This window comes from Nerophis lumbriciformis, linkage group LG29 (assembly GCF_033978685.3).
Source record: "Nerophis lumbriciformis linkage group LG29, RoL_Nlum_v2.1, whole genome shotgun sequence".
Classification (NCBI taxonomy): domain Eukaryota; kingdom Metazoa; phylum Chordata; class Actinopteri; order Syngnathiformes; family Syngnathidae; genus Nerophis; species Nerophis lumbriciformis.
Genome location: NC_084576.2, coordinates 33,249,751 through 33,321,839, shown reverse-complemented (window position 1 = coordinate 33,321,839; position 72,089 = coordinate 33,249,751). Strand labels below are relative to the sequence as shown.

General features: G+C 31.3%; 2 protein-coding genes across 3 annotated transcripts in view; one reads left to right on the top strand and one right to left on the bottom strand.

Annotated features, from left to right (window-relative positions):
- hltf (helicase-like transcription factor) overlaps positions 1 to 31,771 on the top strand; it is an 86,410-nt gene extending 54,639 nt beyond the window's left edge. For both annotated transcript variants that reach the window (XM_061924460.2, XM_061924459.2), the window contains 8 exons: positions 2,358 to 2,537; positions 2,610 to 2,725; positions 5,173 to 5,354; positions 5,424 to 5,546; positions 5,614 to 5,726; positions 23,526 to 23,706; positions 29,700 to 29,780; positions 31,346 to 31,771. In XM_061924460.2, the coding sequence (XP_061780444.1) occupies positions 2,358 to 2,537; positions 2,610 to 2,725; positions 5,173 to 5,354; positions 5,424 to 5,546; positions 5,614 to 5,726; positions 23,526 to 23,706; positions 29,700 to 29,780; positions 31,346 to 31,489 (1,120 nt within the window). In that variant the 3' untranslated portion in view covers positions 31,490 to 31,771. The remainder of the gene's footprint in view (positions 1 to 2,357; positions 2,538 to 2,609; positions 2,726 to 5,172; positions 5,355 to 5,423; positions 5,547 to 5,613; positions 5,727 to 23,525; positions 23,707 to 29,699; positions 29,781 to 31,345) is intronic.
- A 6,142-nt stretch (positions 31,772 to 37,913) lies between these two features.
- Positions 37,914 to 69,906, bottom strand: LOC133572364 (glycogenin-1-like). Its single transcript, XM_061925300.1, has 7 exons — positions 69,738 to 69,906; positions 63,655 to 63,790; positions 63,390 to 63,564; positions 47,151 to 47,313; positions 43,773 to 43,899; positions 43,441 to 43,678; positions 37,914 to 38,616 (listed from the first exon to the last, which is right to left on the bottom strand). Exons 1-7 carry the CDS (start codon positions 69,877 to 69,879, stop codon positions 38,413 to 38,415), a joined length of 1,185 nt encoding a protein of 394 aa, XP_061781284.1. The 5' UTR covers positions 69,880 to 69,906; the 3' UTR covers positions 37,914 to 38,412.
- Between the last annotated feature and the right edge of the window lie 2,183 nt (positions 69,907 to 72,089).

The window sequence follows — 72,089 nt, the reverse complement described above, 5'->3', positions numbered from 1 at the left end:
TGTCTATCGAGGAGCTGGTCTGAGAAGTAAAAGATGTTCATTTGTTGTTAATATTCAGTGTTTTATTGTTCATAGTTAATATTGTAAATCCCACGTAAAAGAGGAGCGATGTTCATATGTTGTTAATATTCAGTGTTTTATTGTTCATAGTTAATATTGTAAATCCTGGTTTCCTTATTTTAATGTACATTTTGGGTGTCCCATTCAGTAAAAAAACTGTAAAGTTCCATTCCGTTTTTTTGAGGTGGTCTGTTTTTAGAACTCTATGGGACATTGTGACTTTTGGCATTAGTGTTCCTGAAAAAAAGGAGCCATACAGAAGATTTTTACAGTTAAATGTGTTCATATCATTTATATACACACACATTGACCCCCCCCAGGCACATTTTTGCTCTCAATGTGGCCCCTAAGTCAAAAATATTTGCCCAGCTCTGCACTGTGCCATACCAGCTTTATTTATAAAGCTTTTTCACACCAGCCACAGATGAAAATAAAGGCCTCTACACCAAAATATGTCAAATTTAAAGGAAAGCATAAAACATAAGCAAAATTAAAAACACATGTTCAAAGTGAGAATGGTTGGATGAAATAGTAAGTGAGAATAAAAACCAAGTTTCCTAAAGCTGGGTTGGAAGCCAATGGAAAAGTGGCATTAAATAAGGGACCATAAAGATGGAGATCTTCCATATTTTAGGGACTGCAACAGCAAAGTCATTGTCCCCTCTGAGCTGGCACTTTGATTTTGGTACCTCCATGACCAGCTGACCTGAGACCTGAGAGACCGGACGTTATATTTGAAGTGTCTTTTCTAAAAATGTAGACATGAGGCGGTGAGAACAGTTTTAATAAGTAAAAGCAGTCCAAGGGGCTGAAAATAGGAGCAACGTCCTTGAATGTTATCTGGAAAAGATAACGAAACAACCTTTGCTTCTTCCTATTATATTGTAGTATTGTTCCCGTGACCGAAACTCTCTAATAACTAAAGTTCCTTGGGTGAATAATGTAAACTCACTACACCGGTATGTTTTAGTGCTTTCATGGTGAGTTCACTGACAGATATAAGTAAGAACTTTACACTACTTTATATTAGAAATGGCAACAGTGGAGGATGAATGTCACATAACAAGAAGATAGAGAAAAAGAGGAAGATTATCCACTACGGACTACAAAGGCGGACACGCGCACATTTTCAGAACTTATGCAGATCTCAAATACAGATCAGCAGGTACCAGAAGGTATGAAGGTTTTTTTGCATAATATTGCGAAACAAAACGGCAGATAATATGTCTTACCTTATACACACACCATAATAATACTCCTATGTTGAAGCACAGTACAATCCATCAAGCGGTGTGGCTTCATAGCTTACCAAAGTCCTACTAAAACATTTTCATAGATTTTTGAGCCGTGTAATGTTCTATAGAATGTTGGTGTATTTTACTTGAGTCATATTGCAGTTTACACGTATCTCATGTGTGACTGCCGTCATATTGCAGTCTACACGTATCTCTTATTTGTGACTGCCATCATATTGCAGTCTACACGTATCTCTTATGTGTGACTGCCATCATATTGCAGTCTACACGTATCTCTTATGTGTGACTGCCATCATATTGCAGTCTACACGTATCTCTTATGTGTGACTGCCGTCGTAGTGCAGTCTACACGTATCTCTTATGTGTGACTGCCATCATATTGCAGTCTACACGTCTCTCTTATGTGTGACTGCCATCATATTGCAGTCTACACGTATCTCTTGTGTGTGACTGCCATCATATTGCAGTCTACACGTATCTCTTATGTGTGACTGCCATTATATTGCAGTCTACACGTATCTCTTATGTGTGACTGCCATCATATTGCCGTCTACATGTATCTCTTATGTGTGACTGCCATCACATTGCAGTCTACATGTATCTCTTATGTGTGACTGCCATCATATTGCAGTCTACACATGTCTCTTATGTGTGACTGCCATCGTAGTGCAGTCTACACGTATCTCTTATGTGTGACTGCCAGCATATTGCAGTCTACACGTATCTCTTATGTGTGACTGCCATCATATTGCAGTCTACACGTATCTCTTATGTGTGACTGCCATCTACTGGTTGCACTTATTATACCATGTACCAAATAAAATAGCTTCGAGGTCGGTAAGCACAACCAAAATTATTCTGTACATCAGGACCTGTGTGAGGTGCACTGTCGAGTTTTGAGAATGAAAGGATTTTAAGTGCGCCTTATAGTCGGAAAAATACGGTAGATTGAAGTAACAAATGACAGCCTTGTGGCGGAAGTAGAAATACAGCAAATCCTACAAAATGTGGTGCTAAGAAGAGGACTACTTTGTGTGCTAGGAACCTTCAGACCCTGGTGAAGTGCATCACGCTGCGACGCACCAAGTGCAGCGAGGTGAACGGGCGCCCCCTGGTGACGCTGCCTGAGAAGTGCGTGTGCGTGGAGCAGGTGGAGCTGAGCGCTGCCGAGCGGGAGGAGTACGAGCTGGCGCGCAACGAGGGACGACACACCATTAGCAGGTTTGCGTCAAGTTGAATACTGGCCCACGCTGTTGTTCCTCATTCGGGTTTTTGTTTTTTCCCCCCCACCAGATACGTGGCCGAAGGGACGGTGTTGAGGAATTACGCCGACGTCCTGGCCATCCTGATGAGGCTCCGACAGCACTGCTGCCACCCTGACCTGCTGGCACACACCTCCACCGACTCAGGTAGCACCGTCCTCATCCCCTACCACTTTCATGTTATCCAAAAACACCTACAAAATATGTCAAATGTGTGATATCAGACCTTTTCGCCATTGTTGACATCAGCGGATTATCCATATATTGTAGTCTGACGTTGTAGTCAGTAAGAGCCTTTTTCTCTATCCTTGTCTGCGATGTGCACATATATATATATATATATATATATATATATATATATATATTATACCCGCAGACAGCGATGTACAAAATGTGCAAATATTAAGAGGACAGTGGTGACTTTTGGGGGGAGAAATTCCAACTGGAGCAGCAGCGCGAGGCAAATGTGAAATCAAAGGAAAGAACTAGAGTCCGTCCCTAAACATAAGAACAGTCTATAATAACACCAGAAAAAAGATGCTAGATTTGTTGCTTGTCGTTTTTGATAAAGAAGGTCACTAAAAGTCTCTACACCAGGGGTCCCCAAACTTATTGACTCGGGGGCCACATTGGGTTAAAACAATTTGGCCGGGGGCCGGTGTGTGTGTATATATATATGTCTGTGTGTGTGTGTGTGTGTGTGTGTGTGTGTGTATATATATATATGTATGTATGTATGTATGTATGTATGTATGTATGTATGTATATATATACAGGTAAAAGCCAGTAAATTAGAATATTTTGAAAAACTTGATTTATTTCAGTAATTGCATTCAAAAGGTGTAACTTGTACATTATATTTATTCATTGCACACAGACTGATGCATTCAAATGTTTATTTCATTTAATTTTGATGATTTGAAGTGGCAACAAATGAAAATCCAAAATTCTGTGTGTCACAAAATTAGAATATTACTTAAGGCTAATACAAAAAAGGGATTTTTAGAAATGTTGGCCAACTGAAAAGTATGAAAATGAAAAATATGAGCATGTACAATACTCAATACTTGGTTGGAGCTCCTTTTGCCTCAATTACTGCGTTAATGCGGCGTGGCATGGAGTCGATGAGTTTCTGGCACTGCTCAGGTGTTATGAGAGCCCAGGTTGCTCTGATAGTGGCCTTCAACTCTTCTGCGTTTTTGGGTCTGGCATTCTGCATCTTCCTTTTCACAATACCCCACAGATTTTCTATGGGGCTAAGGTCAGGGGAGTTGGCCGGCCAATTTAGAACAGAAATACCATGGTCCGTAAACCAGGCACGGGTAGATTTTGCGCTGTGTGCAGGCGCCAAGTCCTGTTGGAACTTGAAATCTCCATCTCCATAGAGCAGGTCAGCAGCAGGAAGCATGAAGTGCTCTAAAACTTGCTGGTAGACGGCTGCGTTGACCCTGGATCTCAAGAAACAGAGTGGACCGACACCAGCAGATGACATGGCACCCCAAACCATCACCCAACCATGCAAATTTTGCATTTCCTTTGGAAATCGAGGTCCCAGAGTCTGGAGGAAGACAGGAGAGGCACAGGATCCACGTTGCCTGAAGTCTAGTGTAAAGTTTCCACCATCAGTGATGGTTTGGGGTGCCATGTCATCTGCTGCTATATATAAGATATATATATTGGATATATATATATATATATATATATATATATATATATATTATATATATATATATATATATATATATATATATATATATATATATATATATATATATTAGATATATATAGCGCACTTTCTGCGCGCGCGATGTCACGTTATCAATGAGAAAATGCATTTATAGACAATATGATTTGCCTGAGCGGCTAGGAGACACAGTGAGTAGCAACGCTTACAAAGTGCATAAGAAAAGACAGGAAAAAAAAACCAAAAAACATTTTTTTATTTTTTTTTTATTTTTTTTTATTTTTAATTTTTTTAATTCTTGGAACTTCCCGTGGGCCTGATTTTGGACACTGGGCCCCAGTTTGGGGACCCCTGCTCTACACACTTGAAAAATTCTCAACAAAGTACCTTGTGTAGTAATAAGCAGCAACACTTAAAAATATAGCAAAACGATATAATACAAAATTGAAGTGCTCCCCCTCTGGTCAACATATGAAATAACAAGTGTGTGTAAAAATTTGAAGTGCTCCCTTTCTGGCCAACATGTGTAATAACAAGTGTGTGTAAGAAATTGAAGTGCTCCCCCTTTGCTCAACATATGAAATAACAAGTGTGTGTAAAAACCCCTCTGGTCAACATATGAAATAACAAGTGTGTGTAAGAAATTGAAATACACCCCCTCTGGTCAAAATTGATTAAAAAAAAAAGTATGTATATAGAGACATACTGTAATAACTTGAAGTAAATAATGAATGAACCAATTAAATACACACAAAAAAAAAATTAACTAAAGTTGTCTATGCCATGATTGTAATAGTCCGGCCCGGGTGTGCACAGATTGTCCTCCACGCGGCCCCTGAGCTAAAATGACTGACACCCGTGCACGAGTTCATTAGTTGGAGCCTTTTTGATAACCGCCATCTCTTGTTAGACGTTGCAACCACGCCTGCCGAGCTGCGAGAGCGCCTGATTGCCAAGCTCCGTGTGGTTCTGGCCAGCGGCTCGGACGAGGAGTGCTCCGTGTGTCTGGACTCTGTGCGCCTGCCCGTCATCACGCACTGCGCCCACGTCTACTGCCGGCCCTGCATCGCCCAGGTCATCGGGACGGAGCAGGTGAGCGGCGCGGCGTTGCACCCTTTACCTCTTTTGTCTCCCGCTGACTTGTAAACGTGCGACTGGCAGGAGAGCGCTCGCTGTCCTCTGTGTCGGAGCGACATCAAGATCAGCGAGCTGGTGGAGTTCCCGCAGGAGGAGGCGGGGGAGGAGAGCAGTGGGAGTCCCGGGAAGTGGAGGAGCAGTTCAAAGGTCATCTTCAACAGTCCGGCACATTCCGTAGAAATGACGTGCCTTGACACCTTTTTGTGCACGGCAGGTACACGCGCTGATGGCAAACATGCTCAGGCTGCAGAGAGAAGACAGCAGCATCAAATGTCTGGTCGTCTCGCAGTTCACTCGCTTCCTCAGCATCCTGGAGACGCCGCTCAGGTAAGGCATCAACAAAAGTATCCATACTTCCATACCAACACAAACATTACATCATAGTAAAGCAACAACATAGTAACACACTATGGGTGTCAAAAGTATCCATACTTCCATGCCAACACACAAACATTACATCATAGTAAGGCAACAACATAGTAACGCACTAGGGGTGTCAAAAGTATCCATACTTCCATATCAACACACAAACATTACATCATAGTAAGGCAACAATATAGTAACACACTATGGGTGTCAAAAGTATCCATACTTCCATACCAACACACACACATTAAATCATAGTAAAGCAAAGTAGTAACAAAGTAGGGGTGTCAGAAGTATCCATAATTCCATACCAACACACAAACATTACATCATAGTAAGGCAAGGTAGTAACAAACTAGGGTTGTCAAAAGTATCTGTACTTCTATACCAACACACATTACATCATATTAAGACAACAACGTAACACTAGGGGTGTCAAAAGTTGCCATATACAACACACAAACATTACATCATAGTAAGGCAAGGTAGTAAAACTAGGAGTGTCAAAAGTATCCATACTTCCATAATAACACACAAACATTACATCATAGTAAGGCAACAACATAGTAACACACTATGGGTGTCAAAAGTATCCATACTTCCATGCCAACACACAAACATTACATCATAGTAAGGCAACAACATAGTAACACACTATGGGTGTCAAAAGTATCCATACTTCCATGCCAACACACAAACATTACATCATAGTAAGGTAACAACATAGTAACACACTATGGGTGTCAAAAGTATCCATACTTCTATACCAACACACAACATAGTAAGGCAACAATATAGTAACACACTAGGGGTGTCAAAAGTATCCATACTTCCATACCAACACACAAACATTACATCATAGTAAGGCAAGGTAGTAACACACTCAGGGTGTCAAAAGTATCCATACTTCCATATCAACACACAAACATTACATCATAGTAAGGCAACAACATAGTAACACCTTAGGGGTGTCAAAAGTATCCATACTTCCATACCAACACACACACATTCCATCATAGTAAGGCAAGGTAGTAACACACACACTAGGGATGTCAAAAGTATCCATACTTCCATATCAACACACAAACATTACATCATAGTAAGGCAACAACATAGTAACACCTTAGGGGTGTCAAAAGTATCCATACTTCCATGCCAACACACAAACATTACATCATAGTAAGGCAACAACATAGTAACACACTATGGGTGTCAAAAGTATCCATACTTCTATACCAACACACAACATAGTAAGGCAACAATATAGTAACACACTAGGGGTGTCAAAAGTATCCATACTTCCATACCAACACACAAACATTACATCATAGTAAGGCAACAACATAGTAACACACTATGGGTGTCAAAAGTATCCATACTTCCATACCAACACACAAACATTACATCATAGTAAGGCAACAACATAGTAACACACAATGGGTGTCAAAAGTATCCATACTTCCATGCCAACACACAAACATTACATCATAGTAAGGCAAGGTAGGAACACACTCAGGGTGTCAAAAGTATCCATACGTCCATATCAACACACAAACATTACATCATAGTAAGGCAACAATATAGTAACACACTAGGGGTGTCAAAAGTATCCATACTTCCATACCAATACACAAACATTACATCATAGTAAGGCAAGGTAGTAACACACTCAGGGGGTCACAAGTATCCATACTTCCATATCAACACACAAACATTACATCATAGTAAGGCAACAATATAGTAACACACTAGGAGTGTCAAAAGTATCCATACTTCCATATCAACACACAAACATTACATCATAGTAAGGCAACAATATAGTAACACACTAGGGGTGTCAAAAGTATCCATACTTCCATACCAACACACAAACATTACATCATAGTAAGGCAACAACATAGTAACACACAGTATCCATACTTCCATACCAACACACAAACATTACATCATAGTAAGGCAAGGTAGTAACACACACACGAGGGATGTCAAAAGTATCCATACTTCCATATCAACACACAAACATTACATCATAGTAAGGCAACAATATAGTAACACACTAGGGGTGTCAAAAGTATCCATACTTCCATACCAACACACAAACATTACATCATAGTAAGGCAAGGTAGTAACACACTCAGGGTGTCAAAAGTATCCATACTTCCATATCAACACACAAACATTACATCATAGTAAGGCAACAACATGGTAACACCTTAGGGGTGTCAAAAGTATCCATACTTCCATACCAACACACACACATTAAATTTTAGTAAAGCAAAGTAGTAACAAACTAGGGGTGTCAGAAGTATCCATAATTCTATACCAACACACAAACATACATCATAGTAAGGCAAGGTAGTAACAAACTAGGGGTGTCAGAAGTATCCATAATTCTATACCAACACACAAACATACATCATAGTAAGGCAAGGTAGTAACAAACTAGGGGTGTCAAAAGTATCTGTACTTCTATACCAACACACATTACATCATATTTAGACAACAACGTAACACACTAGGGGTGTCAAAAGTTGCCATATATAACACACACATTACATTCATACAGGTAAGGCGACACCGTAGTAATACACTACACTAGAGGTGTCAAAAGTATCCATACTTCCATACCAACACACAAACATTACATCATATTAAGGCAAGGTAGTAACACACTAGGGGTGTCAAAAGTATCCATACTTCCATTCCAACACACAAACATTACATCATAGTAAGGCAAGGTAGTAACACACTATGGGTGTCAAAAGTTTCCATAATACAACACACACACACACACTACATTCATACAGGTAAGGCAACAACGTAACACACTAGGGGTGTCAAAAGTTTCCATAATACCACACACATTACATTCATACAGGTAAGGCAAGGTAGTAACACATTAGGGGTGTCAAAAGTTTCCATACTTCCATACCAACACACAGACATTACATTTATACAGGTAAGGCAACAACATAGTAACATACTGAGTCGTCAAAAGTATCCATACTTCCGACATCATAGTAAGGCAAGGTAGTAACACACTAGGGGTGTCAAAAGTTTCCATAATACAACACACACACATGTTGATAGAGGTAAGCCAACAATTGCATCAGTACACGATGATGCCTTGAAGGCAGGGAGTGTCTTCAATAGTTTCTATGTGTGGTTTGTTGAGTCAGCACTCCACTCATATGTGGACATGTTGAGGTAGACTTTTTACTCATGGTATAATAAAATATATGAAATATGATAACTAATTATAAATAATGATATTAAATATTACAAATATTAATACAAATATTGTTTTTATTGTATATACTTTACAAACTCCACAACACTGCTGTTCTTTTAAGAATATTGAATTGTTGTTTTATGAGCATAGTAATGTTTGTTTTGGTTCTAGAACATCTTGTATCCAGATGTTTGAATGGTGTTATTAAATACTTTCAAACACTTGTCAATGAAGTAGGGAATTTAAAAGTACATAGTTCAGTTTTTACATTTTGATGGTGGCATGGAATAAATGTAGAGAATAATGTGTATGACTACTAAAATAGTGTTAACATTCATAGGTATGACTACTAAAATAGTGTTAACATTCATAGGTATGACTACTAAAATAGTGTTAACATTCATAGGTATGACTACTAAAATAGTGTTAACATTCATAGGTATGACTACTAAAATAGTGTTAACATTCATAGGTATGACTACTAAAATAGTGTTAACATTCATAGGTATGACTACTAAAATAGTGTTAACATTCATAGGTATGACTATTAAAATAGTGTTAATAGGTATGACTACTAAAATAGTGTTAACAGTCATAGGTATGACTACTAAAATAGTGTTAACATTCATAGGTATGACTACTAAAATAGTGTAAACATTCATAGGTATGACTACTAAAATAGTGTAAACATTCATAGGTATGACTACTAAAATAGTGTTAATAGGTATGACTACTAAAATAGTGTTAACAGTCATAGGTATGACTACTAAAATAGTGTTAACATTCATAGGTATAGTGTTAACATTCATAGGTATGACTACTAAAATAGTGTTAACATTCATAGGTATGACTACTAATATAGTGTTAACATTCATAGGTATGACTACTAAAATAGTGTTAATAGGTATGACTACTAAGTGTTAACAGTCATAGGTATGACTACTAAAATAGTGTTAACATTCATAGGTATAGTGTTAACATTCATAGGTATGACTACTAAAATAGTGTTAACATTCATAGGTATGACTACTAAAATAGTGTTAATAGGTATGACTACTAAGTGTTAACAGTCATAGGTATGACTACTAAAATAGTGTTAACATTCATAGGTATGACTACTAAAATAGTGTAAACATTCATAGGTATGACTACTAAAATAGTGTAAACATTCATAGGTATGACTACTAAAATAGTGTTAATAGGTATGACTACTAAAATAGTGTAAACATTCATAGGTATGACTACTAAAATAGTGTTAACATTCATAGGTATGACTACTAAAATAGTGTTAATAGGTATGACTACTAAAATAGTGTAAACATTCATAGGTATGACTACTAAAATAGTGTTAACATTCATAGGTATGACTACTAAAATAGTGTTAACATTCATAGGTATGACTACTAAAATAATGTTAACATTCATAGGTATGACTACTAAAATAGTGGTCCACACTAACATTCATAGGTATGACTACTAAAATAGTGTTAACATTCATAGGTATGACTACTAAAATAGTGTTAACATTCATAGGTATGACTACTAAAATAGTGTTAACATTCATAGGTATGACTACTAAAATAGTGTTAACATTCATAGGTATGACTACTAAAATAGTGTTAACATTCATAGGTATGACTACTAAAATAGTGTTAATAGGTATGACTACTAAGTGTTAACAGTCATAGGTATGACTACTAAAATAGTGTTAACATTCATAGGTATGACTACTAAAATAGTGTTAATAGGTATGACTACTAAAATAGTGTTAACATTCATAAAATAGTGTAAACATTCATAGGTATGACTACTAAAATAGTGTTAATAGGTATAACTACTAAAATAGTGTTAACATTCATAGGTATGACTACTAAAATAGTGTTAACATTCATAGGTATGACTACTAAAATAGTGTAAACATTCATAGGTATGACTACTAAAATAGTTAACATTCATAGGTATGACTACTAAAATAGTGTTAACATTCATAGGTATGACTACTAAAATAGTGTAAACATTCATAGGTATGACTACTAAAATAGTGTTAATAGGTATGACTACTAAAATAGTGTAAACATTCATAGGTATGACTACTAAAATAGTGTTAACATTCATAGGTATGACTACTAAAATAGTGTTAACATTCATAGGTATGACTACTAAAATAGTGTAAACATTCATAGGTATGACTACTAAAATAGTGTAAACATTCATAGGTATGACTACTAAAATAGTGTAAACATTCATAGGTATGACTACTAAAATAGTGTCAATAGGTATGACTACTAAAATAGTGTAAACATTCATAGGTATGACTACTAAAATAGTGTTAACATTCATAGGTATGACTACTAAAATAGTGTTAACAGTCATAGGTATGACTACTAAAATAGTGTTAACATTCATAGGTATGACTACTAAAATAGTGTTAACATTCATAGGTATGACTACTAAAATAGTGTTAACATTCATAGGTATGACTACTAAAATAGTGTTAACATTCATAGGTATGACTACTAAAATAGTGTTAACATTCATAGGTATGACTACTAAAATAGTGTTAACATTCATAGGTATGACTACTAAAATAGTGTTAACATTCATAGGTATGACTACTAAAATAGTGTTAATAGGTATGACTACTAAGTGTTAACAGTCATAGGTATGACTACTAAAATAGTGTTAACATTCATAGGTATGACTACTAAAATAGTGTTAATAGGTATGACTACTAAAATAGTGTTAACATTCATAAAATAGTGTAAACATTCATAGGTATGACTACTAAAATAGTGTTAATAGGTATAACTACTAAAATAGTGTTAACATTCATAGGTATGACTACTAAAATAGTGTTAACATTCATAGGTATGACTACTAAAATAGTGTAAACATTCATAGGTATGACTACTAAAATAGTGTTAATGGGTATGACTACTAAAATAGTGTTAACATTCATAAAATAGTGTAAACATTCATAGGTATGACTACTAAAATAGTGTTAATAGGTATGACTACTAAAATAGTGTTAACATTCATAGGTATGACTACTATAATAGTGTTAACATTCATAGGTATGACTACTAAAATAGTGTTAACAGTCATAGGTATGACTACTAAAATAGTGTTAACATTCATAGGTATGACTACTAAAATAGTGTTAACATTCATAGGTATGACTACTATAATAGTGTTAACATTCATAGGTATGACTACTAAAATAGTGTTAACATTCATAGGTATGACTACTAAAATAGTGTTAATAGGTATGACTACTAAGTGTTAACAGTCATAGGTATGACTACTAAAATAGTGTTAACATTCATAGGTATGACTACTAAAATAGTGTTAATAGGTATGACTACTAAAATAGTGTTAACATTCATAAAATAGTGTAAACATTCATAGGTATGACTACTAAAATAGTGTTAATAGGTATGACTACTAAAATAGTGTTAACATTCATAGGTATGACTACTAAAATAGTGTTAACATTCATAGGTATGACTACTAAAATAGTGTAAACATTCATAGGTATGACTACTAAAATAGTGTTAACATTCATAAAATAGTGTAAACATTCATAGGTATGACTACTAAAATAGTGTTAATAGGTATGACTACTAAAATAGTGTTAACATTCATAGGTATGACTACTAAAATAGTGTTAACATTCATAGGTATGACTACTAAAATAGTGTTAACATTCATAGGTATGACTACTAAAATAGTGTTAACATTCATAGGTATGACTACTAAAAAGTGTTAACATTCATAGGTATGACTACTAAAATAGTGTTAATAGGTATGACTACTAAGTGTTAACATTCATAGGTATGACTACTAAAATAGTGTTAATAGGTATGACTACTAAAATAGTGTTAACATTCATAGGTATGACTACTAAAATAGTGTTAACATTCATAGGTATGACTACTAAAATAGTGTTAACATTCATAGGTATGACTACTAAAATAGTGTTAACATTCATAGGTATGACTACTAAAATAGTGTTAATAGGTATGACTACTAAGTGTTAACATTCATAGGTATGACTACTAAAATAGTGTTAACATTCATAGGTATGACTACTAAAATAGTAATAATAGGTATGACTACTAAAATAGTGTAAACATTCATAGGTATGACTACTAAAATAGTGTAAACATTCATAGGTATGACTACTAAAATAGTGTTAATAGGTATGACTACTAAAATAGTGTTAACATTCATAGGTATGACTACTAAAATAGTGTTAACATTCATAGGTATGACTATTAAAATAGTGTTAATAGGTATGACTACTAAAATAGTGTTAACAGTCATAGGTATGACTACTAAAATAGTGTTAACATTCATAGGTATGACTACTAAAATAGTGTAAACATTCATAGGTATGACTACTAAAATAGTGTAAACATTCATAGGTATGACTACTAAAATAGTGTTAATAGGTATGACTACTAAAATAGTGTTAACAGTCATAGGTATGACTACTAAAATAGTGTTAACATTCATAGGTATAGTGTTAACATTCATAGGTATGACTACTAAAATAGTGTTAACATTCATAGGTATGACTACTAATATAGTGTTAACATTCATAGGTATGACTACTAAAATAGTGTTAATAGGTATGACTACTAAGTGTTAACAGTCATAGGTATGACTACTAAAATAGTGTTAACATTCATAGGTATAGTGTTAACATTCATAGGTATGACTACTAAAATAGTGTTAACATTCATAGGTATGACTACTAAAATAGTGTTAATAGGTATGACTACTAAGTGTTAACAGTCATAGGTATGACTACTAAAATAGTGTTAACATTCATAGGTATGACTACTAAAATAGTGTAAACATTCATAGGTATGACTACTAAAATAGTGTAAACATTCATAGGTATGACTACTAAAATAGTGTTAATAGGTATGACTACTAAAATAGTGTAAACATTCATAGGTATGACTACTAAAATAGTGTTAACATTCATAGGTATGACTACTAAAATAGTGTTAATAGGTATGACTACTAAAATAGTGTAAACATTCATAGGTATGACTACTAAAATAGTGTTAACATTCATAGGTATGACTACTAAAATAGTGTTAACATTCATAGGTATGACTACTAAAATAATGTTAACATTCATAGGTATGACTACTAAAATAGTGGTCCACACTAACATTCATAGGTATGACTACTAAAATAGTGTTAACATTCATAGGTATGACTACTAAAATAGTGTTAACATTCATAGGTATGACTACTAAAATAGTGTTAACATTCATAGGTATGACTACTAAAATAGTGTTAACATTCATAGGTATGACTACTAAAATAGTGTTAACATTCATAGGTATGACTACTAAAATAGTGTTAATAGGTATGACTACTAAGTGTTAACAGTCATAGGTATGACTACTAAAATAGTGTTAACATTCATAGGTATGACTACTAAAATAGTGTTAATAGGTATGACTACTAAAATAGTGTTAACATTCATAAAATAGTGTAAACATTCATAGGTATGACTACTAAAATAGTGTTAATAGGTATAACTACTAAAATAGTGTTAACATTCATAGGTATGACTACTAAAATAGTGTTAACATTCATAGGTATGACTACTAAAATAGTGTAAACATTCATAGGTATGACTACTAAAATAGTTAACATTCATAGGTATGACTACTAAAATAGTGTTAACATTCATAGGTATGACTACTAAAATAGTGTAAACATTCATAGGTATGACTACTAAAATAGTGTTAATAGGTATGACTACTAAAATAGTGTAAACATTCATAGGTATGACTACTAAAATAGTGTTAACATTCATAGGTATGACTACTAAAATAGTGTTAACATTCATAGGTATGACTACTAAAATAGTGTAAACATTCATAGGTATGACTACTAAAATAGTGTAAACATTCATAGGTATGACTACTAAAATAGTGTAAACATTCATAGGTATGACTACTAAAATAGTGTCAATAGGTATGACTACTAAAATAGTGTAAACATTCATAGGTATGACTACTAAAATAGTGTTAACATTCATAGGTATGACTACTAAAATAGTGTTAACAGTCATAGGTATGACTACTAAAATAGTGTTAACATTCATAGGTATGACTACTAAAATAGTGTTAACATTCATAGGTATGACTACTAAAATAGTGTTAACATTCATAGGTATGACTACTAAAATAGTGTTAACATTCATAGGTATGACTACTAAAATAGTGTTAACATTCATAGGTATGACTACTAAAATAGTGTTAACATTCATAGGTATGACTACTAAAATAGTGTTAACATTCATAGGTATGACTACTAAAATAGTGTTAATAGGTATGACTACTAAGTGTTAACAGTCATAGGTATGACTACTAAAATAGTGTTAACATTCATAGGTATGACTACTAAAATAGTGTTAATAGGTATGACTACTAAAATAGTGTTAACATTCATAAAATAGTGTAAACATTCATAGGTATGACTACTAAAATAGTGTTAATAGGTATAACTACTAAAATAGTGTTAACATTCATAGGTATGACTACTAAAATAGTGTTAACATTCATAGGTATGACTACTAAAATAGTGTAAACATTCATAGGTATGACTACTAAAATAGTGTTAATGGGTATGACTACTAAAATAGTGTTAACATTCATAAAATAGTGTAAACATTCATAGGTATGACTACTAAAATAGTGTTAATAGGTATGACTACTAAAATAGTGTTAACATTCATAGGTATGACTACTATAATAGTGTTAACATTCATAGGTATGACTACTAAAATAGTGTTAACAGTCATAGGTATGACTACTAAAATAGTGTTAACATTCATAGGTATGACTACTAAAATAGTGTTAACATTCATAGGTATGACTACTATAATAGTGTTAACATTCATAGGTATGACTACTAAAATAGTGTTAACATTCATAGGTATGACTACTAAAATAGTGTTAATAGGTATGACTACTAAGTGTTAACAGTCATAGGTATGACTACTAAAATAGTGTTAACATTCATAGGTATGACTACTAAAATAGTGTTAATAGGTATGACTACTAAAATAGTGTTAACATTCATAAAATAGTGTAAACATTCATAGGTATGACTACTAAAATAGTGTTAATAGGTATGACTACTAAAATAGTGTTAACATTCATAGGTATGACTACTAAAATAGTGTTAACATTCATAGGTATGACTACTAAAATAGTGTAAACATTCATAGGTATGACTACTAAAATAGTGTTAACATTCATAAAATAGTGTAAACATTCATAGGTATGACTACTAAAATAGTGTTAATAGGTATGACTACTAAAATAGTGTTAACATTCATAGGTATGACTACTAAAATAGTGTTAACATTCATAGGTATGACTACTAAAATAGTGTTAACATTCATAGGTATGACTACTAAAATAGTGTTAACATTCATAGGTATGACTACTAAAAAGTGTTAACATTCATAGGTATGACTACTAAAATAGTGTTAATAGGTATGACTACTAAGTGTTAACATTCATAGGTATGACTACTAAAATAGTGTTAATAGGTATGACTACTAAAATAGTGTTAACATTCATAGGTATGACTACTAAAATAGTGTTAACATTCATAGGTATGACTACTAAAATAGTGTTAACATTCATAGGTATGACTACTAAAATAGTGTTAACATTCATAGGTATGACTACTAAAATAGTGTTAATAGGTATGACTACTAAGTGTTAACATTCATAGGTATGACTACTAAAATAGTGTTAACATTCATAGGTATGACTACTAAAATAGTAATAATAGGTATGACTACTAAAATAGTGTAAACATTCATAGGTATGACTACTAAAATAGTGTAAACATTCATAGGTATGACTACTAAAATAGTGTTAATAGGTATGACTACTAAAATAGTGTTAACATTCATAGGTATGACTACTAAAATAGTGTTAACATTCATAGGTATGACTATTAAAATAGTGTTAATAGGTATGACTACTAAAATAGTGTTAACAGTCATAGGTATGACTACTAAAATAGTGTTAACATTCATAGGTATGACTACTAAAATAGTGTAAACATTCATAGGTATGACTACTAAAATAGTGTAAACATTCATAGGTATGACTACTAAAATAGTGTTAATAGGTATGACTACTAAAATAGTGTTAACAGTCATAGGTATGACTACTAAAATAGTGTTAACATTCATAGGTATAGTGTTAACATTCATAGGTATGACTACTAAAATAGTGTTAACATTCATAGGTATGACTACTAATATAGTGTTAACATTCATAGGTATGACTACTAAAATAGTGTTAATAGGTATGACTACTAAGTGTTAACAGTCATAGGTATGACTACTAAAATAGTGTTAACATTCATAGGTATAGTGTTAACATTCATAGGTATGACTACTAAAATAGTGTTAACATTCATAGGTATGACTACTAAAATAGTGTTAATAGGTATGACTACTAAGTGTTAACAGTCATAGGTATGACTACTAAAATAGTGTTAACATTCATAGGTATGACTACTAAAATAGTGTAAACATTCATAGGTATGACTACTAAAATAGTGTAAACATTCATAGGTATGACTACTAAAATAGTGTTAATAGGTATGACTACTAAAATAGTGTAAACATTCATAGGTATGACTACTAAAATAGTGTTAACATTCATAGGTATGACTACTAAAATAGTGTTAATAGGTATGACTACTAAAATAGTGTAAACATTCATAGGTATGACTACTAAAATAGTGTTAACATTCATAGGTATGACTACTAAAATAGTGTTAACATTCATAGGTATGACTACTAAAATAATGTTAACATTCATAGGTATGACTACTAAAATAGTGGTCCACACTAACATTCATAGGTATGACTACTAAAATAGTGTTAACATTCATAGGTATGACTACTAAAATAGTGTTAACATTCATAGGTATGACTACTAAAATAGTGTTAACATTCATAGGTATGACTACTAAAATAGTGTTAACATTCATAGGTATGACTACTAAAATAGTGTTAACATTCATAGGTATGACTACTAAAATAGTGTTAATAGGTATGACTACTAAGTGTTAACAGTCATAGGTATGACTACTAAAATAGTGTTAACATTCATAGGTATGACTACTAAAATAGTGTTAATAGGTATGACTACTAAAATAGTGTTAACATTCATAAAATAGTGTAAACATTCATAGGTATGACTACTAAAATAGTGTTAATAGGTATAACTACTAAAATAGTGTTAACATTCATAGGTATGACTACTAAAATAGTGTTAACATTCATAGGTATGACTACTAAAATAGTGTAAACATTCATAGGTATGACTACTAAAATAGTTAACATTCATAGGTATGACTACTAAAATAGTGTTAACATTCATAGGTATGACTACTAAAATAGTGTAAACATTCATAGGTATGACTACTAAAATAGTGTTAATAGGTATGACTACTAAAATAGTGTAAACATTCATAGGTATGACTACTAAAATAGTGTTAACATTCATAGGTATGACTACTAAAATAGTGTTAACATTCATAGGTATGACTACTAAAATAGTGTAAACATTCATAGGTATGACTACTAAAATAGTGTAAACATTCATAGGTATGACTACTAAAATAGTGTAAACATTCATAGGTATGACTACTAAAATAGTGTCAATAGGTATGACTACTAAAATAGTGTAAACATTCATAGGTATGACTACTAAAATAGTGTTAACATTCATAGGTATGACTACTAAAATAGTGTTAACAGTCATAGGTATGACTACTAAAATAGTGTTAACATTCATAGGTATGACTACTAAAATAGTGTTAACATTCATAGGTATGACTACTAAAATAGTGTTAACATTCATAGGTATGACTACTAAAATAGTGTTAACATTCATAGGTATGACTACTAAAATAGTGTTAACATTCATAGGTATGACTACTAAAATAGTGTTAACATTCATAGGTATGACTACTAAAATAGTGTTAACATTCATAGGTATGACTACTAAAATAGTGTTAATAGGTATGACTACTAAGTGTTAACAGTCATAGGTATGACTACTAAAATAGTGTTAACATTCATAGGTATGACTACTAAAATAGTGTTAATAGGTATGACTACTAAAATAGTGTTAACATTCATAAAATAGTGTAAACATTCATAGGTATGACTACTAAAATAGTGTTAATAGGTATAACTACTAAAATAGTGTTAACATTCATAGGTATGACTACTAAAATAGTGTTAACATTCATAGGTATGACTACTAAAATAGTGTAAACATTCATAGGTATGACTACTAAAATAGTGTTAATGGGTATGACTACTAAAATAGTGTTAACATTCATAAAATAGTGTAAACATTCATAGGTATGACTACTAAAATAGTGTTAATAGGTATGACTACTAAAATAGTGTTAACATTCATAGGTATGACTACTATAATAGTGTTAACATTCATAGGTATGACTACTAAAATAGTGTTAACAGTCATAGGTATGACTACTAAAATAGTGTTAACATTCATAGGTATGACTACTAAAATAGTGTTAACATTCATAGGTATGACTACTATAATAGTGTTAACATTCATAGGTATGACTACTAAAATAGTGTTAACATTCATAGGTATGACTACTAAAATAGTGTTAATAGGTATGACTACTAAGTGTTAACAGTCATAGGTATGACTACTAAAATAGTGTTAACATTCATAGGTATGACTACTAAAATAGTGTTAATAGGTATGACTACTAAAATAGTGTTAACATTCATAAAATAGTGTAAACATTCATAGGTATGACTACTAAAATAGTGTTAATAGGTATGACTACTAAAATAGTGTTAACATTCATAGGTATGACTACTAAAATAGTGTTAACATTCATAGGTATGACTACTAAAATAGTGTAAACATTCATAGGTATGACTACTAAAATAGTGTTAACATTCATAAAATAGTGTAAACATTCATAGGTATGACTACTAAAATAGTGTTAATAGGTATGACTACTAAAATAGTGTTAACATTCATAGGTATGACTACTAAAATAGTGTTAACATTCATAGGTATGACTACTAAAATAGTGTTAACATTCATAGGTATGACTACTAAAATAGTGTTAACATTCATAGGTATGACTACTAAAAAGTGTTAACATTCATAGGTATGACTACTAAAATAGTGTTAATAGGTATGACTACTAAGTGTTAACATTCATAGGTATGACTACTAAAATAGTGTTAATAGGTATGACTACTAAAATAGTGTTAACATTCATAGGTATGACTACTAAAATAGTGTTAACATTCATAGGTATGACTACTAAAATAGTGTTAACATTCATAGGTATGACTACTAAAATAGTGTTAACATTCATAGGTATGACTACTAAAATAGTGTTAATAGGTATGACTACTAAGTGTTAACATTCATAGGTATGACTACTAAAATAGTGTTAACATTCATAGGTATGACTACTAAAATAGTAATAATAGGTATGACTACTAAAATAGTGTAAACATTCATAGGTATGACTACTAAAATAGTGTAAACATTCATAGGTATGACTACTAAAATAGTGTTAATAGGTATGACTACTAAAATAGTGTTAACATTCATAGGTATGACTACTAAAATAGTGTTAACATTCATAGGTATGACTACTAAAATAGTGTTAACATTCATAGGTATGACTACTAAAATAGTGTTAACATTCATAGGTATGACTACTAAAATAGTGTTAACATTCATAGGTATGACTACTAAAAAGTGTTAACATTCATAGGTATGACTACTAAAATAGTGTTAATAGGTATGACTACTAAGTGTTAACATTCATAGGTATGACTACTAAAATAGTGTTAACATTCATAGGTATGACTACTAAAATAGTAATAATAGGTATGACTACTAAAATAGTGTAAACATTCATAGGTATGACTACTAAAATAGTGTAAACATTCATAGGTATGACTACTAAAATAGTGTTAACATTCATAGGTATGACTACTAAAATAGTGTAAACATTCATAGGTATGACTACTAAAATAGTGTTAATAGGTATGAGTACTAAAATAGTGTAAACATTCATAGGTATGACTACTAAAATAGTGTAAACATTCATAGGTATGACTACTAAAATAGTGTTAATAGGTATGACTACTAAAATAGTGTTAACATTCATAAAATAGTGTAAACATTCATAGGTATGACTACTAAAATAGTGTTAATAGGTATGACTACTAAAATAGTGTTAACATTCATAGGTATGACTACTAAAATAGTGTTAATAGGTATGACTACTAAAATAGTGTAAACATTCATAGGTCTGACTACTAAAATAGTGTTAACATTCATAGGTATGACTACTAAAATAGTGTAAACATTCATAGGTATGACTACTAAAATAGTGTTAATAGGTATGAGTACTAAAATAGTGTAAACATTCATAGGTATGACTACTAAAATAGTGTAAACATTCATAGGTATGACTACTAAAATAGTGTTAATAGGTATGACTACTAAAATAGTGTTAACATTCATAGGTATGACTACTAAAATAGTGTAAACATTCATAGGTATGACTACTAAAATAGTGTTAACATTCATAGGTATGACTACTAAAATAGTGTTAATAGGTATGACTACTAAAATAGTGTTAACATTCATAAAATAGTGTAAACATTCATAGGTATGACTACTAAAATAGTGTTAATAGGTATGACTACTAAAATAGTGTTAACATTCATAGGTATGACTACTAAAATAGTGTTAACATTCATAGGTATGACTACTAAAATAGTGTTAACATTCATAGGTATGACTACTAAAATAGTGTTAACATTCATAGGTATGACTACTAAAATAGTGTTAACATTCATAGGTATGACTACTAAAATAGTGTTAACATTCATAGGTATGACTACTAAAAAGTGTTAACATTCATAGGTATGACTACTAAAATAGTGTTAATAGGTATGACTACTAAAATAGTGTAAACATTCATAGGTATGACTACTAAAATAGTGTTAATAGGTATGACTACTAAAATAGTGTTAACATTCATAGGTATGACTACTAAAATAGTGTTAATAGGTATGACTACTAAAATAGTGTTAACATTCATAGGTATGACTACTAAAATAGTGTTAACATTCATAGGTATGACTACTAAAATAGTGTAAACATTCATAGGTATGACTACTAAAATAGTGTTAATAGGTATGAGTACTAAAATAGTGTAAACATTCATAGGTATGACTACTAAAATAGTGTAAACATTCATAGGTATGACTACTAAAATAGTGTTAATAGGTATGACTACTAAAATAGTGTTAACATTCATAGGTATGACTACTAAAATAGTGTAAACATTCATAGGTATGACTACTAAAATAGTGTTAACATTCATAGGTATGACTACTAAAATAGTGTTAATAGGTATGACTACTAAAATAGTGTTAACATTCATAAAATAGTGTAAACATTCATAGGTATGACTACTAAAATAGTGTTAATAGGTATGACTACTAAAATAGTGTTAACATTCATAGGTATGACTACTAAAATAGTGTTAACATTCATAGGTATGACTACTAAAATAGTGTTAACATTCATAGGTATGACTACTAAAATAGTGTTAACATTCATAGGTATGACTACTAAAATAGTGTTAACATTCATAGGTATGACTACTAAAATAGTGTTAACATTCATAGGTATGACTACTAAAAAGTGTTAACATTCATAGGTATGACTACTAAAATAGTGTTAATAGGTATGACTACTAAAATAGTGTAAACATTCATAGGTATGACTACTAAAATAGTGTTAATAGGTATGACTACTAAAATAGTGTTAACATTCATAGGTATGACTACTAAAATAGTGTTAATAGGTTTGACTACTAAGTGTTAACAGTCATAGGTATGACTACTACAATAGTGTTAACATTCATAGGTATGACTACTAAAATAATGTTAACATTCATAGGTATGACTACTAAAATAGTGTTCATAGGTATGACTACTAAAATAGTGTTAACATTCATAGGTATGACTACTAAAATAGTGTTAATAGGTATGACTACTAAAATAGTGTTAACATTCATAGGTATGACTACTAAAATAGTGTTAACATTCATAGGTACTAAAATAGTGTTCCACACTAACATTCATATGTACTAAAATAGTGTTAACATTGATAGGTAGTAAAATAGTGTTAACATTGATAGGTAGTAAAATAACATTGATAGGTAGTAAAATAGTGTTAACATTGATAGGTAGTAAAATAGTGTTAACATTGATAGGTAGTAAAATAGTGTTAACATTGATAGGTAGTAAAATAGTGTTAACATTGATAGGTAGTAAAATAGTGTTAACATTGCTAGGTAGTAAAATAGTGTTAACATTGCTAGGTAGTAAAATAGGTAACCCAGGTGTGTTCCCCCAACAGGGAGCACGGCTTCCGCTTTGTGCGCCTGGACGGGACCATGAGCCAGAAGAAACGCACTCAGGTGATTCAGGACTTCCAGAGTGTCTCCGCCAGCAGCCCCACCGTCATGCTGCTGTCACTCAAAGCTGGAGGGGTGGGGCTTAACCTGACAGCCGCCTCACACGTCTTCCTCATGGACCCAGTGAGTAACATTAACTATTATTGACATTGTACACTATTATTATTGACATGACCTGACATTGTACACTATTATTATTAACATGACCTGACATTGTACACTATTATTGACATGACCTGACATTGTACACTATTATTGACATGACCTGACATTGTACACTATTATTATTAACATGACCTGACATTGTACACTATTATTATTAACATGACCTGACATTGTACACTATTATTGACATGACCTGACATTGTACACTATTATTATTAACATGACCTGACATTGTACACTATTATTATTGACATGACCTGACATTGTACACTATTATTATTAACATGACCTGACATTGTACACTATTATTGACATGACCTGACATTGTACACTATTATTGACATGACCTGACATTGTACATTATTATTGACATGACCTGACATTGTACATTATTATTGACATGACCTGACATTGTACACTATTATTGACATGACCTGACATTGTACACTATTATTATTGACATGACCTGACATTGTACACTATTATTATTAACATGACCTGACATTGTACATTATTATTAACATGACCTGACATTGTACACTATTATTATTGACATGACCTGACATTGTACACTATTATTATTAACATGACCTGACATTGTACACTATTATTGACATGACCTGACATTGTACACTATTATTGACATGACCTGACATTGTACATTATTATTGACATGACCTGACATTGTACATTATTATTGACATGACCTGACATTGTACACTATTATTGACATGACCTGACATTGTACACTATTATTGACATGACCTGACATTGTACACTATTATTATTAACATGACCTGACATTGTACACTATTATTATTGACATGACCTGACATTGTACACTATTATTGACATGACCTGACATTGTACATTATTATTGACATGACCTGACATTGTACATTATTATTGACATGACCTGACATTGTACACTATTATTGACATATGACCTGACATTGTACACTATTATTAACATGACCTGACATTGTACACTATTATTATTGACATATGACCTGACATTGTACATTATTATTGACATGACCTGACATTGTACATTATTATTGACATGACCTGACATTGTACACTATTATTGACATATGACCTGACATTGTACACTATTATTAACATGACCTGACATTGTACACTATTATTAACATGACCTGACATTGTACACTATTATTGACATGACCTGACATTGTACATTATTATTGACATGACCTGACATTGTACATTATTATTGACATATGACCTGACATTGTACACTATTATTGACATGACCTGACATTGTACATTATTATTGACATGACCTGACATTGTACACTATTATTAACATGACCTGACATTGTACACTATTATTAACATGACCTGACATTGTACACTATTATTGACATGACCTGACATTGTACATTATTATTGACATGACCTGACATTGTACATTATTATTGACATATGACCTGACATTGTACACTATTATTGACATGACCTGACATTGTACATTATTATTGACATGACCTGACATTGTACATTATTATTGACATATGACCTGACATTGTACACTATTATTGACATATGACCTGACATTGTACACTATTATTGACATGACCTGACATTGTACACTATTATTAACATGACCTGACATTGTACACTATTATTATTAACATGACTTGACATTGTACACTATTATTATTGACATGACCTGACATTGTACACTATTATTGACATGACCTGACATTGTACATTATTATTAACATGACCTGACATTGTACACTATTATTGACATATGACCTGACATTGTACACTATTATTATTAACATGACCTGACATTGTACACTATTATTATTGACATGACCTGACATTGTACACTATTATTATTGACATGACCTGACATTGTACACTATTATTGACATGACCTGACATTGTACATTATTATTGACATGACCTGACATTGTACATTATTATTGACATGACCTGACATTGTACACTATTATTGACATATGACCTGACATTGTACACTATTATTATTAACATGACCTGACATTGTACACTATTATTATTAACATGACCTGACATTGTACACTATTATTGACATATGACCTGACATTGTACACTATTATTGACATGACCTGACATTGTACACTATTATTGACATGACCTGACATTGTACACTATTATTGACATGACCTGACATTGTACATTATTATTGACATGACCTGACATTGTACATTATTATTGACATGACCTGACATTGTACACTATTATTGACATATGACCTGACATTGTACACTATTATTGACATATGACCTGACATTGTACACTATTATTGACATGACCTGACATTGTACACTATTATTAACATGACCTGACATTGTACACTATTATTAACATGACCTGACATTGTACACTATTATTATTAACATGACCTGACATTGTACACTATTATTGACATGACCTGACATTGTACACTATTATTGACATATGACCTGACATTGTACACTATTATTAACATGACCTGACATTGTACACTATTATTAACATGACCTGACATTGTACACTATTATTGACATGACCTGACATTGTACATTATTATTGACATGACCTGACATTGTACATTATTATTGACATATGACCTGACATTGTACACTATTATTGACATGACCTGACATTGTACACTATTATTGACATGACCTGACATTGTACATTATTATTGACATGACCTGACATTGTACATTATTATTGACATATGACCTGACATTGTACACTATTATTGACATATGACCTGACATTGTACACTATTATTGACATGACCTGACATTGTACACTATTATTAACATGACCTGACATTGTACACTATTATTATTAACATGACTTGACATTGTACACTATTATTATTGACATGACCTGACATTGTACACTATTATTGACATGACCTGACATTGTACATTATTATTAACATGACCTGACATTGTACACTATTATTGACATATGACCTGACATTGTACACTATTATTATTAACATGACCTGACATTGTACACTATTATTATTGACATGACCTGACATTGTACACTATTATTATTGACATGACCTGACATTGTACACTATTATTGACATGACCTGACATTGTACACTATTATTGACATGACCTGACATTGTACATTATTATTGACATGACCTGACATTGTACATTATTATTGACATGACCTGACATTGTACACTATTATTGACATATGACCTGACATTGTACACTATTATTGACATATGACCTGACATTGTACACTATTATTATTAACATGACCTGACATTGTACACTATTATTATTAACATGACCTGACATTGTACACTATTATTGACATATGACCTGACATTGTACACTATTATTGACATGACCTGACATTGTACACTATTATTGACATGACCTGACATTGTACACTATTATTGACATGACCTGACATTGTACACTATTATTGACATGACCTGACATTGTACATTATTATTGACATGACCTGACATTGTACATTATTATTGACATGACCTGACATTGTACACTATTATTGACATATGACCTGACATTGTACACTATTATTGACATATGACCTGACATTGTACACTATTATTGACATGACCTGACATTGTACACTATTATTAACATGACCTGACATTGTACACTATTATTGACATATGACCTGACATTGTACACTATTATTGACATGACCTGACATTGTACACTATTATTAACATGACCTGACATTGTACACTATTATTAACATGACCTGACATTGTACACTATTATTATTAACATGACCTGACATTGTACACTATTATTGACATGACCTGACATTGTACATTATTATTGACATGACCTGACATTGTACATTATTATTGACATATGACCTGACATTGTACACTATTATTGACATATGACCTGACATTGTACACTATTATTGACATGACCTGACATTGTACACTATTATTAACATGACCTGACATTGTACACTATTATTAACATGACCTGACATTGTACACTATTATTATTAACATGACCTGACATTGTACACTATTATAAGACATGACCTGACATTGTACACTATTATTGACATATGACCTGACATTGTACACTATTATTGACATGACCTGACATTGTACACTATTATTGACATGACCTGACATTGTACACTATTATTATTAACATGACCTGACATTGTACACTATTATAAGACATGACCTGACATTGTACACTATTATTGACATATGACCTGACATTGTACACTATTATTGATATGACCTGACATTGTACACTATTATTAACATGACCTGACATTGTACACTATTATTATTAACATGACCTGACATTGTACATTATTATTAACATGACCTGACATTGTACACTATTATTATTAACATGACCTGACATTGTACACTATTATTGACATGACCTGACATTGTACACTATTATTGACATGACCTGACATTGTACACTATTATTGACATGACCTGACATTGTACATTATTATTGACATGACCTGACATTGTACACTATTATTGACATGACCTGACATTGTACATTATTATTGACATGACCTGACATTGTATATTATTATTGACACATGACCTGACATTGTACACTATTATTGACATATGACCTGACATTGTACACTATTATTGACATGACCTGACATTGTACACTATTATTATTATTGACATGACCTGACATTGTACAGTATTATTAACATTACCTGACATTGTACACTATTATTGACATATGACCTGACATTGTACACTATTATTGACATGACCTGATATTGTACACTATTATTATTGACATGACCTGACATTATTATTAGCATGACCTGACATTGTACATTATTATTGACATGACCTGACATTGTACATTATTATTGACATATGGCCTGACATTGTACACTATTATTGACATATGACCTGACATTGTACATTATTATTGACATGACCTGACATTGTACACTATTATTGACATGACCTGACATTGTACACTATTATTGACATGACCTGACATTGTACATTATTATTGACATATGACCTGACATTGTACACTATTATTGACATATGACCTGACATTGTACACTATTATTGACATATGACCTGACATTGTACACTATTATTATTGACATGACCTGACATTGTACATTATTATTGACATGACCTGACATTGTACACTATTATTGACATGACCTGACATTGTACATTATTATTGACATGACCTGACATTGTACACTATTATTATTATTGACATGACCTGACATTGTACACTATTATTGACATATGACCTGACATTGTACACTATTATTATTGACATAACCTGATATTGTACATTATTATTAACATGACCTGACATTGTACACTATTATTGACATGACCTGACATTGTACATTATTATTGACATGACCTGACATTGTACACTATTATTGACATATGACCTGACATTGTACACTGTTATTGACATGACCTGACATTGTACACTATTATTATTAACATGACCTGACATTGTACACTATTATTAACATATGACCTGACATTGTACACTATTATTGACATGACCTGACATTGTACATTATTATTGACATGACCTGACATTGTACACTATTATTGACATATGACCTGACATTGTACATTATTATTATTGACATAACCTGACATTGTACACTATTATTGACATATGACCTGACATTGTACACTATTATTGACATTTTGTACACTATTATTGATTTCTTTGAGTGAAATGGATTTTGACAGCGCTAGTAAAAATGTGATAAATTTGATGAAATTGAAAGTGGTCCATGGAATAAATAAATACTTTGTCAGGTCAACAAAGAATTTGTCAAATCAATAGTTAAAGCAAAATTCACCTTTTGAGTTTTGGTAATATATTTGTATTATTTCATCTTGGCACACACACCAATGTTTGGTATTTGTTATTTAGGCGTGGAACCCAGCCACTGAGGAGCAATGTGTCGACCGCTGCCATCGTCTGGGCCAGAAGAGGAAGGTCTTTGTCACCAAAGTAGGAAAATATTTGTGTGTTCTTGTATTTCTAGCCTTCTTTAGACATGAAGAAGGAAAAGTATCTTCCATATGAGGAGGTGTGAACAAGTGATACAATGTCTCATTTGCACCCCCTGCTGGGGACATCTATCAAAATGAGGGTGGTCCCAAAAAGGCGGGACTTTTCAAATTGACTGTGTCTCTTTTAAAAGTGCTCCCCCTCTGGTCAACATATGAAATAACAAGTGTGTGTAAGAAATTGAAATGCGCCCCCTTTGGCCAAAATTTATTAAAAAAAATGTATATAGAGACATATTGTAATAACTTGAAGTAAAAAACGAGGATTAAAAATCAATTACAAACAAAAAATTAACTACTATATATATATATACATACTATTTACATAGTATGTATATATTATTAATGTTGTAAATACACTTCTTTATATACCGTATTTTCCGCACCATAAGCCGCCCTGGGTTATAAGCCGCGCCTTCAATGAACGGCATATTTCAAAACTTTGTCCACCTATAAGCCGCCCCGTGTTATAAGCCGCATCTAACTGCGCTAAAGGAATGTCAAAAAAACAGTCAGATAGGTCAGTCAAACTTTAATAATATATTAAAAACCAGCGTGATGTGGGCGCGCATGGAGTCGTATATCAACATGGACGGAGCTGCGTGAAAAAAGCCACCCGGCCTCTTCGCGTAAACTTACCTTAACCACTCGCTCATCTTTTCTTCATCCATCCATCCCTTCGAGTTAGCTTTTATGATGACGCCGGCTGGAAAGGTCTCTTTTGGCAAGGTCTTCCTTTTGAATATCACCATGGGTGGAAGTTTCTGGCCATTAGCATGGCAAGCTAGAACCACAGTGAAGGATGACTTCTCATTCCCTGTGGTGCGAATATTCACCGTACGTGCTCCCGTTGTATCCACAGTGCGGTTCACAGGAATATCAAAAGTCAGTGGAACCTCGTCCATGTTGATAATGTTCTCTGGCCGGATCATTTTTTCAGCTATCTTGTTTTTACAATATGCACGGAAAGTAGCCAGCTTTTCTTGAAAGTCTTTAGGCAGTTGCTGTGAAATAGTAGTCCGTGTGCGGATGGAGAGATTGCGTCTTTTCATGAACCGGAAACCTGTCGCTTAGTAGGAGCCATTTTGTGGTCTTTACAGATGTAAACAAACAAAGGAAATGAAACGTAATATCCGCGCGCTTCTTCTTCTTCTACGGGGGCGGGTGGTTGCTTACAGTAGAAGAAGAAGCGCTTCCTGTTCTATGGGGGCGGGTGCTTACCTTGGCGGTTGCTTGCGTAGAAGAAGAAGCACTTCCTGTTCTACGGGGAAAAAAGATGGCGGCTGTTTACCGTAGTTGCGAGACCGAAACTTTATGAAAATGAATCTTAATATTAATCCATATATAAAGCGCACCGGGTTATAAGGCGCACTGTCAGCTTTTGAGTAAATTTGTGGTTTTTAGGTGCGGCTAATACGGTATCTAGAAAGGTTGGTCCTAAAGAGGTAGGCATTGTTCTCAGGTCTCAAGAAGGTAACCAAGACAAGAATGTGTGTGTGCTTGCAGTTTATCGTGAAGGACTCCGTGGAAGAAAACATGGTGAAGATTCAGAAGCAGAAGCAGGATTTAGTGGAGTCGGCCTTGGGCTCCACCGGCCCCGGCAGGAAGACGTCGCGCATCAACGACATCAAGGCGCTGATGGAGTTGTAGTCTTCGGGTTTTTGTTTTTAATTTTTACAACTTGTTGGTAGTTTGGATGTTCTTGCGTTTGTGTTTAGGATAGATTCTCCACACTGATGCTAAAAAAATATCATTTGGTTGTTCCACATTCGATAGTCCGCTTCAGACGTGTGTGGGGTATACATTCCTGCTTTATAAAACAACCATTTGGAAGAAACAAAAACACCATTTCATTTCTTTTGGACTATGTGGAATGTTCAAACAAATTCAATGTCAGCATTTTCATCTGCTTTTAGAATACAAACATTGCAAAAAAAACAGTTTTTCTTCCTATCATTAGTGTCTTTATTACATGAACATTTCAACTGGCAGACAGGTTGATGGCTAGAAACTGTTGGCTGTTGACAACAAACACACATGGCATGAGAATTTATGTACACCAAACAGTCTTAAGAAGAAGACAAAGGGAAGGATTTTAATGTGCTTCACATTTTTATTTTTATCCTGAACGTTTCCCAGCAGTGTTCTCTTGAAGCTCATCTTGCAAGATGGAAAATTGGCAAGTTCCCAAGGAGAAAGGCCAAGCATCTTTCCATCCGTCTTGCTCCGCTTACCCGAGGTCGGGTTGCTGGGGCATCAGTCTAAGCAGACTTTCCTTTCCCAGCTACCACGACTTGATCCTGCCAACGGATCCCAAGGAGTTCCTAGATCAGTCAGTCTGTGTCTTGGATCTTCCGAGGTGGCCTCTTACTGGTCGGACATGCCCGAAAACCTCCCCAGGGAGGCATCCTGGATTAGATTCCTGAACCACCTCATCAGCTTTACTCTGAGCTCCTCCTGAATGACAGAGCCTCTCACCCTATCTCTGAGGAAGAACTTGTTTTGACCACTAGTACCCGTGATCTTGTCCGTAAGGATAGGGAACGTAGATCGACCAGTAAATTGAGAGCCTTGCCTCTTTCACTGCGACTGATCGATACAGGGTCCGCATCACTGCAGATGCCACCGCCTGTCAATCCACTCTTCCCTCACTGATGAACAAAACCCTACTTGAAGCAGGATCTCGAAGCAGACACCCTTTTCTGGGCAAGAACCATTGCGCCTATCCAGTGAGAGATGAAGATCCTGGCTGCCATCAGGACCACATCATCCAACGGGTTTGACTTACTGCCGGCAATGCAAACCAATCATACAGGGAGAGCGCCGCCACCCAACGAAGGAAACTCGTTTTTACCACTTGTACCCGTGATCTTTCGATCAACGTAGGTCGACCGGAGAGTCTTCTCTCTTTCACTGCGAAGGATCGATGCAGGGTCCGCATCACTGCAGACGCCGCCGCCTGTCAATCCACTCTTCGAACAAAACCCAAAGGTACTTAAACTCGTCTACTTGAAGCAGGATCTCGGAGCGGACACTCACCCTTTTCTGGGCAAGAACCATTGGACCTATCCAGTGAGCTGAAGACCTTGGCCAGATGAAGCCATCAGGACCACATTATCCAACGGGTTTGACTTACTGCCGGCAATGCGGACCAAGCTCTGAACCGATCATACAGGGAGAGCCCCGCCACCCGATGGAGGAAACTCGTACCACTTGTGACCGTGATTTTGTCCTTTCAGCCACAATCCAAAGCTCATGACTCTATATGAGGATGGGAGTGTAGATTGACCAGTAAATTGAGAGCCTTGCCTCTTTCACTGCGACTGATTGATACAGGGTCCGCATCACTGCAGATGCCACCGCCTGTCAATCCACTCTTCCCTCACTGATTAACAAAACCCAGAGGTACTTGAACTCGTCTACTTGAAGCAGGATCTCGGAGCAGACACCCTTTTCTGGGCAAGAACCATTGCGCCTATCCAGTGAGAGCTGAAGATCCTGGCTGCCATCAGGACCACATCATCCAACGGGTTTGACTTACTGCCGGCAATGCAAACCAAGCTCTGACACCGATCATACAGGGAGAGCGCCGCCACCCGACGAAGGAAACTCGTTTTTACCACTTGTGACCGTGATCTTTCGATCAACCCAAAGCTCATGACCATATATGAGGATAGTAGCGTAGATCGAACCGGAGAGTCTTCTCTCTTTCACTGCGACGGATTGATGCAGGGTCCGAATTACTGCAGACGCCGCCGCCTGTCAATCCACTCTTCGAACAAAACCCAAAGGTACTTAAACTCGTCTACTTGAAGCAGGATCTCGGAGCGGACACTCACCCTTTTCTGGGCAAGAACCATTAGACCTATCCAGTGAGAGCTGAAGATCCTGGCCAGATGAAGCCATCAGGTTAATCCTGCAGCCACTAAATCGGATCCCCTCAATGCCCTGACTGCGCCTAGAACTTCTGTCCATAATCTGTGACAAATGGCCGCCCTGGCGGGGTCCAACCCTCACTGGAAATTAGTCCAACTCACTGCCGGCAATGCGGACCAAGCTCTTCCACGATCATACAGGGAACGGACCGCCACAATCAGGCAATCCAATACGCCATACTCTGAGCAGGACTTCCCGGGGGACACGGTCGGACGTCTTCTGCAAGTCCACAAAACATGTAGACTGATTGGGCCCAAGGACCCTGCCGAGGGTATGAAGCTGGGGTCTCGCGTCACTCAAGTTGCGTGGATTTCCTACTAAAAATAGACGTAGGTTCAAATCGAGAAGTGTGTCCTTGGGTCCAAGGACATTTTGCCAACCTGCCCCCACACTGGTTTGAAGACAATGGGTTAAAGTGCTTTGAGTCTCTAGAGAAACAGCGCTATATAATTTACGTCACTTTTTTACATTACATCGAAATCAACATGGAGTTGATCTGATGTTCTTCAATTGATCTGTCCTTTCGAGTACTTTTTATTTTCTGCTCTGCGTTGGGCTCCTCCAGCTTGACAGGCTTATTTGGGTTTAACTTTGTCTAAATTCACTGTCCGGACAAAAAAAGATTGCAATATATATCGTATATTGGTATTCAGCCAGATAAAAGTTCAGCGCCGTATTGTACCCTACGTTCTGTCCAGATGTCTACGTTCTAAGAACATGGATTATTAGTAATTCCTGAGCCCAAAAGGCCCTCGAGCATTTTCTATTCGGGCTTTTAGTACTCTGGAATGTTCTGCCAGCAATAGTTAAAGATGCTACCTCAGAAGCATTTAAGTTCCAATTTAAATACCAGTTGACCTGCTGCTTCTCCATTACAAATCCCTCCATGTGGAGGTTCCAGTCTGGGAGGAGGCGCCAACTGTTCCAAGTCTTGACCTGGGGCAAAGCACTCAGGTCATATCACAGGGTGGTATAGCTCGGTTGGTAGAGTGGCCATGCCAGCAACTTGAGGGTTGCAGGTTCGATCCCCGCTTCAGCCATCCTAGTCAATGCCGTTGTGTCCTTGGGCAAGACACTTTACCCACCTGCCCCCAGTGCCACCCACACTGCTTTAAATGTAACTTAGATATTGGCTTTCACAGTGTAAAGCGGGTATTTTATGGGTATATTATGGATATATTGCGGGTAAATTATGGATATATTGCGGGTAAATTATGGATATATTATGGATATATTGCGGGTAAATTATGGATATATTGCGGGCAAATTATGGATATATTGCGGGTAAATTATGGATGTATTGCGGATATATTGCGGGTAAATTATGGATATATTGCGGGCAAATTATGGATATATTGCGGGCAAATTATGGATATATTGCGGATATATTATGGATATATTGCGGGTAAATTATGGATATATTGCGAGTATTTTATGGGTATATTGCGGGTATTTTATGGGTATATTGCGGGTATTTTATGGGTATATTGCGGGTAAATTATGGATATATTACGGGTAAATTATGGATATATTGCGGGTAAATTATGGATGTATTGCGGGTAAATTATGGATGTATTGCGGGTAAATTATGGATATATTTCGGGTAAATTACGGATATATTATGGATATATTGCGGGTAAATTATGGATATATTATGGATGTATTTCGGGTAAATTATGGATATATTGCGGGTAAATTATGGATATATTACGGGTATATTATGGATATATTACGGGTATATTATGGATATATTGCGGGTAAATTATGGATATATTGCGGGTAAATTATGGATATATTGCGGATATATTACGGATATACTGCGGGTAAATTATGGATATTTTATGGGTATATTGCGGGTATATTGATATATTGCGGGTAAATTATGGATATATTATGCATATATTGCGGGTAAATTATGGATATATTGCGGGTAAATTATGGATATATTGCGGGTAAAATATGGATATATTATGGATATATTGCGGGTATATTATGGATATATTGCGGGTAAATTATGGATATATTATGATATATTGCGGGTATTTTATGGGTATATTGCGGGTAAATGATGGATATATTGCGGGTAAATTATGGATATATTATGATATATTGCGGGTATTTTATGGGTATATTGCGGGTAAATGATGGATATATTGCGGGTAAATTATGGATATATTGCGGGTAAATTATGGATATATTGCAGGTAAATTATGGCTATATTGCAGATATGTTGCGGATATATTATGGATATATTGCGGGTAAATTATGGATATATTATGGATGTATAGCCGATTTGTTGCGGATATATTATGGCTATATTATGGATATATTGCGGGTAAATTATGGATATATTGCAGGTATATTATGATATTGCGGATATATTATGGATATATTGCGGGTAAATTATGGATATATTATGATATATTGCGGATATATTATGGATATATTGCGGGTAAATTATGGATATATTGCGGATATATTATGATATATCCTCTTCATGGTGACATTTCTGCATTGTTGACATAGAAGACCACATCCTGGGACCGGCTGTGTCAGAATAATTGTATATAAGTGATTTCAGCTCTCCCTGCGAGAAGACAAAAGCTGTCTTTCATCTTATCAAGCAAAAAGGCTTGTAAACCTCCACTGTGTGCGATTGGATGCGACATGGAGGTGTCTGTTTCTTTGATCTATAGACAGCCACAGGAAGACCTTGTCCTGACCCGAGATCTACAAAGCGGGGAGGAAGCAGAACCTGACGCAGCTCCAGGCACCTTTTCTTTGAACTGTTTATGACCGAGTGCAACAGCAGTTTATGACCACCTCCCCTTAGGAGCAGCTGCAAAATGTAATGCTATGTAATTAGAAAAGGCCCAAATAAAAGGTGTGGAAAGAGTGTTGTGGTGACGCTGTGCTTGCCCCCAATGGACTGAAGTCTGAGATGATCACAAATCATTAAAAAACTATCCGTTCGTCACCAAGGAAGGGGGTTCCCACGTCTACGGACCCTTCCCAAGGTTTCTTTTTCCTCATTTTTTGGAGTTTTTTCCCCCTTGCCCAGATGTGGGCTTGGACCAGTTGCATACCTGCCAACTACTCCGGTTTTCCCGTAATTCGTACGGTTTTAGTGATAAAAAATAAGTTTTTTCATTAATTTAAAAAAAAAAAAGGGTGAAAACTACGCGAATTGCACCTTGTGCAGACAAGATTTTTCGATCGGACACGGAGGAATTAGCGATGTAAAAGACCCCGTTGGGACAAAAAAACACAAGTCTAATGCCGTTGCTAGCGATACAAGTGGAAAACTTTCAACGTTTTTCGTCGCCCAAACAGATTCTTTGGATGTGATAAATGCCAAAGTTTTATTTACGGAGGCAATAATTGAGCATGGACTTCCAATCGCACTGGCTGATCACATGGGACAGTTAAATGTTTGTAATGCAACCTTTAAAAATCATTACGCGGTGATCGCGGTCCCAAAAATAAACTTTTCTTGCATGATAATGTCCTGAAAAATTCGCTTTATATTACTATAGAGTCCTTTTAACGAATGAGTTTGATGGTTTATCACAAACCTTAAATGAAAGAAGTCCTTTGTTCTCCTGCACCATGCATGCGCTTTGGCCTTGCTTCGTGTTTGGTGCGCAATCCTGTCGGCTGTATTTCACAGCACGACATACTGTTAAAAGTGTTTATACTATTTATGCTTTCAAGTCCAAGTTGAAGAAATCTTGTTAAATGTTGACAGCATAACTACCAAAATACAGAAAGTATGTCCTTAATATTTTTGCAGTGCTATTTCTGTTGAAAAGTTCAAATGATTACATTAGAGATGTGATGTGCCACTTTTCAAGTGTCTGATGGCTTCAATTAATTTTCATTAATTTTTCATATTTTGAATTCTTTTGAAAGGCTTACAAAAAAACTACATTTGAATTGTAATTCCATGCTATTGACAGGACTATTAATTTTAATGAAGTTAGCTTACCATGTTTACAGTATGATAATTGTGATAGAAATGTGAATTTTGAATGTTTTTCTGATTTCAAAAGTTGGCAGGTATGCAGTTGTAGTTTGTGCAGCCCTTTGAGACACCGGCGATGGAGAGTTATTTCAATGAATCAACGTCACTTCTGGGTGATATTTTAGTCCTTTTATTTGCAATCCAGTGTTCCACTCCTACATTTCCTGGGGGCGTGAGCACGGTTACAAGACGCGAGGTGTGGTGTGAAAACGTAAAAGTTAGGCAGCCGGTGACCACACCAAAGGTGAGGAGGGGACGTACGTGCGAGGAGAGGCGAGGGTTCACTGTGGACGAGAAAAACGTCTGCTTTGACACATTAAAGCGGGAAGAAGAAATAGTTGTGCTACTTTCACGTTCGAGGAAGCCAAAAATAAACAAAAAACTTTCTTCACTTTCTAAAACTCTGTCATCAACTTTTTACCCCACCCCCAGCAGTTGCTAGGCAACCAGCCAAAAAGCAGCTTGCTATGCATGGACCCCCCCACCCCCCCTTGTGAGTTGTTTAGCATTTTCCTGACCACGCTAATGCTAATTGTTTATTTTTAGTTAGTGAGGCCGATCTTCTAATTGATTAGCGGTGGGGGGGGTGGGGCCTGTGTCCGTCAAGGCGCCGCTACTTGAGGAAGGCGTCCAGCTTGCGCTCGATGTTGACAAAGGAGTCGTCGCCCATGTAGTCGATCTCGCCCGCTTCCCAGCGCTGCTTCCTCTCCTCGGAGGACATGTGACGGCAGGCGGGCGCGGAGGAGGAGGAGAAGGCGGCGGCGTCCGCAGAGGAGGCGACGGCTGGCTCCTCCCCCTGGTCCTGGCACACTTGATCCTGTGTGGTGGCAAAATGATCATTGAGTCTAAATGAGAGTCTGCGGCCCCGAGTCTGGCACAAAGATCAACATTGTTATGGCCCCGATGCATTCTTGGAGCCCCAACCCCCACCTGCTGGAATTCTGGGAAAGAGACGGTGGTGTGGTGTTCTGTGCGAGCCCACCTCCCCACCCCCGCACCCCCGCACAGAAGAAGGACCTGATAGTTCTCTGGTCTTAGCACAACTTCATTGCTCCGTGCAGGAAGTTTATTTGAAGCTTTCTCTGGACACTTCTCTGTTGCACGGGAACATTTCCTAAACACCCCACTTGTGTTACTCTTCATATGTTGTGCTTTTAACTCTTTATGGATATATTATGGCTATATTGCGGGTAAATTATGGATATATTGCAGGTAAATTGCGGCTATTTTATGGGTATATTGCGGATATATTATGGATATATTGCGGGTATATTATGGATATATTGCGGGTAAATTATGGATATATTGCGGGTAAATTATGGATATATTGCGGGTAAATTATGGATATATTGCGGGTAAATTATGGATATATTATGGATATATTGCAGGTAAATTATGGATATATTGCGGGTAAATTATGGATATATTGCGGGTAAATTATGGATATATTGCGGGTATTTTATGGATATATTGCGGGTAAATTATGGATATATTGCGGGTAAATTATGGATGTATTGCGGGTAAATTATGGATGTATTGCGGGTAAATTATGGATGTATTGCGGGTAAATTATGGATGTATTGCGGGTAAATTATGGATGTATTGCGGGTAAATTATGGATATATTGCGGGTATATTATGGATATATTATGGATATATTGCGGGTAAATTATGGATATATTGCGGGTAAATTATGGATATATTGCGGGTAAATTATGGATATATTGCGGGTAAATTATGGGTATATTGCGGTTATATTATGGATATATTGCAGGTAAATTATGGATATATTGCGGGTAAATTATGGATATATTGCAAGTATATTATGGATATATTGCGGGTATATTATGGATATATTGCGGGTATATTATGGATATATTGCGGGTAAATTATGGATATATTGCGGGTATATTATGGATATATTGCGGGTATATTATGGGTATATTGCGGGTATTTTATGGGTATATTGCGGGTATATTATGGATATATTGCGGGTATTTTATGGGTATATTGCGGGTATATTATGGATATATTGCGGGTAAATTATGGATATATTGCGGGTAAATTATGGATATATTGCAGGTAAATTATGGATATATTGCGGGTAAATTATGGATATATTGCGGGTAAATTATGGATATATTATGGATATACTGCGGGTAAATTATAGATATATTGCGGGTAAATTATGGATATATTATGGATATATTTCGGGTAAATTATAGATATATTGCGGCTATATTATGGATGTATTGCGGGTATACTGCGGGTATATTATGGATATATTGCGGGTAAATTATGGATATATTATGATATATTGCGGATATATTGCGGGTATTTTATGGGTATATTGCGGATATATTGCGGGTAAATGATGGATATATTGCGGGTAAATGATGGATATATTGCGGGTAAATGATGGATATATTGCGGGTAAATTATGGATATATTGCAGGTAAATTATGGCTATATTGCAGATATGTTGCGGATATATTATGGATATATTGCGGGTAAATTATGGATATATTATGGATGTATAGCCGATATGTTGCGGATATATTATGGCTATATTATGGATATATTGCGGGTAAATTATGGATATATTGCGGGTAAATTATGGATATATTGCGGATATATTATGGATATACTGCGGGTAAATTATGGATATATTGCGGATATATTGCGGGTATACTGCGGGTATATTATGGATATATTGCGGGTATTTTATGGGTATATTGCGGGTATATTATGGATATATTGCGGGTAAATTATGGATATATTATGGATATATTGCGGGTAAATTATGGATATATTGCAGGTAAATTATGGATATATTATGGATATATTGCGGGTAAATTATGGATATATTATGGATATATTTCGGGTAAATTATGGATATATTGCGGATATATTATGGATATACTGCGGGTAAATTATAGATATATTGCGGGTAAATTATGGATATATTATGGATATATTTCGGGTAAATTATGGATATATTGCGGCTATATTATGGATATATTGCGGGTATACTGCGGGTATATTATGGATATATTGCGGGTAAATTATAGATATATTATGATATATTGTGGATATATTGCGGGTATTTTATGGGTATATTGCGGATATATTGCGGGTAAATTATGGATATATTGCGGGTAAATTATGGATATATTGCAGGTAAATTATGGATATATTGCAGATAAATTATGGATATATTGCAGATATGTTGCGGATATATTATGGCTATATTATGGATGTATTGCGGGTAAATTATGGATATATTGCAGATATATTATGATATTGTGGATATATTACGGGTATATTATGGATATATTATGATATATTGCGGATATATTATGAATATATTGCAGGTAAATTATGGATATATTGCGGATATATTATATATTATGGCTATATTGCGGATAAATTATGGATGTATTGCGGATATATTATGGATATATTGTGGATATATTATGGTGTAAACACGCCCCCCCCGAGAGTCAAAGTGCAGCAGGATGTTTTGCAAGAGATAAGCGGCTGTGATGTAACAAACATGTTGAAAAGATGTTCCTCAAGTAGACAAAATGTAGACGCTCCCTTGCTGCACCGCATCTCATTTGCATATTGGGCCGTGACGCATGAGCATGCAGTCGTTGCCAAAAACCTGCTTTTTGCTTGGTTTTCCATCAAAGTGCGGCCATCTGCAAATGAGCCCCCAACACGCCTGCCTTGTGTAGTTGTCCCAGGCTTGTGGAAGTGTGCTGCATGACTTTTGACTACAGACTAAATACGACGTCTCGTAAGCACTAATGCTAGTCATGACACCCGATAGTCTATAATATACTAATTAATAATATCTATAAATCTTATTTTTACTAACATTTCTTTTAAAAAAACAGTTTAAATCTCCTTTTTACTGACATTTCATTTAAAAAACAGAAGATAGTTTTTTTAAATGAAATGTCAGTAAAAATACGGTTTAAATCGTATTTTTACTGACATTTCATTTTAAAAACAGTTTAAATCTCCTTTTTACTGACATTTCATTTAAAAAACAGAAGATCGTATTTTTATTGACATTTAATTTTAAAAACAGATCGTATTTTTACTGACATTTCATTTAAAAAACAGTTTAAATCGTATTTTTACTGAAATTTAATTTTAAAAACAGTATAAATCGTATTTTTATTGACATTTAATTTTAAAAACAGATCGTATTTTTACTGACATTTCATTTAAAAAACTGTTTAAATCGTATTTTTACTGAAATTTAATTTTAAAAATAGTATAAATCGTATTTTTATTGACATTTCATTTTAAAAACAAATCGTATTTTTACTGACATTTCATTTAAAAAACAGTTTAAATCGTATTTTTACTGAAATTTAATTTTAAAAATAGTATAAATCGTATTTTTATTGACATTTCATTTTAAAAACAGATCGTATTTTTACTGACATTTCATTTTTAAAACAGTTTAAATCGTATTTTTACTGACATTTCATTTTAAAAACAGTTTAAATCTCCTTTTTACTGACATTTCATTTAAAAAACAGAAGATCGTATTTTTATTGACATTTAATTTTAAAAACAGATCGTATTTTTACTGACATTTCATTTAAAAAACAGTTTAAATTGTATTTTTACTGAAATTTAATTTTAAAAACAGTATAAATGGTATTTTTATTGACATTTAATTTTAAAAACAGATCGTATTTTTACTGACATTTCATTTAAAAAACTGTTTAAATCGTATTTTTACTGAAATTTAATTTAAAAAATAGTATAAATCGTATTTTTATTGACATTTCATTTTAAAAACAGATCGTATTTTTACTGACATTTCATTTAAAAAACAGTTTAAATCGTACTTTTACTGAAATTTAATTTAAAAAATAGTATAAATCGTATTTTTATTGACATTTCATTTTAAAAACAGATCGTATTTTTACTGACATTTCATTTAAAAAACAGTTTAAATCGTATTTTTACTGAAATTTAATTTTAAAAATAGTATAAATCGTATTTTTATTGACATTTCATTTTAAAAACAGATCGTATTTTTACTGACATTTAATTTTAAAAATAGTATAAATCGTATTTTTATTGACATTTCATTTTAAAAACAGATCGTATTTTTCCTGACATTTCATTTAAAAATCGGAAGATCGTATTTTTACTGACATTTCATTTAAAAAACAGTTTAAATCGTATTTTTACTGACATTTAATTTTAAAAATAGTATAAATCGTATTTTTACTGACATTTCATTTAAAAAAAGTTTAAATCGTATTTTTACTGAAATTTAATTTTAAAAATAGTATAAATCGTATTTTTATTGACATTTCATTTTAAAAACAGTAGATCGTATTTTTACTGACATTTCATTTAAAAAAACACAGAAGTGCTCTTTTGAGGTGAAAATGTTAAAAAATAATCGTATTTTTACTGACATTTCATTTAAAAAAACACAGAAGTGCTCTTTTGAGGTGAAAATGTTAAAAAATAATAGAAGTCATCAGTCAGGAGGTAAGAAGCATGATGTTGAAGGTGCAACAGCGTTCAAAATGGACGGTGCTACGAGGCAAACCTTCAGAGAGTGTTGTCAGACTACAAAAAGGAGAAGAAAAGGCACTCACGTCCTCTCCGGCCTCCACCACGCCGCTGCGGAAGGGCGTGTCCCCGTAGGCTCGCTGCAGTAACGGCATCACCGCCGCGGCGTACAGTCGCCACCACGCCCGCAGGAAGTCCGGTTGCAGGCGGCCCGAGTCCGACGCCTCGGCCCGGCCCAGGACTTCGCCGCTCTGGCCGTCGTACGTGTAGTTCCAGGGCTTGGTCCCGCCCAGGAAGTGGACCACCTTGGCGTCAGCGCCGTAGCTGCGTGGCCATGGCAACAGCATCGTGACCTTTGAACTGTGTGTGTGTGTGTGTGTGTGTGTGTGTGTGTGTGTGTGTGTGTGTGTGTACGTACTGTTTGAAAGCAGGCAGGTAGGAGTAGATGGAGATACTGCTGAGGTTGTAGAGGAAGGGGAGGTGCTTAGAAATGTCAGCTGTGGACCAGGTGTTGAAGAACGAGTTCAGGACACCCTGATCTCCACCTGTGGACACAACCAACACTTTGTTTACGTCAACAACTACCAACTGTTTTATTCAACCAACACTTTGTTTACGTCAACAACTACCGACTGTTTTATTCAACCAACACTTTGTTTACGTCAACAACTACTGACTGTTTTATTCAACCAACACTTTGTTTACATCAACAACTACTGACTGTTTTATTCAACCAACACTTTGTTTACGTCAACAACTACTGACTGTTTTATTCAACCAACACTTTGTTTACATCAACAACTACCGACTGTTTTATTCAACCAACACTTTGTTTACATCAACAACTACCGACTGTTTTATTCAACCAACACTTTGTTTACATCAACAACTACCGACTGTTTTATTCAACCAACACATTGTTTACATCAACAACTACCGACTGTTTTATTCAACCAACACTTTGTTTACGTCAACAACTACCGACTGTTTTATTCAACCAACACTTTGTTTACGTCAACAACTACCGACTGTTTTATTCAACCAACACATTGTTTACGTCAACAACTACCGACTGTTTTATTCAACCAACACTTTGTTTACGTCAACAACTACCAACTGTTTTATTCAACCAACACAAGCAGACAATTAACTGCTAAACGAAATAAGTAGTTTGAATATGGTGTGGATACAGTTACACGGTCGATACCACTCATAAATACATTGACTAATGTACAGTTGATACATGGCATCGGTATTGATATCACTCGTGGAAGAGCGGTATCGCAAACGCTAGCATGAATGGGAACATCTCTGACGTTGCCAGTAAAAGACGTCTTGTAAACATCTGCCTCTCCTAGTGGAGTTCCTCAGGGCTCCATTCTTAGACCCCTTCTTTTCTCATCCTCTACTTCCTGCCCATAGAACACACCCAAACCCCACCGACTCTCTGGGCCAAACCCCACCGACTCTCTGGGCCAAACCTCACCGACTCTCTGGGCCAAACCCCATCGACTCTCTGAACCAAACCTCATCGACTCTCTGGGCCAAACCTCACCGACTCTCCGGGCCAAACCCCACCGACTCTCCGGGCCAAACCCCACCGACTCTCCGGGCCAAACCCCACCGACTCTCTGGGCCAAACCCCACCGACTCTCTGGGCCAAACCCCACCGACTCTCTGGGCCAAACCCCATCGTCTCTCCGGGCCAAACCTCACCGACTCTCCGGGCCAAACCCCACCGACTCTCCGGGCCAAACCCCACCGACTCTCCGGACCAAACCCCATCGACTCTCTGGGCCAAACCTCACAGACTCTCTGGGCCAAACCTCACAGACTCTCTGGGCCAAACCTCACAGACTCTCTGGGCCAAACCTCACAGACTCTCTGGGCCAAACCTCACAGACTCTCTGGGCCAAACCTCACCGACTCTCTGGGCCAAACCTCACCGACTCTCTGGGCCAAACCCCATCGTCTCTCTGGGCCAAACCCCATCGTCTCTCTGAACCAAACCCCATCGTCTCTCTGAACCAAACCCCATCGACTCTCTGAACCAAACCCCATCGACTCTCTGAACCAAACCCCATCGACTCTCTGAACCAAACCCCATCGACTCTCTGAACCAAACCCCATCGACTCTCTGAACCAAACCCCATCGACTCTCTGAACCAAACCCCACCGACTCTCTGAACCAAACCCCACCGACTCTCCGGGCCAAACCCCACCGACTCTCCGGGCCAAACCCCACCGACTCTCCGGGCCAAACCCCACCGACTCTCCGGGCCAAACCCCATCGACTCCCCGGGCCAAACCCCATCGACTCTCTGAACCAAACCCCATCGACTCTCTGGGCCAAACCCCACCGACTCTCTGGGCCAAACCCCACCGACTCTCTGGGCCAAACCCCACCGACTCTCTGGGCCAAACCCCACCGACTCTCTGGGCCAAACCCCACCGACTCTCTGGGCCAAACCCCACCGACTCTCTGGGCCAAACCCCACCGACTCTCTGGGCCAAACCCCACCGTCTCTCTGGGCCAAACCCCACCGTCTCTCTGGGCCAAACCCCATCGTCTCTCTTGGCCAAACCCCATCGTCTCTCTGGGCCAAACCCCACCGACTCTCTGGGCCAAACCCCATCGACTCTCTGAACCAAACCCCATCGACTCTCTGAACCAAACCCCATCGACTCTCTGAACCAAACCCCATCGACTCTCTGGGCCAAACCTCACCGACTCTCTGGGCCAAACCCCATCGTCTCTCTGGGCCAAACCCCATCGTCTCTCTGGGCCAAACCCCATCGACTCTCTGGGCCAAACCCCACCGACTCTCCGGGCCAAACCCCAGACTTTGTAGGTGAAACTATATTGACTTAAAGTGCTCTCCCTACAACCTCAAGCAAAGTCTGAATTATTTCGTGTCGTCCTAAAAAAACTGCATTTTATTCTGTTGAAACGTTTCCTCTCATGATGCTTTTATTTTTTTTTGAGTTTACTGCTTCCTGTTCCTGTGTATTTTCAAACATGAATAAAGTGGTTTGATTAGAAAAATATGGTTATTAGCCGGGTTTTTTTAAATTTATTTATTTATTTTTTTAAAAGGTACAAACCAAATGATTCTGAATGGCCAAATAATCTTATTTATGAGTATGCTTAAAAAATTTATTAAAATGTTTTAATTTTGGGAAATTAAAAAAAAAAAAAGTTTTTAAATCAGATTCACTTAAATTTTCCAGAAAGTCAAATAAATCTAAGTAATGTTGACAGGAAGAGTTGCAGTTTTACAACTAATATACATTCAATTTAAGTCAACAAAAAACATTTAGAAAATACTCTAAGATTATGAAAATGAAAACTTTTTACAATTTTTTTCTAATAGAATCATGAATTGGATTATTATAATTAGCCATTCAGAATAGTTAAACATTTTTAGATTGTAATTTATAAAAAGATACATCTTATATTTGTATATTTTATTGTGACAAGCCCTAAGACATTTTATCTGAAGTATTTTTAAACTTTTAACACGTCTTCTATCTCTATTAAGTCTTTCTCAAATGTGATAATTATTCAACATTTAAAAAAAAAAAGTATATCAAATAAACTAATTAATATGCTTGTATTACGTCATGTGGTTTTTTAAAAGGGAGTTTGGACTCGGAGCGTTATCAAATTGTGTAGGGTCCTGTGGTCAGTCATTGACAGTCGCTAGGCGACAGGTGGGCCCCTGGCAGAGGTCAAGGGTCATAGAGGGGCCCCGGCGGGTGTCACAATATTTGTTCTAGCAGCGACACGTCTTACCGTCAAAGCTGCCGTGGTCGTGGCAGAAGGCCAGCAGCTTTTCGTGCGTCTCTTTCGACGGCCGCAGAACAAACACGCCCGAGTTGAAGCAGTCGGGCCAGCCGGGATCGGGCGCCGCGGAAAGTTCTTCTCGCTCGAAGAGATCGTCGACGTTGGTCATCGCCTAAGGCGCACGTTTTACACAATTACTATAAGTATTTCTTTCAATGTACAGCACAGGCCAAACGTTTGGACACACCTTCTCATTCAATCTTTATTTTCATGACTATTTACATCGTAGATTGTCACACCAAAACTATGTCATACGATTGGCAAGAAAAGTTAAAAATATTGTTGGACTTTGTGTGATTTCTTCTGGATGCTACGATACATATTACTTAAATTTTGGGTTGTTTTTTTTTACTTGAAAACAAATTAAAGTAATATGTATTGTAGCCTCCAGAAGAAATCACACAAAGTCCAACAATATTTTTAACTTTTATTGCCAATCATATAACAGTTTTGATGCCTTCAGTGACTATCTACAATGTAAATAGTCATGAAAATAAAGAAAACACATTGAAAATCAAGGTTTCCCCTGCCACACCTTGAAAGTAAGTTATTTATTTATTTTACTTGAAAACCAATTAATTTTCAAGGTGTGGCAGGGGAAACCTTGATATGTGTTTTTTTTTATTCAAAGAAAAAAAATACACAAAAATTCACCTAATTCAAATTTCTAAATTCTGTCATAAAATATAATCTTTTTACACAAAGTTCTGTTTTTACACATATTTTAGTAAGTGTAGTTTTTTTTTACCCAAATAATTAAAAAAAATACACATTAAATTCAGTTTATATACCTGTATTTTTTTTAAATTATATAATAAAATATCTCTTTAGACAAAGTTGTGTTTTTACAGATATTTTTAAATACTTCATAGTAAAGTGTTTGTTTTTTTTTTACCCAAAGGAAAAAATACACACCAAAATTCACCTAATATGAATTTCTAAATTCTGCCATAAAATATAATCTCTTTACACAAAGTTCTGTTTTTACACATATTTATAAACAGTCTATAGTAAGTGTAGTTTTTTTACCCAAATAATTAAAAAAAATACATTAAATTCAGTTTATATACCTGTATTTTTTTTAAATTATATAATAAAATACCTCTTTAGACAAAGTTGTGTTTTTACAGATATTTTTAAATACTTCATAGTAAAGTGTTTGTTTTTTTTACCCAAAGAAAAAAAAATACACGCCAAAATTCACTTAATATGTATTTCTAAATTCTGTCATAAAATATAACCTTTTACAGATATTTTTAAATAGTTCATAGCAAGACCGTAGTTTTAACAAAATAATTTAAATGACACGGTAAATTCACTTAAAAAATATATATTTTTAAAAATGATATCAAAAAGACAAAGTTCTGTTTTAAAGATATTTTGTAATATAAAAAGTTTTTTACCCAAATAATTAAAAAAATACACATTAAATTCAGTTTATATACCTGTATTTTTTTAAATTATATAATAAAATATCTCTTTGGACAAAGTTGTGTTTTTACAGATATTTTTAAATACTTCATAGTAAAGTGTTTGTTTTTTTTTTACCCAAAGGAAAAAATACACACCAAAATTCACCTAATATGAATTTCTAAATTCTGCCATAAAATATAATCTCTTTACACAAAGTTCTGTTTTTACACATATTTATAAACAGTCTATAGTAAGTGTAGTTTTTTTACCCAAATAATTAAAAAAAATACATTAAATTCAGTTTATATACCTGTATTTTTTTTAAATTATATAATAAAATACCTCTTTAGACAAAGTTGTGTTTTTACAGATATTTTTAAATACTTCATAGTAAAGTGTTTGTTTTTTTTACCCAAAGAAAAAAAAATACACGCCAAAATTCACTTAATATGTATTTCTAAATTCTGTCATAAAATATAACCTTTTACAGATATTTTTAAATAGTTCATAGCAAGACCGTAGTTTTAACAAAATAATTTAAATGACACGGTAAATTCACTTAAAAAATATATATTTTTAAAAATGATATCAAAAAGACAAAGTTCTGTTTTAAAGATATTTTGTAATATAAAAAGTTTTTTACCCAAATAATTAAAAAAATACACATTAAATTCAGTTTATATACCTGTATTTTTTTAAATTATATAATAAAATATCTCTTTGGACAAAGTTGTGTTTTTACAGATATTTTTAAATACTTCATAGTAAAGTGTTTGTTTGTTTTTTTACCCAAAGGAAAAAATACACACAAAAATTCACCTAATATGTATTTCTAAATTCTGTCATAAAATATAACCTTTTACAGATATTTTTAAATAGTTCATAGCAAGACTGTAGTTTTAACAAAATAATTTAAATGACATGGTAAATTCACTTAAAAAATAGATATTTTTAAAAATTATATCAAAAAGACAAAGTTCTGTTTTAAAGATATTTTGTAATATAAAAAGTTTTTTACCCAAATAATTAAAAAAATACACATTAAATTCAGTTTATATACCTGTATTTTTTTAAATTACATAATAAAATATCTCTTTAGACAAAGTTGTGTTTTTACAGATATTTTTAAATACTTCATAGTAAAGTGTTTGTTTGTTTTTTTACCCAAAGAAAAAAAATACACGCCAAAATTCACTTAATTCTGTCATAAAATAACCTTTTACAGATATTTTTAAATAGTTCATAGCAAGACTGTAGTTTTAACAAAATAATTTAAATAACACGGTAAATTCACTTAAAAAAATTTTTTTTTTTAAATAATATCAAAAAAGACAAAGTTCTGTTTTAAAGATATTTTGTAATATAAAAAGTTTTTTACCCAAATAATTAAAAAAAATACACATTAAATTCAGTTTATATACCTGTATTTAAAAAAAATTATATAATAAAATATCTCTTTAGACAAAGTTGTGTTTTTACAGATATTTTAAATACTTCATAGTAAAGTGTGTTTTTTTACCCAAAGAAAAAAAAATACACGCCAAAATTCACTTAATATGTATTTCTAAATTCTGTCATAAAATATAACCTTTTACAGATATTTTTAAATAGTTCATAGCAAGACTGTAGTTTTAACAAAATAATTTAAATAACACGGTAAATTCACTTAAAAATATATATTTTTAAAAATGATATCAAAAAGACAAAGTTCTGTTTTAAAGATATTTTGTAATAATATAAAAAGTTTTTTACCCAAATAATTAAAAAAATACACATTAAATTCAGTTTATATACCTGTATTTTTTTAAATTATGTAATAAAATATCTCTTTAGACAAAGCTGTGTTTTTACAGATATTTTTAAATACTTCATAGTAAAGTGTTTGTTTTTTTACTCAAAGAAAAAAAAATACACGCCAAAATTCACTTAATATGTATTTCTAAATTCGGTCATAAAATATAACCTTTCACAGATATTTTTAAATAGTTCATAGCAAGACTGTAGTTTTAACAATAATTTAAGTAACACGGTAAATTCACTTAAAAAAAAAAATTTTTTTTTAAATGATATCAAAAAGACAAAGTTCTGTTTTAAAGATATTTTGTAATATAAAAAGTTTTTTACCCAAATAATTAAAAAAATACACATTAAATTCAGTTTATATACCTGTATTTTTTTAAATTATATAATAAAATATCTCTTTTGACAAAGTTGTGTTTTTACAGATATTTTTAAATACTTCATAGTAAAGTGTTTGTTTTTTTTACCCAAAGAAAAAAAATACACGCCAAAATTCACTTAATATGTATTTCTAAATTCTGTCATAATATAACCTTTTACAGATATTTTTAAATAGTTCATAGCAAGACTGTAGTTTTAACAAAATAATTTAAATGACACGGTAAATTCACTTAAAAAATATATATTTTTAAAAATTATATCAAAAAGACAAAGTTCTGTTTTAAAGATATTTTGTAATAATATAAAAAGTTTTTTACCCAAATAATTAAAAAAATACACATTAAATTCAGTTTATATACCTGTATTTTTTTAAATTATATAATAAAATATCTCTTTAGACAAAGTTGTGTTTTTACAGATATTTTTAAATACTTCATAGTAAAGTGTTTGGTTTTTTACCCAAAGAAAAAAAATACACGCCAAAATTCACTTAATATGTATTTCTAAATTCTGTCATAGAATATAACCTTTTACAGATATTTTTAAATAGTTCATAGCAAGACTGTAGTTTTAACAAAAATAATTTAAATAACACGGTAAATTCACTTAAAAAATATATATTTTTAAAAATTATATCAAAAAGACAAAGTTCTGTTTTAAAGATATTTTGTAATAATATAAAAAGTTTTTTACCCAAATAATAAAAAAAATACACATTAAATTCAGTTTATATACCTGTATTTTTTTAAATTATATAATAAAATATCTCTTTAGACAAAGTTGTGTTTTTACAGATATTTTTAAATACTTCATAGTAAAGTGTTTGGTTTTTTTACCCAAAGAAAAAAAATACACGCCAAAATTCACTTAATATGTATTTCTAAATTCTGTCATAAAATATAACCTTTTACAGATATTTTTAAATAGTTCATAGCAAGACTGTAGTTTTAACAAAATAATTTAAATGACACGGTAAATTCACTTAAAATTTTTTTTTTTTTTTTTAAATTATATCAAAAAAGACAAAGTTCTGTTTTAAAGATATTTTGTAATATAAAAAGTTTTTTACCCAAATAATTAAAAAAATACACATTAAATTAAGTTTATATACCTGTATTTTTTAAAATTATATAATAAAATATCTCTTTAGACAAAGTTGTGTTTTTACAGATATTTTTAAATACTTCATAGTAAAGTGTTTGTTTTTTTTACCCAAAGAAAAAAAAATACACGCCAAAATTCACTTAATATGTATTTCTAAATTCTGTCATAGAATATAACCTTTTACAGATATTTTTAAATAGTTCATAGCAAGACTGTAGTTTTAACAAAATAATTTAAATAACACGGTAAATTCACTTAAATATATATTTTTTAAAATTATATCAAAAAGACAAAGTTCTGTTTTAAAGATATTTTGTAATATAAAAAGTTTTTTACCCAAATAATTAAAAAGATACACATTAAATTCAGTTTATATACCTGTATTTTTTTAAATTATATAATAAAATATCTCTTTCGACAAAGTTGTTTTTACAGATATTTTTAAATACTTCATAGTAAAGTGTTTGTTTTTTTTACCCAAAGAAAAAAAAAAAAAAGCCAAAATTCACTTAATATGTATTTCTAAATTCTGTCATAAAATATAACCTTTTACAGATATTTTTAAATAGTTCATAGCAAGACTGTAGTTTTAACAAAATAATTTAAATGACACGGTAAATTCACTTAAAAAATATATATTTTTAAAAATGATATCAAAAAGACAAAGTTCTGTTTTAAAGATATTTTGTAATAATATAAAAAGTTTTTTACCCAAATAATTAAAAAAATACACATTAAATTCAGTTTATATACCTGTATTTTTTTAAATTATATAATAAAATATCTCTTTTGACAAAGTTGTGTTTTTACAGATATTTTTAAATACTTCATAGTAAAGTGTTTGTTTTTTTTACCCAAAGAAAAAAAATACACGCCAAAATTCACTTATGTATTTCTAAATTCTGTCATAATATAACCTTTTACAGATATTTTTAAATAGTTCATAGCAAGACTGTAGTTTTAACAAAATAATTTAAATGACACGGTAAATTCACTTAAAAAATATATATTTTTAAAAATTATATCAAAAAGACAAAGTTCTGTTTTAAAGATATTTTGTAATAATATAAAAAGTTTTTTACCCAAATAATTAAAAAAAATACACATTAAATTCAGTTTATATACCTGTATTTTTTTAAATTATATAATAAAATATCTCTTTAGACAAAGTTGTGTTTTTACAGATATTTTTAAATACTTCATAGTAAAGTGTTTGGTTTTTTTACCCAAAGAAAAAAAATACACGCCAAAATTCACTTAATATGTATTTCTAAATTCTGTCATAGAATATAACCTTTTACAGATATTTTTAAATAGTTCATAGCAAGACTGTAGTTTTAACAAAAATAATTTAAATAACACGGTAAATTCACTTAAAAAATATATATTTTTAAAAATTATATCAAAAAGACAAAGTTCTGTTTTAAAGATATTTTGTAATAATATAAAAAGTTTTTTTACCCAAATAATAAAAAAAATACACATTAAATTCAGTTTATATACCTGTATTTTTTTTAAATTATATAATAAAATATCTCTTTAGACAAAGTTGTGTTTTTACAGATATTTTTAAATAGTTCATAGTAAAGTGTTTGTTTTTTTTACCCAAAGAAAAAAAATACACGCCAAAATTCACTTAATATGTATTTCTAAATTCTGTCATAAAATAACCTTTTACAGATATTTTTAAATAGTTCATAGCAAGACTGTAGTTTTAACAAAATAATTTAAATAACACGGTAAATTCACTTAAAAAAATTTTTTTTTTTAAATTATATCAAAAAGACAAAGTTCTGTTTTAAAGATATTTTGTAATATAAAAAGTTTTTTAGCCAAATAATTAAAAAAATACACATTAAATTCAGTTTATATACCTGTATTTTTTTAAAATTATACAATAAAATATCTCTTTAGACAAAGTTGTGTTTTTACAGATATTTTTAAATACTTCATAGTAAAGTGTTTGTTTTTTTTACCCAAAGAAAAAAAATACATGCCAAAATTCACTTAATATGTATTTCTAAATTCTGTCATAAAATATAACCTTTTACAGATATTTTTAAATAGTTCATAGCAAGACTGTAGTTTTAACAAAATAATTTAAATGACACGGTAAATTCACTTAAAAAATATATTTTTTTTAAAATTATATCAAAAAGACAAAGTTCTGTTCTAAAGATATTTTGTAATAATAATATAAAAAGTTGTTTACCCAAATAAATTACAAATTAAATTCACTTAAAAATCTATTAAATTGGCATGATAAAATACAAAACACTTAAATATGCTATTTTTGGGTTGGGATTTTACAGAAATTAAATGAAACAATTGGTAACTAAAGTATTTGAAAATATATATTTTACAGAATAAAACAAATGATGCAATAGTCACTTAAAAATATTGATATATTTAATAAAGATTAAAATTAGTTGATTTTTAGTGATAAGGATAAAATTTTGCTAACCTTTATTGTTTAAAAAAAAAATTCTTAAAAAGGGTTTTGGAATTTAAAATGACAAAAAGAAATAAAGACTTGATTTTAGAAAATATAAGTGATAACTTTCAGTGCTTTAAGCATCAAAGTATTGAAAATGATAAATCACCTTCACAACATTTCAGTGAAATCTCAGTCCTTGATGTTTTTCACAATAAAAGCACCAACACCAAAGGCTTTCTTACACATTGATGTTTTCACAATAAAAGCACCACCACATTGATATTTTCCCAATAAAATATAATCTCTTTACACACATTTATGAACAGTTTATAGTAAGTGTGTTTTTTACTCAAAGAATAAAAAAATATACATTAAATTGACTAATAGACCTGTATTTTTTTTAAATTATATCATAATATAATCTCTTTGGACAAGGTTCTGTTTTTACAGATTTTCTTAAATAGTTTATAGTAAAGTGTTTGTTTTTTTTACCCAAAGAAAAAAAATACACACCAAAATTCACTTAAAATGTATTACTAAATTATGCCATAAAATAAAATATATGCATATAAACCAATTATAATATTTATATATTTAAAAAATACTTGTAATAAAAAGGTCAAAAAGTGTCTGACATTAAAAACTAGATTTTTTTTTTACACAAATATTTATAAACAGTTTATAGAATATACAATATATATGAAATATAATCTCTTTACACACATTTATGAGCAGTTTATAGTAAGTGTAGTTTTTAACCCAAAGAATAAAAAATTACACATTTAATTGACTTATAGACCTGTATTTGTTTAAATTACATCATAATATAATCTCTTTTTACAGATTTTCTTAAATAGTTTATAGTAAAGTGTTTTTTTTTTACCCAAAGAAAAAAAATACACACCAAAATTCACTTAATATGTATTTCTAAATTATGCCATAAAATAATATATGCACATAAACCAAATATAATATATTGAAAAAATACTTGTAATAAAAAGGTCAAAAAGTGGCTGACATTAAAAACTTGAATTTGTTTTTTGTGATTAGGATAACATTTTGCTCACCTTTATGGTTTAAAAAAAATTGGAAAAAAAAAAAAAAAAGGGTTTTGGAATTTAAAATGACAAAAAGAAATAAAAACTTGATTTTAGAAAATATAAGTAAAAACTTTCAGTGCTTTAAGCATCAAAGTATTGAAAATGACAAATCACCTTCACAACATTTCAGTGAAATCTCAGTCCTTGATGTTTTTCACAATAAAAGCACCAACACCAAAGGCTTTCTTACACTGATGTTCTCACAATAAAAGCACCAACACATTGATATTTTCCCAATAAAATATAATCTCTTTACACACATTTATGAACAGTTTATAGTAAGTGTGTTTTTTACTCAAAGAATAAAAAATTATACATTAAATTGACTAATAGACCTGTATTTTTTTTTTAATTATATCATAATATAATCTCTTTAGACAAAGTTCTGTTTTTACAGATTTTCTTAAATAGTTTATAGTAAAGTGTTTTGTTTTTTTACCCAAAGAAAAAAAATACACACCAAAATTCACTTAAAATGTATTACTAAATTATGCCATAAAATAAAATATATGCATATAAACCAATTATAATATTTATATATTTAAAAAATACTTGTAATAAAAAGGTCAAAAAGTATCTGACATTAAAAACTTGATTTTTTTTTTACACAAATATTTATAAACAGTTTATAGAATATACAATATATATTAAATATAATCTCTTTACACACATTTATGAGCAGTTTATAGTAAGTGTAGTTTTTAACCCAAAGAATAAAAAATTACACATTTAATTGACTTATAGACCTGTATTTGTTTAAATTACATCATAATATAATCTCTTTTTACAGATTTTCTTAAATAGTTTATAGTAAAGTGTTTTTTTTTTACCCAAAGAAAAAAAATACACACCAAAATTCACTTATGTATTTCTAAATTATGCCATAAAATAATATATGCACATGAACCAATTATAATATATTGAAAAAATACTTGTAATAAAAAGGTAAAAAAGTGGCTGACATTAAAAACTTGAATTTGTTTTTTGTGATTAGGATAAAATTTTGCTCACCTTTATGGTTTAAAAAAAATTTGAAAAAAAAAAAAAAAAAAAGGTTTTGGAATTTAAAATGACAAAGAAATAAAAACTTGATTTTAGAAAATATAAGTGATAACTTTCAGTGCTTTAAGCATCAAAGTATTGAAAATGATAAATCACCTTCACAACATTTCAGTGAAATCTCAGTCCTTGATGTTTTTCACAATAAAAGCACCAACACCAAAGGCTTTCTTACACATTGATGTTTTCACAATAAAAGCACCACCACATTGATATTTTCCCAATAAAATATAATCTCTTTACACACATTTATGAACAGTTTATAGTAAGTGTGTTTTTTACTCAAAGAATAAAAAAATATACATTAAATTGACTAATAGACCTGTATTTTTTTTAAATTATATCATAATATAATCTCTTTAGACAAAGTTCTGTTTTTACAGATTTTCTTAAATAGTTTATAGTAAAGTGTTTTGTTTTTTTACCCAAAGAAAAAAAATACACACCAAAATTCACTTAAAATGTATTACTAAATTATGCCATAAAATAAAATATATGCATATAAACCAATTATAATATTTATATATTTAAAAAATACTTGTAATAAAAAGGTCAAAAAGTGTCTGACATTAAAAACTTTTTTTTTTTTTTACACAAATATTTATAAACAGTTTATAGAATATACAATATATATGAAATATAATCTCTTTACACACATTTATGAGCAGTTTATAGTAAGTGTAGTTTTTAACCCAAAGAATAAAAAATTACACATTTAATTGACTTATAGACCTGTATTTGTTTAAATTACATCATAATATAATCTCTTTTTACAGATTTTCTTAAATAGTTTATAGTAAAGTGTTGTTTTTTTTTACCCAAAGAAAAAAAATACACACCAAAATTCACTTAAAATGTATTACTAAATTATGCCATAAAATAATATATGCACATAAACCAATTATAATATATTGAAAAAATACTTGTAATAAAAAGGTCAAAAAGTGGCTGACATTAAAAACTTGAATTTGTTTTTTGTGGTTAGGATAAAATTTTGCTCACCTTTATGGTTTAAAAAAAAATAAAAAAATAAAAATAAAGGGTTTTGGAATTTAAAATGACAAAAAGAAATAAAAACTTGATTTTAGAAAATATAAGTGATAACTTTCAGTGCTTTAAGCATCAAAGTATTGAAAATGATAAATCACCTTCACAACATTTCAGTGAAATCTCAGTCCTTGATGTTTTTCACAATAAAAGCACCAACACCAAAGGCTTTCTTACACTGATGTTTTCACAATAAAAGCACCAACACATTGATATTTTCCCAATAAAATATAATCTCTTTACACACATTTATGAACAGTTTATAGTAAGTGTGTTTTTTACTCAAAGAATAAAAAAATATACATTAAATTGACTAATAGACCTGTATTTTTTTTAATTATATCATAATATAATCTCTTTAGACAAGGTTCTGTTTTTACAGATTTTCTTAAATAGTTTATAGTAAAGTGTTTGTTTTTTTACCCAAAGAAAAAAAATACACACCAAAATTCACTTAATATGTATTTCTAAATTATGCCATAAAATAATATATGCACATAAACCAATTATAATATATTGAAAAAATACTTGTAATAAAAAGGTCAAAAAGTGGCTGACATTAAAAACTTGAATTTGTTTTTTGTGATTAGGATAAAATTTTGCTCACCTTTATTGTTTAAAAAAAAAAAAAAAAAAAAAAAGGGTTTTGGAATTTAAAATGACATAAAGCAATAAAAACTTGATTTTAGAAAATATAAGTGATAACTTTCAGTGTTTTAAGCATCAAAGTATTGAAAATGATAAATCACCTTCACAACATTTCAGTGAAATCTCAGTCCTTGATGTTTTTCACAATAAAAGCACCAACACCAAAGGCTTTCTTACACATTGATGTTTTCACAATAAAAGCACCACCACATTGATATTTTCCCAATAAAATATAATCTCTTTACACACATTTATGAACAGTTTATAGTAAGTGTGTTTTTTACTCAAAGAATAAAAAAATATACATTAAATTGACTAATAGACCTGTATTTTTTTTAATTATATCATAATATAATCTCTTTAGACAAAGTTCTGTTTTTACAGATTTTCTTAAATAGTTTATAGTAAAGTGTTTTTTTTACCCAAAGAAAAAAAATACACACCAAAATTCACTTAAAATGTATTACTAAATTATGCCATAAAATTAAATATATGCATATAAACCAATTAAAATATTTAAAAAATACTTGTAATAAAAAGGTCAAAAAGTGTCTGACATTAAAAACTTGATTTTTTTTTACACAAATATTTATAAACAGTTTATAGAATATACAATATATATGAAATATAATCTCTTTACACACATTTATGAGCAGTTTATAGTAAGTGTAGTTTTTAACCCAAAGAATAAAAAATTACACATTTAATTGACTTATAGACCTGTATTTGTTTAAATTACATCATAATATAATCTCTTTTTACAGATTTTCTTAAATAGTTTATAGTAAAGTGTTTTTTTTTTTACCCAAAGAAAAAAAATACACACCAAAATTCACTTAATATGTATTTCTAAATTATGCCATAAAATAATATATGCACATAAACCAATTATAATATATTGAAAAAATACTTGTAATAAAAAGGTCAAAAAGTGGCTGACATTAAAAACTTGAATTTGTTTTTTGTGATTAGGATAAAATTTTGCTCACCTTTATGGTTTAAAAAAAATTGAAAAAAAAAAAAAAAGGGTTTTGGAATTTAAAATGACAAAAAGAAATAAAAACGTGATTTTAGAAAATATAAGTAAAAACTTTCAGTGCTTTAAGCATCAAAGTATTGAAAATGATAAATCACCTTCACAACATTTCAGTGAAATCTCAGTCCTTGATGTTTTTCACAATAAAAGCACCAACACCAAAGGCTTTCTTACACTGATGTTCTCACAATAAAAGCACCAACACATTGATATTTTCCCAATAAAATATAATCTCTTTACACACATTTATGAACAGTTTATAGTAAGTGTGTTTTTTACTCAAAGAATAAAAAAATATACATTAAATTGACTAATAGACCTGTATTTTTTTTAATTATATCATGATATAATCTCTTTAGACAAAGTTCTGTTTTTACAGATTTTCTTAAATAGTTTATAGTAGTGTTTTTTTTTTTTACCCAAAGAAAAAAAATACACACCAAAATTCACTTAAAATGTATTACTAAATTATGCCATAAAATTAAATATATGCATATAAACCAATTAAAATATTTAAAAAATACTTGTAATAAAAAGGTCAAAAAGTGTCTGACATTAAAAACTTGATTTTTTTTTTTTTACACAAATATTTATAAACAGTTTATAGAATATACAATATATATGAAATATAATCTCTTTACACACATTTATGAGCAGTTTATAGTAAGTGTAGTTTTTAACCCAAAGAATAAAAAATTACACATTTAATTGACTTATAGACCTGTATTTGTTTAAATTACATCATAATATAATCTCTTTTTACAGATTTTCTTAAATAGTTTATAGTAAAGTGTTGTTTTTTTTACCCAAAGAAAAAAAATACACACCAAAATTCACTTAATATGTATTTCTAAATTATGCCATAAAATAATATATGCACATAAACCAATTATAATATATTGAAAAAATACTTGTAATAAAAAGGTCAAAAAGTGGCTGACATTAAAAACTTGAATTAGTTTTTTTGTGATTAGGATAAAATTTTGCTCACCTTTATGGTTTAAAAAAAATTGGGAAAAAAAGAAAAAAAAAGGGTTTTGGAATTTAAAATGACAAAAAGAAATAAAAACGTGATTTTAGAAAATATAAGTGATAACTTTCAGTGCTTTAAGCATCAAAATATTGAAAATGATAAATCACCGTCACAACATTTCAGTGAAATCTCAGTCCTTGATGTTTTTCACAATAAAAGCACCAACACCAAAGGCTTTCTTACACTGATGTTCTCACAATAAAAGCACCAACACCAAAGGCTTTCTTACACATTGATGTTTTCACAATAAAAGCACCAACACATTGATATTTTCCCAATAAAATATAATCTCTTTACACACATTTATGAGCAGTTTATAGTAAGTGTAGTTTTTAACCAAAAGAATTAAAAAATACACATTTAATTGACTTATAGACCTGTATTTGTTTAAATTACATGATAATATAATCTCTTTAGACAAAGTTCTGTTTTTACAGATTTTCTTAAATAGTTTATAGTAGTGTTTTTTTTTTACCCAAAGAAAAAAAATACACACCAAAATTCACTTAATATGTATTTCTAAATTATGCCATCAAATAATATATGCACATAAACCAATTATAATATATAGAAAAAATACTTGTAATAAAAAGGTCAAAAAGTGGCTGACATTAAAAACTTGAATTTGTTTTTTGTGATTAGGATAAAATTTTGCTCACCTTTATGGTTTAAAAAATAAATAAATATAAAAAAAAAAAAAGGTTTTGGAATTTAAAATGACAAAGAAATAAAAACTTGATTTTAGAAAATATAAGTGATAACTTTCAGTGCTTTAAGCATCAAAGTATTGAAAATTATAAATCACAACATTTCAGTGAAATCTCAGTCCTTGATGTTTTTCACAATAAAAGCACCAACACCAAAGGCTTTCTTACACTGATGTTCTCACAATAAAAGTACCAACACCAAAGGCTTTCTTACACATTGATGTTTTCACAATAAAAGCAGCAACACATTGATATTTTCCCAATAAAATATAATCTCTTTACATACATTTATGAACAGTTTATAGTAAGTGTGTTTTTTACTCAAAGAATAAAAAATTATACATTAAATTGACTAATAGACCTGTATTTTTTTAAATTATATCATAATATAATCTCTTTAGACAAAGTTCTGTTTTTACAGATTTTCTTAAATAGTTTATAGTAAAGTGTTTTGTTTTTTTACCCAAAGAAAAAAAATACACACCAAAATTCACTTAAAATGTATTACTAAATTATGCCATAAAATATATGCATATAAACCAATTATGATATTTATATATTTAAAAAATACTTGTAATAAAAAGGTCAAAAAGTGTCTGACATTAAAAACTAGATTTTTTTTTTTTTTACACAAATATTTATAAACAGTTTATAGAATATACAATATATATGAAATATAATCTCTTTACACACATTTATGAGCAGTTTATAGTAAGTGTAGTTTTTAACCCAAAGAATAAAAAATGACACATTTAATTGACTTATAGACCTGTATTTGTTTAAATTACATCATAATATAATCTCTTTAGACAAAGTTCTGTTTTTACAGATTTTCTTAAATAGTTTATAGTAAAGTTTTTTTTTACCCAAAGAAAAAAAATACACACCAAAATTCACTTAATATGTATTTCTAAATTATGCCATAAAATAATATATGCACATAAACCAATTATAATATATTGAAAAAATACTTGTAATAAAAAGGTCAAAAAGTGGCTGACATTAAAAACTTGAATTTGTTTTTTGTGATTAGGATACAATTTTGCTCACCTTTATGGTTTAAAAAAAATTGGAAAAAAAAATAAAAAATTGGAATTTAAAATGACAAAAAGAAATAAAAACTTGATTTTAGAAAATATAAGTGATAACTTTCAGTGCTTTAAGCATCAAAGTATTGAAAATGATAAATCACCTTCACAACATTTCAGTGAAATCTCAGTCCTTGATGTTTTTCACAATAAAAGCACCAACACCAAAGGCTTTCTTACACTGATGTTTTCACAATAAAAGCACCAACACCAAAGGCTTTCTTACACTGATGTTTTCACAATAAAAGCACCAACACATTGATATTTTCCCAATAAAATATAATCTCTTTACACACATTTATGAACAGTTTATAGTAAGTGTGTTTTTTACTCAAAGAATAAAAAAATATACATTAAATTGACTAATAGACCTGTATTTTTTTTTAAATTATATCATAATATAATCTCTTTAGACAAAGTTCTGTTTTTACAGATTTTCTTAAATAGTTTATAGTAAAGTGTTGTTTTTTTTTACCCAAAGAAAAAAAATACACCAAAATTCACTTAAAATGTATTACTAAATTATGCCATAAAATAAAATATATGCATATAAAGCAATTATAATATTTATATATTTAAAAAATACTTGTAATAAAAAGGTCAAAAAGTGTCTGACATTAAAAACTTGATTTTTTTTTTACACAAATATTTATAAACAGTTTATAGAATATACAATATATATGAAATATAATCTCTTTACACACATTTATGAGCAGTTTATAGTAAGTGTAGTTTTTAACCCAAAGAATAAAAAATTACACATTTAATTGACTTATAGACCTGTATTTGTTTAAATTACATCATAATATAATCTCTTTTTACAGATTTTCTTGAATAGTTTATAGTAAAGTGTTTTTTTTTTTTACCCAAAGAAAAAAAATACACACCAAAATTCACTTAATATGTATTTCTAAATTATGCCATAAAATAAAATATATGCACATAAACCAATTATAATATATTGAAAAAATACTTGTAATAAAAAGGTCAAAAAGTGGCTGACATTAAAAACTTGAATTTGTTTTTTGTGATTAGGATAACATTTTGCTCACCTTTATGGTTTAAAAAAAATAAAAAAATAAAAATAAAGGGTTTTGGAATTTAAAATGACAAAAAGAAATAAAAACTTGATTTTAGAAAATATAAGTGTTAACTTTCAGTGCTTTAAGCATCAAAGTATTGAAAATGATAAATCACCTTCACAACATTTCAGTGAAATCTCAGTCCTTGATGTTTTTCACAATAAAAGCACCAACACCAAAGGCTTTCTTACACTGATGTTTTCACAATAAAAGCACCAACACATTTGATATTTTCCCAATAAAAGCCACTCACCAGGGTGTCTGCGTCCATGAACACACACTTGCTGTACTGCGTCAGCGTCCAGCAGTGCAGCTTGGTCAGCGTCACGCCCAAGTCGGGTCTCTTCATCAGGGCCAGGTGGGCCGCGTCGCCCGAGTCCATCACGTCCACCAGGAGCACCTCGTCAAAGATGGCGCGCAACACTTCTCTACAAACACACACACGATACTTTAGTCGGCGTACAGCTTTGGAAGTGGGTGGCATGCACGAGTCCTGCTGCGGTTCATTGAGCTCCAACCTGCAAGGTTCTGCCACGTGCGGCCCGATGAGGACCGCCAGCTGCTTGGAGGTGTGGCGTTCCCGCAGAGACTGCCCAAGAACCATGGCTCCTCTGGCGTAGTTGTCGTTGGTGGCCAGCGTCACGAAGGCTTGGTCTGAGGACAGGAAACGCTTCACTGTTTCGCAGCTTTACTTCCACCACACCGCTTAATGCCTAAATGTCAGTGTTTCTTTTATTTTGGCGTCACGGGCGGTGGAGAAATGTTGCAGCGCTGGTGACGCAACCACAGCCATTTCCACTTGTGTAAGTCGTGCATGAAGCCAACATTACACTTTGACAAAAGCCCCATTTCTTTCAAATAAATATGTTCCAACATTTAAAAGGTTAATATGTAGAGGAAAGGTTGAAAAAACTTCATAAAATCAAATATATGCACATAAATCAATTATAGTATTTATACATTTAAAAAAATACTTATAATAAAAAGGTCAAAAAGTGGCTGACATTAAAAACTTGATTTTTTTTTTTTTTTTTTAACAGTTTATAGTAAATGTAGTTTTTTTTACCCAAAGAATTAAAAAAATACACATTAAATTGACTTATAGACCTGTATTTTTTAAAATTATATCATAATATAATCTCTTTAGACAAAGTTCTGTTTTTACAGATTTTCTTAAATAGTTCATAGTAAAGCGTTTGTTTTTTACACTAAGAAAAAAACCCCACCAAAATTCACTTAATATGTATTTCTAAATTATGCCATAAAATAAAATATATGCACATAAACCAATTATAATATATACAAAAAATTATTGTAATAAAAAGGTCAAAGTGGCTGACATTTAAAACTAGATTTGTTTTTATTTTTTACAGATATTTATAAACAATTTATAGTAAGTGTAGTTTTTTTTACCCAAAAAATAAAAAAAATACATATTAAATTGACTTATAGACCTGTATTTTTTTATTATCATAAAATATAATCTCTTTAGACAAAGTTCTGTTTTTACAGATTTTCTTAAATAGTTCATAGTAAAGTGTTTTTTTTTTATACCCAAAGAAAATAAATACACACCAAAATTCACTTAATGTATTTCTAAATTATGCCATAAAATAAAATATATGCACATAAACCAATTATAATATTTATATATTAAAACTTTTAATAAAAAGGTCAAAAAGTGGCTGACATCAAAAACTTGAATTTATTTTTTTTACAGATATTTATAAACAATTTTTAGAATATACGATATATCCATCCATCCATCCATCTTCTACCGCTTATTCCCTTTGGGGTCGCTGGACCCTATCTATATATAAAATATAATCTCTTTACACACATTTATAAACAGTTTATAGTAAGTGTAGTTTTTTTTTACCTAAAGAATAAAAAAAATACACATTAAATTGACTTATAGACCTGTATTTTTTTTTTAATTATATCATAATATAATCTCTTTAGACAAAGTTCTGTTTTTACAGATTTTCTTAAATAGTTCATATTAAATTGTTGTTTTTTTACCCAAAGAAAAAAAATCCATACCAAAATTCACTTAATATGTATTTCTAAATTATGCCATAAAATAAAATATATGCACATAAACCAATTATAATATATTAAAAAAATACTTGTAATAAAAAGGTCAAAAAGTGGCTGACATTAAAAACTTGAATTTGTTTTACAGATATTTATAAACAATTTATAGAATTTACAATATATATTAAACAATCTCTTTACACACATTTATGAACAGTTTATAGTAAGTGTGTTTTTTACTCAAAGAATAAAAAAATATACATTAAATTGACTTATAGACCTGTATTTTTTAAAATTATATCATAATATAATCTCTTTAGACAAAGTTCTGTTTTTACAGATTTTCTTAAATAGTTCATAGTAAAGTGTTTTTTTTATACCCAAAGAAAAGAAATACACACCAAAATTCACTTAATGTATTTCTAAATTATGCCATAAAATAAAATATATGCACATAAACCAATTATAATATTTATATATTAAAAAAAAATACTTTTAATAAAAAGGTCAAAAAGTGGCTGACATCAAAAACTTGAATTTCTTTTTATTTATTTTTTTTACAGTTATTTATAAACAATTTATAGAATCTACAATATATCCATCCATCCATTTTCTACCGCTTATTCCCTTTGGTGTCGCTGGACCCTATCTATATATAAAATATAATCTCTTTACACACATTTATAAACAGTTTATAGTAAGTGTAGTTTTTTTTTACCCAAAGAATAAAAAAAATAAACATTAAATTGACTTATAGACTTGTATTTAAAAAAAATTATATCATAATATAATCTCTTTAGACAAAGTTCTGTTTTTACAGATTTTCTTAAATAGTTCATAGTAAAGTGTTTGTTTTTTACACTAAGAAAAAAAACACCAAAATTCACTTAATATGTATTTCTAAATTATGCCATAAAATAAAATATATGCACATAAACCAATTATAATATATATAAAAAATACTTGTAATAAAAAGGTCAAAGTGGCTGACATTTAAAACTAGAATTGTTTTTATTTTTTTTACAGATATTTATAAACAATTTATAGTAAGTGTAGTTTTTTTTACCCAAAGAATAAAAAAATACATATTAAATTGACTTATAGACCTGTATTTTTTTATTATATCATAAAATATAATCTCTTTAGACAAAGTTCTGTTTTTACAGATTTTCTTAAATAGTTCATAGTAAAGTGTTTTTTTACACTAAGAAAAACCCCCACCAAAATTCACTTAATATGTATTTCTAAATTATGCCATCAAATAAAATATATGCACGTAAACCAATTATAATATATACAAAAAATTATTGTAATAAAAAAGGTCAAAGTGGCTGACATTTAAAACTAGATTTGTTTTTATTTTTATACAGATATTTATAAACAATGTATAGTAAGTGTAGTTTTTTTTACACAAAGAATAAAAAAATACATATTAAATTGACTTATAGACCTGTATTTTTTTATTATATCATAAAATATAATCTATTTAGACAAAGTTCTGTTTTTACAGATTTTCTTAAATAGTTCATAGTAAAAGAAATATAATCTCTTTAGACAAAGTTCTGTTTTTACAGATTTTCTTAAATAGTTCATAGTAAAGTGTTTGTTTTTTACACTAAGAAAAAAAACACCAAAATTCACTTAATATTTCTAAATTATGCCATAAAATAAAATATATGCACATAAACCAATTATAATATATACAAAACAATATTGTAATAAAAAAGGTCAAAGTGGCTGACATTTAAAACTAGATTTGTTTTTATTTTTTTACAGATATTTATAAACAATTTATAGTAAGTGTAGTTTTTTTTACCGAAAGAATAAAAAAATACATATTAAATTGACTTATAGACCTGTATTTTATTATATCATAAAATATAATCTCTTTAGACAAAGTTCTGTTTTTACAGATTTTCTTAAATAGTTCATAGTAAAAGAAATATAATCTCTTTAGACAAAGTTCTGTTTTTACAGATTTTCTTAAATAGTTCATAGTAAAGTGTTTTTTTACACTAAGAAAAAAAAACACCAAAATTCACTTAATATGTATTTCTAAATTATGCCATAAAATAAAATATATGCACATAAACCAAATATATAAAAAAAATACTTGTAATAAAAAGGTCAAAGTGGCTGACATTTAAAACTAGATTTGTTTTTATTTTTAACAGATATTTATAAACAATTTATAGTAAATGTAGTTTTTTTTACCCAAAGAATAAAAAAATACATATTAAATTGACTTATAGACCTGTATTTTTTTATTATATCATAAAATATAATCTCTTTAGACAAAGTTCTGTTTTTACAGATTTTCTTAAATAGTTCATAGTAAAGTGTTTTTTTTTTACACTAAGAAAAAAAACACCAAAATTCACTTAATATGTATTTCTAAATTATGCCATAAAATAAAATATATGCACATAAACCAATTATAATATATAAAAAAAATACTTGTAATAAAAAGGTCAAAGTGGCTGACATTTAAAACTAGATTTGTTTTTATTTTTTACAGATATTTATAAACAATTTATAGTAAGTGTAGTTTTTTTTACCCAAAGAATAAAAAAATACATATTAAATTGACTTATAGACCTGTATTTTTTTTTATTATATCATAAAATATGATCTCTTTAGACAATGTTCTGTTTTTACAGATTTTCTTAAATAGTTCATAGTTAAAGAAATATAATCTCTTTAGACAAAGTTCTGTTTTTACAGATTTTCTTAAATAGTTCATAGTAAAGTGTTTGTTTTTTACACTAAGAAAAAAAACACCAAAATTCACTTAATATGTATTTCTAAATTATGCCATAAAATAAAATATATGCACATAAACCAATTATAATATATACAAAAAAATATTGTAATAAAAAAGGTCAAAGTGGCTGACATTTAAAACTAGATTTGTTTTTATTTTTTACAGATATTTATAAACAATTTATAGTAAGTGTAGTTTTTTTTACCCAAATAATAAAAAAATACATATTAAATTGACTTATAGACCTGTATTTTTTATTATATCATAAAATATAATCTCTTTAGACAAAGTTCTGTTTTTACAGATTTTCTTAAATAGTTCATAGTAAAATGTTGGTTTTTTTACCCAAAGAAAAAAAATACACACCAAAATTCACATATGTATTTCTAAATTATGCCATAAAATCAATTCAAATATACTGTATGCACATAAACCAATTATAATATTTATATATATTTAAAAAAAAAAAATTAATAAAAAGGTCAAAAAGTGGCTGACATTAAAAACTTGAATTTGTTTTTATTTATTTATTTTTTTACAGATATTTATCAACAGTTTATAGAATATACAATATATATTAAATATAATCTCTTTACACACATTTATGAACAGTTTATAGTAAGTGTAGTTTTTTTTACCCAAAGAAAAAAAATACACACCAAAATTCACTTAATATGCATTTCTAAATTATGCCATAAAATCAATTCAAATATACTGTATGCACATAAACCAATTATAATATTTATATATATAAAAAAAATAATTTTAATAAAAAGGTCAAAAAGTGGCTGACATTAAAAACTTGAATTTGTTTTTATTTTTTTAAAAGATATTTATCAACAGTTTATAGAATATACAATATATATTAAATATAATCTCTTTACACACATTTATGAACAGTTTATAGTAAGTGTAGTTTTTTTTACCCAAAGAAAAAAAACACACCAAAATTCACTTAATATGTATTTCTAAATTATGCCATAAAATCAATTCAAATATACTGTATGCACATAAACCAATTATAATATTTATATATATAAAAAAAACAATTTTAATAAAAAGGTCAAAAAGTGGCTGACATTAAAAACTTGAATTTGTTTTTATTTTTTTACAGATATTTAACAGTTTATAGAATATACAATATATATTAAATATAATCTCTTTACACACATTTATGAACAGTTTATAGTAAGTGTAGTTTTTTTTTTTACCCAAAGAAAAAAAAGTGCTCTGTATGTCTCCATGTTTATTGATAGTTTTTATAAATATATTATTCAGACAATCTGCTGCGAAACAATTTCCAAATTAAAATAAAGAGCAACCGGAAGTGGAAGTTCTGCAACACGTACGCGAGCACACGGCCCTGGTAGCCATTTTGAAACATCCATTAATTATCTACCGCTTGTCCCTTTCGGGGTAGCAGTGGGTGTTTGTTGGGAGTATTCAAAAGTTCCCCAAAACGCTACTTTTTGCCAGTCGGGCACGTCAACTTTGAAAATCCTCACCGGAAGTAGCGCGTTTAACACCAGCCAACTTGACTGTGGCTTGAGGCTGCAACTCATCAAAGCGACCATGCGCACAAAATGCCGCACTTTTCCTCCTTTGCGGTTCATTTTTAAATATGTACACAGACTACTCTAATCGGAAATGTTCTACACGAGCTGTGACACTTTTTTTGTTGTTGGTTGGAAGAATGACTTGAAAAGGCAGAATAAAATCAGAGCTAGCTAGAACCGAAGCGGGTCGAAACTCCAGCCGAGCGTTTCTACCGCTTGTCCCTTGTCGGTGTTGGGGACTCACCGTTAGCGGCCATGGTCTGTGTGCAGGTGCAGGTGCAGGGTCCGCCCGGAGGTCGGAGGAAGACGGCGAGTCCGTGCAGCGTCTGAGCAAGCAGCTGCCAGCAATCCAGCACAGGAATTAAAGAGCACAGCTTCCGGGTCATGTGACTCAGGACGCGGGGCACGCCCCCTTCTAGAGGACAAACATCAGACTTTCAACGTAAAAGCAGCACTTTTGATTTAAAACGACAAAAATGTATTTATTGCGTGACTAATTATCTTTTTTTGGTATTAAAGTCGTCAATGTAAATCCCCCACTACAGGGGGCTTGATGTTAGCTAAGGTAAGTACTTAGCATGATTAATTATCTTAGTTTGTGCAACTTTTATTTCTTTTTTCTTTTTTTTTCTTCTTTTTTTTCTGCTTTTTTAAATTTATTCTTATTTTATTTTATATTGAACAACAATGTTAGCTAAGGTGGGTACTTAGCATGATTAATTAGCTTAGTTTGTTCAACTTTTATTTTTTTCTGCTTTTTTAAATGTATTTAAATTGTATTTTATATTGAACGATGTTAGCTAAGGTGGGTACTTAGCATGATTAATTAGCTTAGTTTGTGTAACTTTTATTTTTTTATTTCTACTTTTTTTTAAGTTAATTTTTATTTTATTTTATATTGAACAAAATGTTAGATAAGGTGGGTACTTAGCATGATTAATTAGCTTAGTGTGTGCAACTTTTATTTTATTTTATTTTTTTATTTCTGCTTTTTTAAAATGTATTTAATTTTAATTTTATATTGAACAACAATGTTAGCTAAGGTGGGTACTTAGCATGATTAATTAGCTTAGTTTGTGCAACTTTTATTTTATTTCTTTTTTTTCTGATTTTTTAAATTTATTTTAACTTTATTTTGTATTGAATAATGTTAGCTAAGGTGGGTACTTAGCATGATTAATTAGCTTAGTGTGTGCAACTTTTATTTATTTTTATTTCTGCTTTTTTTTTAAATTTATTTTTATTTTATTTTATATTGAACAAAATGTTAGCTAAGGTGGGTAATTAGCTTAGTGTGTGCAACTTTTCATTTTTTAAATTTTTTTATTTCTGCTTTTTTTCTACTTTTTTCTGCTTTTTTTCTGCCTTTTTATTTTATTTTTATTTTATTTTATATTGAACAACAATGTTAGCTAAGGTGGGTACTTAGCATGATTAATTAGCTTAGTTTGTGCAACTTTTATTTTATTTCTTTTTTTTCTGCTTTTTAAAATTTATTTTTATTTTATTTTATATTGAACAATGTTAGCTAAGGTAGGTAATTAGCATGATTAATTAGCTTAGTTTGTGCAACTTTTTTTTTTTTTTTTTCTGTTTTTTTTTCCTGCTTTTTTTAAAATGTATTTTTATTTTATTTTATATTGAAGAACAAACATACATTTAGGTCCGTGTACCTTCTGTTCATTCTATTTCCAAATCTGAAACGCAAATCATAAAATAAAATTAGTGCCATTTTTCGATTTTTATTTTTTATGGCGGATTTTAAAAATGGCTTATACTTGTATAGCTTTTCTACCTTCAAGGTACTCAAAGCGCTTTGACACTATTTCCACATTCACACATTCACACACTGATGGCGGGAGTTGCCACGACCCATCAGAAGCAAGTGTCTTGCTCAAGGACACAATGGACGTATTTAGCTTGGTAGAAGGTGGGGATTGAACCAGGAACCCTCAGGTTGCTGGCACAGCCACTCTCCCAACTGCGCCACGCCGTCCCCACAAACAAACAAAAAAGGATTGATTTTCATTAAAATATTGCCTTAAAATTGGATTTTGTGATGTTTTGCTTTTATGGATTGGAATTTTTCCAGATAAACGCAAAAAAATGTGCTGACAAATTGAACCGGAAGCAGTATTTTAGCTTTTCCTTTGCGTTTAGCATGTTTTTAGCATAACGCTAACACCTTTGTTCAGCAGGCGTCCTATTTTGTCCTTTTAAAAAAGTGTCATTAAATAGTTGTCCAACTTTTGTTTCAGAAATGAAAATAGGAAAAAATTGGTCCAAAACTTGCTGTTTAGGACTCCTGCTGAACAAGGATGTTACCATGAATTGATTAACGTGGAAAAACTTATTGGGGTGTTACCATTTAGTGGTCAATTGTACGGAATATGTACTGTACTGTGCAAACTGTATTGTTTCATATCATGTATTCTCCTTCCTTTGCAATCTACTACAAACCCCGTTTCCATATGAGTTGGGAAATTGTGTTAGATGTAAATATAAACGGAATACAATGATTTGAAAATCCTTTTCAACCCATATTCAATTGAATATGCTACAAAGACAACATATTTGATGTTCAAATTCATAAACT

Coding starts and splice junctions, on each gene's coding strand:
- LOC133572364 (XM_061925300.1), bottom strand. CDS start 69,879: ATGACCCGGAAGCTGTGCTCTTTAATTCCTGTGCTGGATTGCTGGCAG. Junction 43,679..43,772: donor TACCTGCCTGCTTTCAAACA/GTACGTACACAC, acceptor ATGGCCACGCAG/CTACGGCGCTGACGCCAAGG. Junction 38,617..43,440: donor TGGTGGAGGCCGGAGAGGAC/GTGAGTGCCTTT, acceptor GCCACCACACAG/GATCAAGTGTGCCAGGACCA.